Raw genomic sequence first — 72,089 nt, 5'->3', positions numbered from 1 at the left:
ACAGATGGGAACAAGCATGGGGTTGATGTCATTGACAAAACAACCATGTCTTGAGAGACAAAATAGGTAGAGAGCTAAAGTTGTAGGTGGAGTTGGGATTCATTTACAGGAATTAAATCATAGAAATATATTGTACTAAGGAGACCTTTAAAGAGACAAACTATATAGGCTCAAATTTCAGTTGAACAATTCTTACCTGATTTCATTTAATGTCCTAGGTTGACCTAGGTAAACCTGGGTTAACCTGCATAATTCTAGGTTGCCAGATAACTGACAACCTGACAAATTTCTGTCACATTTGGACAGACCAAACTATGCTTCTCCTTTTCTCAGCTACCCAGGGTACAGCAAATAGGTATGGTATGTTTAAGCTTTTTTTTAAAGCTAAGGTTTTGGGGGGTTGAGGGGTTTAGTGGGGTTGTCATTTTTTGGATGGGGGGGGGGGGTTGGGGAGGGTTCGCTTTTTGGGGGGTTTTTTTGTTTGGTTTTGTTTTGGGTTTGGGTTTGGGTTTTTTGCTTTGTAAATTGAGAACTTTTTGGTTTTGTTTGGGTAATACAGTTATTGCTTCACAGGTTTTGGACAAGAGAAAATGCACTTCTCTGGAGACCTTTTGACAGGATGTTTTTGTGACTTCTTCCATGATGTAAAAGGTAACATTTCCCTGCTAGAAACATCTACTGAAGACAGATCTTGGATCTCCAGCCTGTCTTTAAGATGTCTTTTGATGCAGTGTTTGAAGTGAATGCTCCATGAAAAATTTTTCCCCACCTACCTACCAGATATCAACAGAACATTTCCTCCAGGTGGGCAATCTGCAGGTCCTCACTGCAAGGGGGCAGTGGAAGGATGAATGGATGGAGACTGTACTTTACTGTAAGCCTCAGAACCAACAACAATTCATCACTCTAGACAGCAAAGGAAGAAAGGAAGAAAGGGAGAAAGGGAGACCCTATCCATACCTTAAATCAAAGAATATCAACCAACACCATTCACTCCAGAAAAATATACCTCAGTTATATGAGACACAAATACAGAGCATGAAGAGTGGAATGCCTAATTTCAGAGCTCAGAAAGGCAAAACAGTCTGGCAGAGAATGACTACTGTTTCTCAAGTTCACTTTATTCTGCTTCATACTAGTCCTCTAGGTCTGAAAGCTTGTGTCTTAGCCACATTTGAGGGGATTTTCACATGGCTAACCCAAAGGCCAGCTTCAAACCAAATAGCTATTGCCTAATCTAATACCACAGGGAATCTACAGCATCTAAGGAAAGGTCCCTGTTGTTTTCTCCTACTGTTGTTCTTGGAAGTAGCTTTGGTGTCTTGGCTAAAGCATCCGAAAGGGAAATTCAGTTGGATACAGATATTTTTCATAGAAAGTTTCAGCACCATATTGCAGAAGTTTGACAGACTACAAAATTTGAAACAAGATGCTAAAATTACAACTATCTACCAGCCCCCTCCAGAATAATGACTAGATAAGTACTACATTCTGCATGTTTTTTTAACAGGTTAAATAAAAACCCCAACCAATTAAACTAAAGTGGAAAATAATTTTTGTATTTTAATATTTTAGCCTTAAAAGAGAGAAAACATGGAAAACTTGACACTGTAACAAATCTTGCAAACTGCCAAGTATTAGCTAACCGTAGATACACACTGAAAAACTAGAAAATTTCTGGGTTGAGTTGGTATTATAAACAAGACAGCATCACCTCCTCAGATTTAGGAAAGAAACAAGCATTCAAATACCTTTGCTCAAAAAATATCCCCTCTAATCTAAAAATCAAGGCTTAAGAACAAGTTCCAGAAAGTTTTCCCAACCTTTATCAAATGCACTAATGGAATCACCTTCATTTTTATTCAGAATGGCAGTAATAGTAAAAAGCCTTTTTAATCTGCTCTTGAACTAAATTAAGTATTAGAGAACCCGGAGCATTTTCAAATGCAAGAAGAAGAACCTTGGGGTCAATAGGATTAACTCCCATTTCTTCTGCTTTACTGTGCAAATATCACAGAGAGCATGATAGGTTTCCCCAGCAATTCAGTGGTAGTTTTACAGGAGCTGGCACACTAACTAATAAATCCAGAGGCACTTCTGCTGCTGTTCATCATACTTGTGGTGGGTATGAGAGAACCACACATTACCCTCAGGAAAACAACTTACGTTCTTCAAAATGCTAAGAGGGTATTTTTTTCTTTGGGGATTTTTGGGGGTTGTTGAGGGTGGGGGGGTTGAGGGTTTTTTTATCTGCTACTCTTACTACTCCAAACTACTACTCAGTACTTGATCATTACTAGGGACAGGCAGGTGATAAAGTAGAAGAGGAAAAAACTGCTTGTGATCTAACACTCTAATCTCCTTTAACAAGCAGATTTTCATTTTTATTAACCTAATGTTAGGCAAAAACTTCACAGTAATGTGCTGTGTAACAAATAGAAGTAAAATAAATTCTGAACTACTGAAAGATGAAATTACATCTTTTGGATTCATATTAAATTTAAGCCAGTACTATGGAAATTTTCACCAACAAGCCAAAGCAAAGATTTCAGCAATAAAGTAACATCCACCACAAAAAACTGAAGCAAAATTAGTCCCCATTCACCAAAAGTCTACTTTTAGGTTTTTATTACTTAATTCCAAAGAATCACCTCAATATGCAAAACAAAAGTGCTGAAAAAATACAATTTTAGTGCTTTGAGGTTACTTGTGGGTATTGGACATAGAGCATCAGAGGGAGGAAAGGTTCTGGAACTACTTCTAAAATTCAAAAATCAGATGTAAATGCTTGGTACTGATCTGAAGCTAAGTCTTCTGCTAAATGCCTTATCTGTTCAGAATGGCTTATTGAACAGAACTAAGTGTTTCAAAGCCTGGAGATGCTTGATTTTTATGCTATCTATGGGCACAGGCTACAGCTATAAAATTAACCCTAATATTCACCAAAGCTTTGGAATTATTTTGGTGCAGAGTGCAGGTCTTGCCATAAGTTAACATTTTCCAATGCAAAGGCAAGGTTAAGTATGCCCTGACATTGCTACTGCAAAGAGAAGGAAAGGCAAGTTTCATTCTGGAATCATCTAATCTGCAACGGGGTGCACATATTTGCAATGGTTGCTAAGATAATTGATAAGTGTTGATACTGTCAATTCCATATGCAGGAGGTGGTGAAATGCCAGTATCAGAAAAAAACTAAGTTTTTTTTGTAAAGGGCAAATGCTGTCCCTGTTGGAAAAAGGGTCCATGGACTCCAGCGGGGGGAGGAATTGCAGTCCAAACCAATATGGTTGATAAAAGCAAGCTCCATTTATTAGCAATCCAGAGGCACTTATATAGTATACCAGCTTGTTAACTCTTAAGTGGCTTAAAACTTATCAAAGCACATTTCTACTTCTACATAATTGGACTTACATTGGCAAGCTTCTACAGTTACGTTATGATTAAAAGAATTCAGAGTTCACCCTCCCTTCTCTCCCGGTCAGCACATCTTATCAGCACAGCTGCATCGCTTCAAAACTCCCTTTTTGTTTCCCAGGCCTGTTTCTCACACAGGGATTTTTCTCATGCAGACAGTTTCTCACACTAACCTTTGCTTGCAGGCCTATTGCTTGTACAGTTCTTTTATTGATCCCATAGTTCTATCAATGATCCATGTCCCTGATCCTCTAACCATTTCCCAACATGTCCCCTCCTGCCATCTCCTAGGGTCCAGGAATAGGGAAAGAGCATATTGTCCCCAAAGTGTATGGTGGGTAACAGGCAGAAAGAATTGCTTTGTAGGCTTGATATGTCCACTAATGATTTACAGTTTCTTCTTTCTATCTCAGGGGCAGGCTTAAAGTTGTCTTTCCCTTATGTCCAAACCCAAAGATGACATTATGCAGGAACATCAGTTGCTTCATGGTTTATAGACTGAAAAAAGCACTAAATTGGGGGAAAGGTGTCCTTCCTCACATCTGTTGATACTCTGCACTCAAACTAGCAAACATTTCCATCCCCTGATTGGCCAAGACTTAAGAAGAAATCAAGTAATGATGTGAAACCATGGCTGCTGAATGCCCAAGCTATCACAAGACATCAAATCTCAGACCTGGCTACAGGCTGGTCTTTCTTAGTCATTCCAAGAAACTCCATTTTCCTGCATTGAGACACAGCAATCACTTTTACAAGGAGACTCCCAAAATCCTGTCTTAAGCAAAAATGTGATCCTGTGTTCCAAATACTTTTAAACTGATTCAAACCCTACCAGCATAAGAATGTCTTCAAATTTGTAGAGATTTTTGTATATTTTAGGATGAAAGAGGAAAACTTCTAACACCAGAGGCAGGATTAATCAGTAAGTGTTGATTGAATTGATTCACATAATGACATTTCCCCTTAGCTATTCTGAATAATTTCATTCACAAAAAAGAATGAGACAGTCATTTTCATTTACCAGCATGACAGGGATTTCTAAACAGGGTTTGAATATCTACATTCATTTAGCTGCATCCCTGTTTGAATGAGGCTTAGAATGATTCACAAAGGCATTTGAGCCGTCATTTCCCCCTGAATTCTGGAGGTTAGTTTCCACTCTGCAATCATAATGAAAATACATAAAATAAAAGGATGCACTAGATACAGACAAAGTCAGTAGTCAGTACAAATAAAACTGATAATTTTTTCATAAGCAATACTAATAAGGTTATAGCACTCCCTCTATTTTATCACTTTAGTTATCTTTTTAAATTGCAGATTACATCACTACTAAGGCTGCATGTTTTTGAGCAGTTCAGTGGAACCAAAAAAATACTTACGGGTTTTGCAGCTTTTGCAGCTTTCTTAAACAAATTTTTCATCTCAGAGTCTACAGCACACACTGTGGTATTCTTTTACTTCAAGTGTCACCTTTTCTGAGAGCGAATGTGGATATAGGGTTTTTCCACTGAAGGTGACCCAAATTTGTGTGGAAAAATCGGTGCTTAAAAACCAGAAGTTTTCACTTTACAGTAGAAAAAGAAATTATTCATTCTTCAAGGGATGAAATGATGTAGAGAGCATGGGTACACCCCTGAAGTGCACAAGAAGTGATACCAGTGGCCCCCAGAAGTTCCAACACTCCAAAGGAAGTTGAGCCACCAGTAGCCCCAACCTCTACATGCCCTGAAAGGCATCACAGGGAGTGATACACTGGCAAGAAGGGCATGTGCCTCAGTCACTTGTCTCTCAGCAGAGCTGGAGGCCCTCTCTCCAGCAGGCAGGACACATCTGCCCTAATCAGGACATGGACCTGTGAATAACCTCTCAGAAAGTGGCACCTAAGCCACCTTGGTCTCTTCTCATACAACAGACACCAGGAAGAGAAGGAAGTGCATAAAAGGAAGAGACCAGCAGAACTGTCAAGAGTCTGACAGAGTTCCCCAGGTACACTGACACCAGCTCAGCACCTTCTTTAATTTCTTCTTTCCCTGGGTTAAACAAGAAGGCTCTTTGTCCCAGCCCTTCTTCTGGGCTGGCATATTTGGGGACCTTCAGTGGCTGTTGGGAAGAAAGCAATAAAAGCAGAAGAATGGTGAAGAGGATGGTAAATTCATTCAAATAACCTTGCAGCTAGGAATGCCAAGGCCTGGAGAATAAGTGTGGAAAACCTCATATTCTGTGCCTTCTCCTGCTGATCCTCTGACTGTTTTGAGGAGTAGGATCTCTGTGTAGAGATAATATAGGTGTTTACAGAGACTTGGAGGCACTCTCACAGACCTGCTTGAGCTCCCAGTCTCGGGAGAGAGAATATCAAAGCTCAGAGATCATAAAAGAGCACAAGGGAGATGACAGCATGGGCTGCATGGGCCCTTGACAAATGGGTGCAAAAAGCAGCCTCACCAATCGCCAGAATGGAGTAAGCCTGACGGTGCCAGCATTCCCACTTGTGTGCTCCACCCAGGTGTTGTTGCAGTGGGGATCCTGCAACACGCATATATCAAACCAGGAGTCCAGTGGAAAGGAAATATATATATGGACAGACAGATTCTTGCTAGATGTTTCAGAGAGATGTTTATTTCTCCAGCCGCATGGCCGGAGCTCTGCCCAGGAACTGTTCCAGTCACGGGACCAAGGGTCCTTCTGCCCGCGCAGGGAACACAAACCAACCAATGGGAACGAGGCTGAGCAGGGACAGGGTAGCCCCGTGTCTGTGCCCTCAGGGCCCCTCTCCCAGGGCTACACGGCAGGGGAGGGACCCCAACACCTCACCCGTTTTATTTTAATAAAAGGAGAATGAAAACAACTGGATAAACATAACAAGAACAGTTTCAAAACAAAACAAGCCACCCTCCTGAGTCTTTAAATGTCCAAACAGATTCTGTGGAACATCTTAGGGCTGACAGAAGGGAGACAGAACTCTGAGCATGCTTTGTGGGGAGACTGAGGCAGGAGAGGGTTTAACATCTTCCCTCCCCCTTTTCATCCCCCACTCGGCATTGGAAAGGGATTTTTGGGGAAACAATTGGCAAAAGCATGGTTTTGTGAGGGAAACCATGGATGAAAAAACGGATTGGGAATACACTGGGGGTAATAGGACATAGGGTAAAAGGGAAAGGTGGGATTAGGAAAGGGAAACTGTAGGGGGGGCTTACAATGGAGATACTGTCTAACATGACTACGATTTTTTGCATATATACTGCCTTTTACAGGAACACCATCAGGCCCAGTGACCTGCGATGCTTGTAACCCTTTTCTCCCTAGTACAATATTAAATTCCACCACCTCTCCATCTCCCAAGCTTGGGATGCATTTTTCAGGGTTATTCTTTTTAATAGCAGTTCTATGCACGAATATGTCTTGCTGGTTGTCACACCTTGTTATAAAACCATAATTTTGCTTAACATTATACCATTTTACTATCCCTAAGGTCTTAGTTGCTATGATCTTTTCCTTTTTCCGAGTGGCTGCTGTTTTCTGTCTCGCTGCGTCTTTGCTCTCTCCTTCGGTCGCTCCCGTGTTGGAATTCTCGGAGCTGCTCGTGCCTGCGCGCTCTTCCCGGGGTCGCGTTCGGGGCTGTGCGGGCCGGGCCGGGCCACGCCGCTCAGTTCTCCGTGCGTCGCCTCCTCTGGTCGCAGCTTCGCTGCCGCTGTCGGGCGCTGCACCCACGTCTCGGCCGGGCCCCCGAGCGATGACCCCCCCGCGCTCCGCTCCAGCGCGCGTCTCGGCCGGGCGCGGCTCCGTTCCATCGCCACCGCCGCCAGCCGCCGCCCGCGCGCCGCCCCTCTCGGCCGGGCGTTCCCGGGGCTCGCTCCACCACGCGCTGCACAGGACCGGGCAGGCACCGCCGGGTCCCGCCGCTCCCGCCGCGCCTCGCTCCGCCACCGACACTGCGGCTCGCGTGGCTCCGCCCGCGCGCGGGAACTGCCTCGCTGCTGCTCGCAGAGCGCTCGGTGCACGTGGCCTGGGCCGCACGGTCCCTGCGCCACGCTTCCCTTCCCCAGGACACAGCTGACATTGCTCAACAGTCTCAGTAACTAAATAATATTCACGAAAATATTCTTCCATCGGCATATATTTTGACTCCAGTATTAACTGTGTCCAAACGGTTTTCCAAAAGCCCTTGGTAAGAATTAAATCCCAAGAAACATAGAAAAAGTTCTTAAACAACCATGCCAGGAAGTGTTTCAGTTCTTTTTGAGCTTGAATCAAGCTAAAATTTACAAATCGTTGTTCAAGAATCATTTTAAGTTTAAGATAAATGTCCATATGCGGCTCTGAGAGCCAAGAGTCTTCCCACGGTTCCTCCATAGTTTAGATATGGAATAGCAAAGCAAAACCAAGAAGAGGAATCCAAAGTTTCCAGGGTTTACTCACACAAATCAGTCGCTTAGGGATCGGGGATCGTTCTGCTCACAAATCTCCACCATTCGTTGCAGTGGGGATCCTGCAACACGCATATATCAAACCAGGAGTCCCGTGGAAAGGAAATATATACGGACAGACAGATTCTTGATAGCTGTTTCAGAGAGATGTTTATTTCTCCAGCCGCATGGCCGGAGCTCTGCCCAGGAACTGTCCCAGTCACGGGACCAAGGGTCCTTCTGCCCGCGCAGGGAACACAAACCAACCAATGGGAACGAGGCTGAGCAGGGGCAGGGAAGCCCCGTGTCTGTGCCCTCAGGGCCCCTCTCCCAGGGCTACACGGCAGGGGAGGGACCCCAACAAGGTGTTGCTTAAGGATCCTAGCAAGGTTAGCAAGGTAATGAAATAAATTTACTCTTTGCATTTCAGCCATGGTTTTGTGGCTGCCTGACTGTGTCAACTCACACAGCAGCAGAAGCAAAGGCTCTGTGAACAGGATATACAGTGTTAAAGTAGCCAGCAGTGGCTTGTTGGCTAAATCACACAAAAGGCAGCTGGGACTGGGTGAGCTATAAGGCCAGCCATTAGTAGTGTCCCAGCCCACTGGGGACCCTCAGGGTCTTTTCTGGCCAGACAGGCAGCAGTCCAGCAAGGTTGGGTCAGCCTGCGCAGTGCCAGGATTGGCTCCTCTGCAATGCAAAGCTGCCATTGTCCAGTTGCTCCATCAACACCAATGACTTGAACCAATTACGAAACGATCCTGGCTAGCCTCCTTTCCCCCTTTACCACTTCTTCTTTTTTGGGTTTTGTCTTTCTATATTGCTTTTTATGCTCCTGAATCTGTGAGCTACTTGATAATCTGGTCTCAACTCTCCTACTGCTGGCTATAATTTTATCCTCCTTACCTTTCCACACAATTTCTCACAAGTCTTCTTCAGCATGTGAACAAGGTTGTGCAGCTGAGACAAACCAGAGCTGGACCTTGGAGCCTTGGGACACAGGCAATTAAACATTTTATAAAAGACGGTGGTTCCAGCAATAGTTCTTCTCTTGCCTTTTCCTAACATGATCTGCATGGGATATGATCATGCAGGACATAATCAGTCGTTCATACCTGTTAAAATGTATCTTCAATAGTACAGATTTATGGTCTTACCAACTGCAATATAAATGCCTGCAGAGCACACAGGATTTTGAAGGCACTGTATTTAAAGTAAGAAACAGAGATCCAAACAGTCCCTTGTGATTCAACAGTGCCTTTTAGTGTCAAAGGCAACTTAAAAGGGGAAAAACAACACTTACTGCAAGGTATGTGCCAAAGGAGAAAGAGGCCTCAAAGCACATTCTGGTGTACCTCCTTGACTTTTTCCAGCAGACACAGAACTTATAAGCCCTTTGGCTTAGGAGAACAGAATTTGTCTGCCCATTTGCTATTTACCCTTTGCTCCATTTGGAAAGGAAATTCTAGAAATAGCTGCTAGCACTTCTACTTGCAGAAAACCAAAGTTAAGATATTCCAGTACAGAAGAAAATAGTGCAGGTCAGGAATAATGACAAATATTCTATTTTCCTTTATAGAAGTAGCCAATATCTGTAATAAATCTACTTATCCATGTCTCCAGAAAATAAATGGTTGTGTTTGCTCAAACCACATTTGAATCAGTTTCAAAAAACGTTTCATTTATGTCCATTAATTCAGCTTCAGTTTCAGAGGAAGGGTCCAGTGGGTTCCTGTTTCCTCTGAAGTACTGAGCTAGGTAATTACGATGTCCCTGAGCTGCAAGAGGCACCCGGGTGCTTCACATATTTCGATTTTTATCCAAGCTTTACACTTCAGGTAATTGACTCGTAAGAAAAATCATAATCACAATCCATCAAAGTTGTTTCAGCATGTGCCTAGCCATGTACACTCAAAGAGACTTCAAAAAGAATAAGTGTCACACTGAAAAGGAAATACAAGGCTTTTCCAAACAGTGGAAGTCGAGATGCTGCACACTTCTGGGGACATGGGCTTGATGTTTCACTCAAAAAATAGGACTAATTTGATCTTCACGAACTAATTCATAGTACTGTATATCACAGTTTATTATGTTGACTAGACCTCAATTTACCATTCAGATTACCTTTATTCTCCGGAAAAAAAAAAAAAAAAAAAAAAAAAAAAGACATTTTCTAAGACTCAGTTAAAAGTTTATATCTAAATTAGATCACAGAGTCAGTTGTGTGAGGTATATTTCCATAGTAACTTTCCTCAGATTAAAAGGCCTTTATTGCAGACTCTGTCATTGCATGCTTTTTGTTGCATGGATATAGCACGTCAGGGGGCCACATTCTGATTATTGTTACATTGAACAACATAAGAGATGTAAAGAACTGTACGAATCACTGTATTTCATTCACAGCCTGATCATAGCATCTAAATCTAAAAACAAAGTGTTCAGCTCAGGACAGCAATCTGTTATCCCCTGTCTACACATCTTTCCAGCATTTCAGCTCTTCCTTGAAAAGACAGCAGGAAAAATTATGCAAGCTGAAGAAGAAAGAGGAGTTGCTAGATACTGCATGATATCCATGAATGCTGTTACCTCACATTTTTAACTATGTGCTTCTAGTAGGTTTCCAGCTCTGTGAGCCACTGGTTTATCTTGAAGAACTAGGAAAAAGGCATCTAAGACAGGAACCATGAGGCAGCCACAACTTTCAACACAGATTTAATTCACTTAGCCAACTGCCCTGTTTAATATCTTCTAATGCAGCACAGCATACTAAAAATTCAGATGAAGTATCTCGCATGAGAAAATAGTAACATTACTGCTAATTATTGAGTATGTGCAGTCTAAAAAAACTAAAGAGCGCTTCTACTTCTCTGACATTTTGTGCTGGAACAGAAAGGGGAAAATCAGTTAAAAAACACTGATTAATGCCCATCTTGTGATACCTCACTAATTAAGGCAGATTTCAGATTTCACTACATATAGTTCCAGAAATTAGTCTACTACGTACTAAGCAATTGAGTCCAGGGTAAAAAAGTAAAAATGTAGTAGGATTTAATGATGCGCTCTATACTCCTAATGGTCTCTACTCCCATGAAATGTTACAATAGGCTCTTTCAATACCACCTAGCTGTCCCCCAACAGGCACAGTTCTGTGGTTTCAGAAGATTTTTTTAAGACTTTGTAGCTGAAACTTGGTTATAATGCCTCTGTTGCAACCCAGACATTTAAGCAATAAAAATGCTGACTCTCCCAAACTAAAAATGCCACATTTCAAAGGGTTGTAAACATTTAATTATTTTATGATTTAATGCATTTTTTATCAGAGTAACAGTTTTAAACATAGATATAAAAGCCCAGGCTGAACAGCTGATCCAATATATCTGGCTGGTAATACTGCTTTCGATAAACACATTTGATGAGCAAACATGTCCTCCTAGCCACCTACACTCATACCCATCTGTTCAGATGGCAACATGCCTCTGCACTAGGTAACATGCCAGTATTAGAAGGCCAGAGAAACAAGCCAAAAGTGGGGCTAAGGAGAAATCTAAATAACATTGCACTTACCACATCTTCTTCCTGAATTTCATCCTACCTGTAACAAGTAGCATTACACTATTGCACACTGACTTTTAAAATTTTGTTCTTTTTGCATACAATTACAGGACTAGCAGCACACAGGAAAGGAGAATTGGTTGGCTGGGGATACTCACAGCTGCCAAAAACCCTTGAAATGAATTGCAGCTAGTATTTGAGAAGCCCATTAAGGACATCCGTCAATTTACTTTGAAAAGGTAGAGGCAGCAGGTTCTGCAGGTGAAGATACTTCCCTGGAAGACAGCACCACCTGGGACAGTCACAGTCAGTGCTGAGTCTGCACTAAAAGTTCTGTCTCTATAATGACAGCTTGGAATGGCAAGTATAGAATTCACCCAGCGTGCATCACAAACCTGGTCATATGTTTGTTTTTCAAACCTGTGCATTGTACTTCTCAAAAAGCAAAAAATCTCAGAAAATTTTATTTACCCCTAAGCCTGCAGCTGATGCATTCAGTGCAGTTGTGTGTTTTTGCCACTGTGAAGTGGGTAGAAATTATTCTGTATTCTGGGGTGGAAAAAAAAACCAGAAGAAACTAATTTTACATGTCCAAGTACATAATGAGTAGGGGTTTCCTAATTTCTTACATTACCAAAAATAATTTCTCTTTTGGTAGAAGTGTTTTGGGTTTTTTGGTAACTATAATATTGCCCCTAGCAGTTTTTAGCATATGTAGGCACTTCTTTAGAAACTGTGTTAAAAAAAAAAAGGAAAAAAATTACAAAATATCTCTTAGCAAAACTGATGATTCACAAAGTATTCATTTATATATGACCTGTAAATTTTTGAGATGAGATTAGAGGAACATTTGCCACTTTGGCACCCAAGGCCCATTTTCTAAGCTTTGGAAAATACTGATTTTAATTAGTAGGCCATATGCTGCTGTGTATACCTCTTTCTAAGCAGAATGCCTTTGCTTTGGGATCTCTCCGAGACTTGGCCACCCTGACTTATCCAAATCACTCACTGACTGTACAAACTATTTAGGAACTATTCCAAAGCCCAGTGGAAAAGATTGTTATCATAGTTTCCCTTTCCCCCTTGCCATGAGAGCTGCGCACAGTGGGGAGGTACAGTCCCTCCCTTTGATATGATTAGAGTTAACTCTGAGATTCTTCACCCTCTCTGTAATAGGGCAGAGACCGGTGAAGTTACTCATTTTTAAATGTTTTGAATTGTGAGAAATCTATGCCAAGAAGATGAGTCTTCCAGTTCTCTCTGGGAGGGACAATGCCAAAAGTTACAGCCAGCCCATGATTGGAGAAAGTAACCAAGAGAGGACGACTGCACAGAAAGGAGGACAGGAAGTGCATAAGCACATTTTCAGTTAGTCAACCTCCCTCAAGCTTTTTTTGCCAAAGTCCAAGCAATTCAGGGCTATTTTTTTTTTCAAGAACACTGTAGAATCTATAAGAATCTAGCTTCTTGATGAAATTTTATTAAAGAAGAAAGCAGGAAGAAGAAACCAGACAGAGATCAGAGCTCCTTCACTAAATGAGAAAAGAGGAACCTCAAATACTGGTCTGTTTTTCTACTATCATCTCTATGGGAAGTCTATATGCTGTGTTGAATAGCTGTTAGCATCATGCCCTCTACAGTATTTCATTTGCTCTTCATACAATTAAAATTCTCTAATCTCAATTTTACATCATGAAAAGGACTTCAGTCAGAAAAAACCCCAGCCCTTCTGTAGGTCTTCTGTAGCCCGAGAAGGCATCCAGCCTCTGTCCACTCAAGTATAATACTATAAAATAATATGATCAATAATGCTAACTATGTTCTGTTGTTTCAACATCTAAAAACAGACACTGAGAAAATCAACATCTTACAGTCATAAGAACCACTTCTCTAGCAAATGTACTTGAGGAAAATCAGTCATATATAATCTAGAAAAATCTCATACTTAATAGAGAAATAGTAGGGTCATTTCCCTCTGTTGAGGTGGATTTCTCCTGTAGTGTTTGTTTTCTAAATGAACATTGCTTTGTACCTGTAGGTTCTATTTCTCACTGCCTGAAAACTCTACTTTTTCTTCTTATTTCTTGTAAGCTTCTACTTAGAACTTTTGAAAAATAACTACTCTGGAGTTAGATGGGATAATGTAATTTAAAATCAAAAATGTTAGACTAGTTTGGACAATAGGGTTATATGACAGAATATGTTAATTAAATTATTATTGATTTGAGAGAGTGGAGAAAAGTTCATTCTTGTTAAATCTAGTAAAATAACCCCAAAGGACAAAGTGCTCACAAAGTAAAGAAAAGAGAAAGCTCTACTCTAAATATATTTTTCTGTCTCAGTTCCAGATCTGTCCTCTAATCATGTGCTGAATAAGTATCCTATTAGCAGCATTCTTAAATTTCAGATATATAACCAGCCTGATACCTTGCTGTTAATCTACCTAATGTGCTAGACCTATCTCTAAAGCCCAGTACTGTTGTTCAGCTGTGCAGCAAACCACACAAGAAATAAATACAATTACAGAGACAATGCAATTTACTTGTATACAGTATCTTTCATACCTGAGGTAAAAAGTGCTTTGTAGACCTGATCAGTTATGGACTAACTAGAAAAGGAATATTTTAAGATGTGATTTAAGTAGAAGTAATTCATATATAGGATGGCAAAAAAAGTTCCCTATTGCATTTTTTTTAAGTTATAAGATAGCTGGGAGAGAGCAGAAAAATCAAATGAAGACTCAAATGAAGATGTTAATTGAAGAGAAGGTTGGGAAGAGCAGACTGTAAAAGCAAAGCAGAGCAAAGCCATGAAGAAGTTTAACAGAGAGAAGCCCAGCATATAACACACCATTCTTCCATAAAGCATGGTGTTGTACTGCCTGTAACTTCAGTTGAATTAAATATCAAGGCACTTCTGTAAAGTTCACTTAGTTCCCATTTACATATTTAACTAATTGAACACCCTTGCAGAGCTGGTCCTTGGCACAATAGCAGAAGCACACAACTGATGAAATGTTGGAAGTCAATATGAATATTGTGCTATGAACAATCTCTGTTACAATTTCATGGCAAAGGAGAAAGCATACAGTTGGTAAGTGGACATCATGTGTGGTTTTCCTTGCTTGCAATTTGCAAGGTGTTTCAGCAGCTTTGGAAAAATCGTACCTACCTAGGAAGTCTCTTAAGGAACATGGTGAATAGACAGCCCAAGAAGATTGTGAACTTAGAGAATCACCAAGAAAAGGGAAAGAACTGAAATCGTCACATTAGTTTTGTTCAATCTTATTCCAAATAATAACTGGATTATATTATTAAGAATACCTCCCTTATAAAAGATCCAGGAAAACTGAGAGTGCAGGATTTCATCACCAAACAACATGAGAAAATGTTAGTCTATTGGCTATGCTTCCAATCTTGTGTTCTTGTTTATCCAAGCAAAACTTGGAGAAGTTGTTCCCTATAAACATCAGGAAACAGTATCAAAAGCATTTAAAAGCAACCACAGAGAGGGCAGTTTTCTCAAAGAGGCATTATCCAGTTCTTGTCCTAGCATAGGGTAGACAATAGACAGATGGTTTTCAGGTTTCTGGGAAATCCTATACTGTCACACTCTGCTTTTCAGTTGCTTTCCTAAAATGCAGTTTCAAAAAACAACAAAACCAACATTTTCTATCTAGAATTTCAGTCAGTAGCAAAATCTTTGAGCAGGAGACTCTTGAAATATCTCTCGACTTATTCCTACAGTGTCTGAAACAGTTAAGTTACCTACAAGTCAATATCACTGTAAGAAAAACCACAAAATTTACTAATTCTGATGAAATCAAAACTTGAATAAACACATCATACAGCCCTACAGTCAGAGAAGCAGCAGAGCCTGCCAAAACAGCCTATGTTATGCTGGAACTTCTAGTTATACTTCTTGCCTTTTTTTTCTCCAGAGAAACAAAAGTACACATTTAAAAATGAATGAAGTTAGGACAAAGGAAAGACTTTTTCAGCAATTGCTTCCATCATTCAACAATTTTTCTTAACCACAGCAGTCTCTCATGAATAATCTCAACAGTGTCCAGGGGCCTGGTGATTATTTCATGATTGAATAAATGTGACTGATGGGAAATCAGAACACTAAAACACTTGAGCAGCATTCAATCCTACCAGGCAGAATTGCTGTGAAATTTTTTAGCATGTTTCATTGTTCTTAAAATTGAAACTACAAATGCATTTTGAGACCCGCTAGAAACCCAATTCTATCTTTCTTTTCTACGTATACAAAAATAAAAAAAGATGAAATTGCATTCTTGCAGTTTTTAAGAACCACTCTATATCTATATTTTGACTTACATTGATGACTTCAATAATATTAACTGACTAACATTTGATTTCATTAATATTCCAGAGGACAGTTTCCACTCAATATCAACACTTTTCTATCTGAGCAGTACAAATATGCACTAAAGAAATGGATATCTGTCTTGGTTTGAAAGACAGGCGTCTGCTAAGGAAGGCAGGAGCCCCCCTTGGAATGGCAGATGCAACCCCCCTTCCCTCCGAATTATTATAATTTTGAAATCAAGGGGCTTTTAGGCAAAGATGTGGAAAATAGGAATAACAGTTCTTTACTATTATGTATCTATATGTGTATAACCAGTCAAACAAACAGCAATAACTATGGCAGTGACAGCAAACACAAACCCAGTCCCAGCCTTCTCGGCTGTCGGGCCCTTTCCCCTCGGGTGCAGTTCCGCTCGCAGCCGGCAGGGGCGCTGGCGGCTCCCGGTGAGCAGGGCAGGTGCGATGGTTCCCCCGCGGCTGCAGGGGGCGCTCCGGAGCGAGCTCGGGGAGCACGCGGCACTGGCGGCCTGGGATCCCGGGAAGGGATGGGACAAAGGCTTCACAAACCCCTGGGCAGCTGATCCCAGTGTCCGGCCGGACCCTCAGGAGCGGCAGACTGGAACGGCAGGGACGAGCACAAATCCTGGGTGGCAGACGAGATGTATCCAAACAGGGAACCCCCCGGAGGTCTGGGCAGGCAGGGCGAGCAGGGCTACAACGCAGCGAAGGCTCAAAGCAACAGTGGGGGCAGGGCGGCCACGGCCCGGCTCCCAGTGGGGCAGGGAAGGCGGGCTTTGGGATCCCGGGGCTTCTCCAGCAGAAGGAAAAGCAGCCAAAGAAAGCAGCCTCCCTCTCTGTCCAAACACTGGAGACCGAACTGCCCACACACCCAGGTGAAACAAAAGAGTAGCCAGATGCACCCCACTCTATAGCCAGCCCTTTTGTTTTTCTTAAATACCCAGCCATTTGTCCCCCTGGCAACACGTATGGGGAAAATTCCTTTAACAGAAAAAAAAACCAGGAGAGCTCCTAAAACCCCAACAATATGATTCATCCATTTTAAGGATATTCTTCTCATATCTTTTACTGTATCACCTGAAATAAATCTCCATACTTTTTGCAAAGTTGCGTATGAATCTCTATTGCTGGTTTCAGATGTGTAAATAACATCACAGGAGAGCCAAGAAAAGACTGCTGAGCGCCTGATAGAAACATTAAATGATGCAAAGTGGAAAGGAGGCTCAGATTTCCAGATTTGTGCTTAGACTGCATTTTTTTCATATACGCGCAATTGTAAAAAAGATTTTTCTCAACACACATCCTGCTCTAGAAACTCCATTTGGTGCATTGCAGACAAGATCATACCTAGAAACAGGACAGTGGACTTGAGAAGGAATCTTAAATTCCATTTGTCCTGTGGTATATTACAACTACTTTAACCCTTCATTTTGAAAGTCTTTTTAGAGCGCTCACATACTCAGATTTGTCAGGTTTAGTGTCAACCTTAAGGGACAAGTTAAAAGTTTAAATTTTACTTAAAATATAATTGTTAAATTAATTTTAAAACATCATTTAAGACATTAAAATGAATGTAGTCTGTGTATTATCATTATGCCTTGTTGTACTTATTAGAGTACAGTCTAAGAGCCAAATATGACAAGATTGCAGAATACTGGTATTGAAGTTGAGAAATGATCGTTGTTCAAATAGCTACCAATCTCAATCAGCAAATAAGAATGGGTGGAAGGAGAGGAATATACTTTTCATGCCAATACAACAGAGAATGGCTGCGAGCTACACGATTCCATGACTGATTCACTTTTATTTCACTATTTCAGTTTTTGGGTGAGAATCATGGAAATCAGCTGCATCGTTCAGTCTCTGTGTGAACAGCTTTGTGTAGCTTTCCTTCCAGCTCCCTTCTCAGGCAGAAAATGTGTTTCTGCTTACAAATCCAATTGTTTCCATATTTTATGCAAGAAATAATAGAAATTTGCATCCCTTCGAACTTCCTAGTCATTATCAAAGTCTACAACTACAATTAGATCAAAGTCTACAACTGCAATTAGGTGATAGAGTCAGTAGGGAATTAAGAAAATGTATCCTTTAGAAGAAATTGAGAAGTCTGGTAATGATGGGAACTTCATAAATTACATGTTTTAGTTATATTTAATGCTTGAAAAGCAGAAGAATGAAAGTCTGTACTATGCTGTCTTCTTTCATGCTGTGCATCATACTGGAAGGGACAGAGGGAAAGGGGGAACAGCTGCCTTGGACACCAGCAGGAATTCAGAATCAACAGAAGATCCCACTGAGTTCCTGCTGTTTGGGCTACTGACCAGTTCCAATCCAGATGCACACTTCTGCCACTACCCTTTCCTGCCTGCAGTATGCGCTGAATTAAAAGTTGTCTCCTTCCACTCCTGTCCTGCTCTCCACAGTCACCCCAGCCCATTTACTTCTCTTTGATCTGTCTTTCATGCAGCCACTTTGTGATGGTGACTGGGTTTTCTCACTGCTTATGGTAAACAGAATCCAGAATTATAAGCAAACAGCTGAGAACAGCCTGAAATTGCTTACAGCTGCTTAATTTTCCATGTCATTCAGCTGGACACAGGATATTAGAGTTTTGAAATAGCTTTAGGAATCCTCAAGGAGGAATACATCCCTGATACATCTAACACCAGCTCTTGGAACATAGATCTCGCTCACCTCCTGTACCCAATTAGCATTTAAGTCATTCCAGATATGTTAACAGGTAGTTTTGGATAGGATCTGTTGATTCCCAAACACATATGCTCATCTGGATTATGTCATTAATAATTTTTCAGGTTTCCCTCTCTGATTCTTTTCAAGCTGAAAGGTAAGTAAGGAACTTCCTTCACAGAAGCAAGCCAAAATTATCCAAAAAAAGGTCATTACTAACTTCAGTATCTCACAATCCCCTAATTTAAGGGATAGTAGGTCAGAGGTTTTAAGGGTCCTTTCAGTCTAGGAAGACAACAAGCTCATTTTGAGCCAAAAGGAGATAAAGGAGTAATACACAGAAGCCAAAACTGGAAACTAAAATCTGAGAATTATTTTTTACTGAAAACCTATTTGGATACCTTTGGAAACCTTGTCTTTCTCTTCAGAATAAATCTGGCAACTTTCAAGCTAAGGCAGTTATGGAATGGATTAAAGCAAGGTTTATATTGAAAGGCTTTTTTTAACAGTAGCTTTAGAGAGCAGAATGGATGGTGAAGCTTTAGATGGACTTCAACTCCTCTGGAATATACCACTTCAGAAAACTAGATAAGCTCAACAAAGAGACTACAACGTAAAAATTTTCATAACTCATTTTGAAATAGCCTCATTCTGATTTTTTCCCCTATGTTGCAATATAACAAAATATTTTAAAATTTAAAGATAAAGATAAAAATTTCTACTTCATTGAAACTAAACATTTAGTATTAATTAAAAAATATTGAGTTTGGATTTTTTTTGCTTTTTTTTCTTTTATGAAAAACTTTGACATTTGGGAGTATATTTCACCTTAGAAACTTTGACAAATTTTGACATATTTTGAAAACAGAATGTCTATCATACAAATATTTGAAGCCATTGGATTTTCACCTGGCACAAAAATTTAACCTGTACTGTGCATGCTATGCTTTCTAAGCTGTACAAACATTAGCTAATGCTTTTGAGCATCTTGAAATCCGTCTGAAGACAACTGAATGTACAACAAAATATGTGCACTCAGAATATGTACAGGGAAGGCAGGGAAAGCTCAGGGAGGACGTTATAGTCACCTGAGATGAAAGTAATTTAAAATCTTTGAAAAAAAACAAGAGATAAATTCAGGTTACTGAGCTTTTCTACTGTCACAGAGGTGGTTGTTACTGATAAAGTTATTTTTATCACTTCAGCATTTTGGAAAACTTTCTCCTTTACTTTGAAATGGTTCCTCCTCATTAACTCTCATATGTGACTGCTGCAGTTATCCATCATTACAGAACTGTATACACCTATTTCATGGAACAATAAATCATCCGTTGTATTAGTTTTAATAAATTGTTAATCCATTGTGCTAGGTTGCAGAAGTCAATGAGTTGGTTAAAATTAAATATCCTCACTGTAAAAACACCTTTTTCCAGTACATTAAGAGGATTTTAGCACTTATGTCTCCTCTATGCAAGATGCTTAGGACACCTAATTAAGGAATTTGAGATAGAAACAGGCTATGGACCAGTTAGCAAAGGAAAGTAAGCTACTTTTAACATCCTAACTGAAACAACAGAAGAGCAAGGAAATATAATCATGTTGCATCTACTTAGATACTAGAACTTTAGCAGATTTGTGAACTCTCATAATTTTATCATGAGGCACCTTTGTTCTTTATTTTTACTTCAAAACACAATCAAGGCCTCTGAATTGAAGACAAATAAATGAGACAATTTTTGTTTTCAGTTTCATATGGAGAAAAAAAGCTGTACATGTTTTCCCAAACTTTTTGTTTCTGAAGAGACTGGGTTCCTGACTAGGGTCCTAAATGTGTCAAGGCATCCCCTGTGTTCCTGCTCTTCAAATCCACCAAACTGGAGGACCTAGGGATTGCACTGCCACTGCTACCAGTTGCAAGAAGTAAGGTTTCCTTGACATGAGAAGCAGCATGCCCAAGTCTCATATCTTCCAATAGATAATGGTCAGATGAACACTCCAACACAGACCTAGGAAGGTCTCCAAGGCCAAATAACCTAGGTGTAGTCAAAGAAGCACAGACATCTGGCTTGGAATGCAATAATAAGAGAACTATTAAGGAAAAAAAAGTATAACTTTATAAAATCAAATCTTTTGTGAGTCCTGCCAGTATTGCTATTTGCTTCTGCCCAGCAGTGGTTTTAGCAGGGGCTAAGAAGAGGAGGCCACGTTTCCCTACGCCAGCACTACTGTGATGTAGCACAAGTAAGCTGGGTAGATGAAAGAACACGAACAACTCTGTTCAGAGAATTGCATTCAGCTTTCTGTTTTGTGACAGCAAAATGTTTGTGCTTCTTACTATCCTACCAGCCAGTCTGAGTTTTCTGCAAAAGTCCACTGTAAAATCCACAGAATTTCTCCAGCATTTATTTTTGCCCTTTCTTTGTAACAACTGAAAGACTCACTGCTACTTTGAGAAGGAATTTAATAATTGACTTTATTTCTTTCAGTCACAGAAAATAGAACTTTTCTTTAAAAAATAGATTAAAACCTCCTGATTCTGTCTGATAAAAAGTGAGTTAATTATACCACAGTAAATTGCAGAAGGTCATACTGACATCTGGCGGCCTTTCAGAGATACTAAAATTGCTCCCAGCAAATTCTCAGTGCAAGAACAGTAACAATATAAAAATGACATTGTGGTTCTCTTTTTATCTGCCCACATTTCGCAAGTATTATTCAAAACCTGAGTTAAGAGGTAATGAGTCCACGATGAAATATGGCATTTAATTAGCTGCCATGTTAAGTCACATTTGATGCTGCCCTAGCTGCAGTCATCAGAAAGCCAGAAGATTTCATAAACAGCAATTAAGGGTGCCAAAGCTGTCACAACCACTCTGGAATTGCTCTGGGAATTATCAGGATATTTCACAGTGCCACACTGCATTAAACAGAACTGCAGCCAGTGGGAGTAAAAGCATCTTATTACTAATCATGCTATTGTGGGATGTAGTAGATCTAATCATGGACCAGAACCCCATCACAGAAGGCACTATAAAAACCATGAAAATGATGGACCTGTCCACAGGAGACTACAGTCTAATTATAAGACAAGGAACAGTCAACAGATTGAAGCAGATTGAAGGTGCTACAGGCCAACGTATTAGAGTCCAGTCTCTGAGAAAATGTCACTAAATAGGAGCCTTTTTTTTAACGGATGCTGAACTCTCCTGTGGTAGTGTAAGAGAACCAAACTCTGAGAAGGAAGAGTCTCTTTCCTGTTAAAACAGCATATATTTTGAGGGAGAAATAGCTTCATCTGTGGAAGGGATTATTTATGTAACAGGAGAAGTTCCCCTAAATCAGGTACAGCAAAGGTCTTGGAAGACGCACTGCACCACTATTGCTGTTAAAAGAGGAAATAAAATATTGCCTTCACTCCTCTAAAACAAAGAGTGCCGTGTGCTTGTGCACTCACTGTTGTGAAGTCTGCAATGATGTTTCTAAATGTCACCTGTTGGAGAGGGGGAAAGAAGTGATCTGGTTCGCTCTTCCATGCACCAAACACACAAAGAAAACCAGATGAGCCTTTGCTATTAGCTGTCATCAAGAATTTCATTTTAGATCAAGAGAACAAAATCCTACCAGCAGAGGTTTTCCTGTCAATTCCCAGGCTGTTGATTCCATCACAAGAGATTATCAAGAACTAGGGTCTCCATCACAGAGAAACAAAGTCCACCAGAAACTGTATTAATAAATGATATAAACTTCATTCTCAATCTGTCCAAGGAATGTGTAGATATTTCCCACACAGAGGAAATTCTGAAGGACATTTCATAATATTAAAACTCTTTGGGTTTTTTGTGACATTTTGGTACATTTAATTTTCTCTGCTCCAATGTTTTAACATTAAGGGTGAGGTACCCTACCCATGGGTTATGGGCTACATCTACAATACTGCCTGAACAATTCATTCCGTTTGCAACCTACCAGCTTACCAGATCCTTTCCCTGTGTCCTTCAGATGCAGGCAGATAACATAACAAAATCCAAATAAATTACTGTCATAGATCAGCACTTGCTTCCTGAAGCCTGGCATCTTGTGCTCCTTATCCATACAACCAAAAGGATATAAATTTCTGACTTCAATACCCAACACCCACGAATACTTGGCTGCTACAGGTCCATTGCATGAAGAGGCACAAACACTTTTTGGTGGTCCATCCAAAAGTCCTGCTTATTGCTCTGCTTCTACCATGCAGGATCCCAAGTTCCACCATCTCGTGATAGAAAGGTACCAGAAGATGTGGCCAACTTCTGGGATGGAAGATGTGAGGGCAGTTTTGTGAGGACAAGTTTGGGCAGCATGATACAGGCAAGGAAAGGAAACAAAGGAGCTGAGATGAGGAATAGACTCAGGAGTGGTTTTTTAGGGACCCTAGTCCATAAATGGTCTGCAAATGATCCCAGGAGTAAGCAAGGAAGAGATGCTTTTGAAGGAAAAAAATTCTTCGTGCACACAAGTCCAGCAAAAAAGGAGGCATGGCATAGAAAGAAAAATATAATCCAGATGTACAGAACAAGCTTCTTAATATGTATGGAAGAGAAACCTTCTAAGTAGATGCTGAGGAGCTTGCAGAATATGACTGCATATTATGATTGCCCTGCAGTCACAGTTCTTCAGTTGAAATAAAAGATATCAATGGAACATTTCATTGTGACCTCCTGCTGAAACAAACACATTAGGCTAATGACCTAAAACCAATAAAATATCCCAGTTAGTCCATCAAAATCAAACCAATGTTTACAAATCATCTGACAGCACATTTCGTTTTACCACAAAGCACCTTCACCTGCAGTAACTTTTAAAATTTAGTTCATCTTTGCTTCTTACTGATCCATAGACTTTTAAAATCTTGCATTTAGCACTATCTTACCCAGTTGATACTTATAATAAAGATATTTGATGGTCTTATAGAACTATTTCTAAGGGAAAATTTTAAAACAAGCATGAAATTACATTTTTAAGGACTTATAAGAAACTCGTTGCGGCACATTCATCTGAAATATCTACTTGTTAACCAGTACAGTTCACTGGCTGTATATTTAGAAGCCAGAGAATCAAATTATTATCATCAGTGTTAAATTCAAAGGTGTAGTGAATTTGAAAAATGAGTATGTTTTATGCATGTCCTAGCCTGCTAAACCAGCAAAGCTACCAGTGTGGGTGAAAGCCTAAATCACAAGAGGAAAACTGTGAAGATTTGTAATCACTGAGGAGCACATTCATCATTTTCTATATTAATGTACCTTCAACAAACTGTAATACACCTGAAACTGAAGAACTCAAACCTGGAGAACTTCACAGGCACCACCACATTCAAAAAATGAATGTATACTGAAAACTAAAAGAATTTGATACTGATAAACCAGAGAAGTCCATTTCTTAGATGTAGTAATATGCCACTGCCTCAATACTATTTCAAAAACCCAAATCTTTGTACATAATGAACAGCTTTTCAAATAAGAGCTCAAAGACACTGCACAGGACCTGTAGCACCAGCCTCTAGCAAAAGAAAATGCAAAGTTGAAACAGCTGTGGACAGTAGCTGTTTCAACATCTGTTTCACAACCACAGCCTCAAGAGACTGCTGGAGAGAACTTTTGGCAAAATATGTACTGACTTGGTCAGGAAATTCATACTGCTCTTCATCTCAGCTCCTCACCACCAAAACTTCTTTCTCACTTCTGGGCACTGAGGCCAGCCTACCACTCTGGACCTCTTAAGATCATGAGGATGTTTGTAACTGTGTTATACATATATTTTCTAAATAAATTAATTAATAGAAACTACGTCTGACAGAAAACTTCAGGCAAAAGTTAGTCAAGCATTACTGAACTATTCAACATACAGTAGCAGAGCACAAGGAATAGCTGTCTGTATCTAACTGATATGTTACTAGGAAAGGATACTCAAAAGAACTTGCACACATGACTTTGAACTGCATTATTTTATAATGCTTCTTTCCCCTCAAAACGTAACTCCAGAATAATTCTTGAACTATTCAGGAGCATGTCAGAATGGGCCCACAAAGTAGTGAACTCCTGCTTATCATTGTAGCGAAATTCTGTTTTACAGCCTATCTGGAATGGTGCCAATGGCAAGCAGACATATTGCCTCTGTCAGTCACCGACAGAGCAAGTCCCACTGGGTCACTCCAAACATCCAGCAGCACACCTGGCAGGAAGAGCTGACTGCAGGAGTAAAAGGCCTTTGAGCATCAGCTGAGTCCTTGGAATTCTTTTTTTCGGCTTTTAAAAAATCGATTGTATTGAGGACATTCACACAGATTATGTGAAAAAACTGTGCCTACAATATGGTTGGCTTGCCACACTCATGTATCTGCATGCAAACCTTAAAACAAGACTAAGTAAACTCTATGAAAGAGAAAAATTTTACATTTTTACTGTCTCCCAATTAAAGCAAATATATGTGTTTCCAGGTGTATATATCACACATGAAGCAATTGCACAGTCTGGTTTTAATAGAAATTATTTTAGATAAAGGAATACTGTAGGTGAAAATTGTGTGGATGAGGGGAGATGGGCCTAGAAAAATTAAGAAATTAATACATGTATCTACATTTATTGATTACTCCATAAGGCAAAAATATTAGCTACTAGGAATTATTATCTCCCAAACTGCACTTTAATATTCACTGTGTTCACTTTCACAGCAGCAGAAGTGAGAGTGCACATATGCCCCAGCTCTATCTCAGGGCATTAGTTCATTAATTCAAATAATGAGTGTTAGAGCAGCATTAACCTTGGGATACTTTTTGTTAGAAAATAATCCCCACGCTATCTTAGCTATTAGCATTTGCATTTACACAATATGGTAGAATTGTTATCACTCCCATTTTTTTATCCTTGGAAAATTTAAATTGCTGCTGTATAGCTTTATTTATTGAGATAAAGAGCCCAGGTAGTGCAACAGTTTTAAAATTTACTTCAGTCAATGTTCATACTTTAGTCCAAACTAAATTAAGCAGTGACAATGCTGAGCAGTAGAGCACTAAATCCTTTTCACAGTGACACCTTAATTACTTACACTACTGTGTGTCAACAGTTGTTTGATAACAGGATCACAGAATGGGCTAATCTGAAAGTTACCTTTGCACATCACCTAGTCCAAACCCCCTGCTCGAAGCAGGGCCACCAAGAACAGGTAGCCTACAACCCATGTCCAGCTGGACTTTTAATACCTTCAAGGATAGATTCAAACCTGCCCTGTTTTCAGGGCAGCCTGTTCAGTGCTTGGTCACTCTCACAGTATTTCCTGGTGTTCAGACAGAATCTCCTGTGTTTCACTTGATACCTATTGCCTCTTTTCTGGCTCTGACTTCCTCACTGCCCTCTATCTAGTATCTCTACACATGAATAAGATGCCCCTGAGCCCTCTCTTCTCCGAGGTAAACAGTGTCATCTCTCTCAGCCTCACCACATAATTAACATGCTTCAAACACTTCAGCATCTTCACGGGCCTTTGCTCAACTCTCTCCAGTATGTCCATGCCCCTCTGTACTGAAAAGTCCAGGATGGGAGCGAGCACTCCAAATGTGGCCTCCACAGTGGTGAGGAGTGGGGAAGGAGCACACCTTTGACATGCAGGTGGTGCAATGCTGTTCCTAGAATCATGGAATCATAGAATCATCAAGGTTGGAAGAGACCTTTAAGATCATCCAGTCCAAATGCCAACACAGCACTACCGCTGTAACCACTAAACCACATCACCCAGCACCAGATCCAGACATCTCTTAAACACCTATGGTGACGGTGAGTCCTCCACCTGGACAACCTATTCCAATGCCTGACATTTCACTAACAGTGAAAAATTTTTTTCTAGTGTTCAATCTGAATCTTCCCTGTCTCATTGTAAGGCCATTTCCTCAAGTCCTCTCACTGCAGGCATGGCAGGAGAAATCGACCTCCACCTCATGACAGCCTCCTTTCAGGTAGTTGTAGAGGGTGATGAGCTCCTCCCTGAGCCTTGTCTTCTCAAGCATAAACAAACACAGCTCTCTCAGCCGCTCCTCATAAAACACGTGTTCTAGAACTTACACAAGCCTTGTTGCACTTCAATGTCCTTTTTAAAGTAAGAGGCCCAGAACTGAATACAGTGCTTGAGGTGTGGCCTCACCAATGCTGACTGCAGGGGGATGATTACTGCCCTGGTACTTCTGGCCACACTATCCTTGCTACAGGCCAAGGTACCACTGGCCTTTTTGGCCACCTGGGCATACACTGGCTCACGTTCAGCTGGCTGTAAACCAGTACCCCCAAATCCCTTTCTGCCAAATAACTTTCAAGTCACTCCTCCCCCAGCCTGTAGCGCTGCATCCAGTTGCTGCAACATGAGTGGGAAGACCTGGCACCCTGTTGAACCTCTTGCATTTGTCCTCAGCCCATTGATGGAGTCTGTCCAGATCCCTCTGCAGAGCCTTCCTACCTTTGAGCAGATCAACACTCCTACCCAGCTTAGTGTCGCCTGCAGATTTACTGAGGGTGTACTCAATCCCCACATCCAGATCATCAATAAAGGCGTTAGACAGGACCAGCCCTAAAACTAAACCCCGGAGAACACCACTAGCGACTGGCTGCCAACTTGATTTAACTCCATTTGCCACAATTCTCTGAGCCTGGCCATCCAGCCAGTTTGTTACCCATCAAAGAGTCCACCCGTCCAAGCTGTGAGCAGACAGTTTTTCTAGGAGGATGGTGTGGGAGACTGCTAAACATTTTACTGAAGTCTAGATAGACTACATCTACAGCCTTTCCCTCATCTATTAATCAGGTCACTTCACCACAGAAGAAGATCAGGTTGATCAAGTTTTTGTAATTCCGTGTCGTCTGGGCTTGATCCCCTAGTTGTCCAGCCTGTGCCATGTAATGGCACTTAGGATGATCTCTTCCATAATTTTGCCTGGAACTGAGGTCAGGCTGGTAGGCCTGTAGTTCCCTGGATCACCCTTCTGGCCCTTCTCGTAAGCGGGCATTACATTTGCTAATTTCCAGTCAGCTGGAACTTCTCCAGTAAATCAGGACTGTGGGTAGGTGATTGAGAGTGCTTGAGAGAGTGATTGAGAGTGGTTGGAGTATCTTGATGTAGCCGTGAAGAGGCTGCTGTCTTTCCCTGCCTCAAAGGTGCATTGCCAGCTCAAGCTCAATTTTTTTGTGCACCAGGACCCATAGATCTTCTTCTGCAAAGTTCCTTCCCAGCTGATCAGCCTAGTAGAGTATACCAATCTGGAACACTGCATTTGTCCTTAGGTACAGGACTTGCCGTAACCCTATTTTGTACTTTATGAAATTCTCATTTGTCCATTTGTCCAGGCTGTCAACATTTTTCTGAATGGCAGCACAGACATTTGGGGTATCAACCAGTCCCTCTGAAAACCCCTAGAGGGTGTACTCTGTCCTATCATTCAGGTCAGTAATGAAGGTTTTAAACTCTATCAGCCCTGATATCAGTCTCTAGAACTAGTAACTGGCCTCTACCTGTACTTCAGGCCACTGATCACAGCACTTGGAGCACAGCAGTTCAAGCAGTCAGGCCATTTTCAAGCCACATCACCATACACTTATCTAGCCTGTACTCTGTCACTTATGAGAGACAGTGCTGCAGTACTGCTAAAGACAGGATTAAAAATATCGACTACTCTTCCTTCATCTACCAAGCAATTCTTCTTGTCATAGAAGGCTGTCATGTTGGGTAAGCATGACTTTTGCTACATAAACCCACACTGACTTCTCCAGATCATCTTCTTGTCCCTTGCATTAGGAAAAGGCTTCCAGAAGGATATGTTCCATCCAGGTCCCAGGGAGTGAGGTGAAGTTGACTGGACTATAGTTCCACAGATTCTCCTTCTTACTCTTCTTGATAACTGTCTTCCAGTTCAAACACCTGAGTTCATGGTGCCAGGTGGGTGTATTTGTGTGGTCAAATCCAACTCACCATGTCCTGCTGAGGGGTGGAAGAGAGCAATGCCAGCACAGCCATGCATGAACACATAATTATCAAGAATCCAGAAAGATTCTTGCTAATGTCTCACCAGGCTAGAACCAGCTAGAAAACTATCTGTATCCTTCTGTAAAGATTTGCCCTAAACCACTTTGGTAAACCACATACTTGTGTATGAAAGAAAGCAACATGCTAGGAACCTCAGAATCTGAATTGCTGGTCCTCTCACCTCATTTGGGCATATAAAAGTTAACCACCTAAATATAACCTAATCAGCTGGGGGTCTCTTCAGAGCCCGAGGAAAGAGGCAGATCAGAGAACAGTCCACTGTAAAGGCTCTGGGGCAGATCAAGTGAATCCTGTTGTGCAGCTGTTTCTTTCTCCATAATATCTGGAAGCCAAAGATAACTGATTTAACCTTCGATACCTAACCTGTATACTCCAACATATAGCAAGATGATCTACCTCATCACCTTATCTTCTTGAATTTTTAGCTACTTATAGAAATACAGAGGTAAAACTTTATCAATAGCAGCTTAAATTCCATAGGCATAAAATCTTAGATTATCATTTCTAATCCTTCACTCCAAGAGGAGAAAAAATATATTTAGACCATTCTTAAGAGATGTCAGTCTGATTTGTTCTCAGAAATTTTCATTAATGGGAATCCTGGAATCCTATCCCATGTCTTGGTAGCCTGTTTCTGAGGAATCCTCACAACTAGAAATCGCCCCTAATCTCAACTCTCCCTTAGTGAAAAGTAAGGAAGTTAAATTCTTGCACACAACAGACATGTGGAGGTCACTCTCTAGGTTCCTTTTGCGACCGCTTTTAATCTCTACTATTTCTCTTCTACAAGAAAACAACTCAAATGTTCAGCCTTTCATCCTAAATTTTATACTTTAAACTTATTATTATTTTTATTACTCTCTTAACCTGCTCTCTGCAATTTTTCAGCATCTGCTTTACATGAAATACCTAGTACAGTGATCAAACTCCAGCTGAAACCTTACTACTGCCTGCCAACTTAGCAGAATGATTAGTTGCCATGCCCTCAATACAAAACTTCCATTAGCATATCCCAGAACAACACCTCTTGTGAACGGCTTAGCATTGTGCTGTTTAGTCAAAAACAGTTTGTACTCACTCAAATCCTTCTTTTCTATGTGAAGTGTAGTGCTTTGCTTTAGTCTAATTCTTAGCAATGAGTCCTTGTTCTGCCATTTTGTGCAATGTCGTCTTAATATCCATCGTTAAATCATCCTGACACGGAACAGTTGTTTTCTCCTTATCTTCACCATGCACTCAGATGTATCATACACAAGGGAAGAGTGTTTGCTACAGAATCATTTCACTTTCAATGCAACTTCAGCAAAATAATGAGTAAAATGATAGAAATTATACAGTCAAATATATTCTATACCAGGGAGATTGATGACAACCTATGAAGCAAAATTCTTCCCAAAAGAAGTAAGCATTCCAAATTCATGAACTACCTAACTGGGACAAGTAGAACCTGTGAATTAATGCAAAATGCTATAAGAGACAACTTATTTGTCTTACATGCTTAATTGCTCATGTGTAAAATATAAAACAATTTTAAATTAAAACAACTAAGAAAAATGAGATGGAGACTAAATGTTAAAATACAGACGTATCTCTAAGAGATATTCAGGCTAAGGAATGTAATACCAGAATATTTATAAAATTAAAAGGGAAAGTGAACTGTAACAAAATGGAAGCATCTTAGCCAGGGCAAGAGGTAATTAACCCCAGTGACAAGGTACCAGTCTGCAGCAAGAATTTAAAATAAAAGATAGGTGACTGTGCATTTAAAGATAGACACCATGTCAACTCAACCAAAATTACAAAAGTCATATGAGACAGACTTAGAATCTAATACAGGATTATTTATTGATGCCACTAGTGCATGAGCTAACAACAGTAACAAAACAAAACAAAACAAAATCCTCACCAGAACCAGGTACTCTGCAATGCACAGTATAGAACAATGATGACCTCATAAAGAGCCTGATAGACACACTGAATAATCCAGCCTCAAGGTGAAAACTACATCATGATTTTCTAAATCATTTAGTCCAAATATTCAGTAAATGTCACTGCAGTCATTACACAGTAAATTGCCAGGGAGTATTCTATGTCTTATGAAGAGGAGGTCTAGAAATGCCATCACGACATGAAGATTGTATTTATGGAGGTTTTCTTTTTCTTAACTATGTTTTTATTCTTTCTAATATTCTTTTGTTTGCAAATTATATTCACTCATGCATTTCAGTAATCTTCTCAGAAAAGAAAACATGCTTTATTTGGTAGGGGGAAACAAAGAAAGCAAGGGAAAATGTTTTCCTTCTTGTAACTTGCATTTGACACAAAGAATGAAAGCAATGGCTGCAGTTCAGTTGTCTACAGGCTTCATACTCCAAGGAATAAAACAAGTTACTGCAGTCTTAAAAGGAATCACTTTTTCTGGGATCTCCTCAAAAATGTAATTACACAAATCTTGTCTCTTTATTGCAGACGTGTGGGTAAGGAACAGATGTGCTTTTTGGCAATACAAATACGAGGACTTGGCATAATTAATTTGTCCAAGGACCTGTATACAGAAATATTTCACAGGGTTTCATTTCATCACCTCCCATTTTAGTGTCAAAGAAAAGGCACAAAGAGGAAACTGAGAGATTCAAGTCTATACAGTTATCAAAATTCAAGAATACTTTGCTACACACACCTTTCTTCAAGTCATATTTTTCAGTTTAATTGATCATCCAAAAGCCTAGCTGTACAAAAGTGGAATTAACTCTAATGAGTTAAACCAGAATGCTTACACTTGTGCAACTAAAGTAATTTCCTGGCTCAGGTTTCAGTCAAATTCACAGCTAAAGCAGATTCACAAACAGCAGTGGCGATCAGTGTCAGTTTTCATAACCTCCAAGTTCCCATGAAGCTTCATTATTTTCTCCAATGCATGGTTTTCAGAACTAGCTTCATTGTTTTTTCCATTGTAGGGTTTTCAAAACTCAGCTGTTCTTTTACATTAGCTCCAAACTGAAGTGTAGAAGGCTTCAACTTCAGCTCACTTTAAAATTACAGCTCCTTTAGAGTGCATTTCTCCAAATTCAGACTAGTACAAATTCCTACAGGCACAGATCATCTGCTCTGAGGTCTGCATACCACCTCCCTGATCTGAGGTCACAGCTCAAAACACTGGTCACTGTATTCAAAGACCTTGGAACCTGAACTCTGAAAAAGAAGTATCATCTTTTGTTGCCCAGAATACCTTGAAAACCACCCTGGAAAACACCATTCTGCTGTCATGACTGTTGTGCTCCCTTTTCTGCCTGTACCAAAGAACATGAAACTCAGTGCCTCTGTTGCTTTGGAGTTTGTCTGCAGCCACCATGCACTGTTCATCTCTATGTGCCTTCTTTTTCCTTCCATCTCTTTTCGCCTGAATCTTTTTCCTACTATGAAGTTTTAGTCTAATTTACTCTATTAAATGTGTGTATCCACAAGACTGGTGATAAAACAGTGGAGAAAAAAGAGGTGTATAAATTCATGTTTTGGGATTCAGCCCAAGTAGTGAAAAGCATTAACCTCTGCATTGTCTTAGTTGCTTTTGTCTGCTTAAACATACTGACTTTAAGATTGTCATGGGTTAGCAAGCGACCAAACCACTACAAAGATATTTAACAGTTTTCCCCTGCTTGTAGAAACACAATATTGGGAACCAGTGTTCCACATGCATTCAGGACCAAAACCAGCAATAAATATAAATGACTCTGATATAACATTTTTCTACCTAGTTCTCCAATTTTGCATATGTGAGTTGCTCCCACAGCTTGTCACACTAGAAGAATGCAACAATTACAGGGGTTTGCTCCTTTTGGAATTAGTTTGAAGTCTGTATTTAAAGACTTAATAAGTCTTTAAATAATAAGTAGTATGTACACAAGTAACTAGCAAAAAACAAATTTTTCTCTCACCAATAAATAATTCAAGAAGGAACAAACAATATTATTGCCTTTTATTATGTTTTTTTAATCAGGATATTATAAATTTTTAAGACAAATTTGCAAAACTGGACATGGATTCACTTTTTTTAAAAGGAGGAACAAAAAGATGTATCATGAATTTTCTCAGGTTCATCTATTCTTTTCCAAATCATGAGTTTAAAGAAGTGCCATTACAGAAACACAGAATCAGAGAAGGACTGAGGTTGGAAGCAGCCTCTTAGGATGAAGTTGCTTTCCTACTGGTCAGTCCCTACCTACTGATGCCTGGGGCTGTGTCTCCCCCAGTGCAGGATGTTGCACTTCCCTTTGTTGTACTTTAGGAGGTTCCCATTGGCGCAACCCTCCAGCCTGATAAGATCGCTCTGGACCACAGCACAACCCTCTGGTATAGAAGTCACTCTTCCTTGTGCCATCAGTATACATGGTGAGGGTATGCTCTGTCCCATCATCCAGATCATCAGTGAAGATGTTGACCAGGAGCTGATAATCACTGGCCTCCAGCTGGATGTTGTACCTCTGGTCACCACCCTCTGGGCACAGCAGTTTTCAACACACCTCCTGTCTGCTCATCCAGCCCATACTTCATCAGCTTCTCTATGAGGAAGCCCTGTCTGTGTCCACTAATATACACATTTATTTTGATTTTTAAAAAATCAACAGAAGTGAGTATTTTAACACCAGGATTTTTTTCAAAGGGAAATGAAAGTCAGATTTCTTAATTTTAATTATCACCTTTTACATTATACTAACTTACACCTAATAAAAATAACACTGCACTGAGTTTTAAGGGTTTAAAATACCTTAAAACTTGGGTACCTTTAGAGATTAACCTACATGCTTTATTTATGCATCTGAATTATAGATTTGGCTTTGATGGAATTAGTGCCTTCAAGCTCTATTGTCAGGCATTGTTTGAAAACAGTGTTTTGAGGATTTTTTCATCAGAAATTAAACATATGATGTTTCCATTCTAGCCTTGCTTGCTTCTGCTACACCTGAAGGCCTTCCTACAATTGTGTTCCCTCCAGAAGAGCAACAAATAACTTCATAAGATTGCATTTCAGTTGACTGTCTCTCACTGGTCCTGATAAGATCTAATTTACTGAAGTGAGAATGCAGGAGGATGGAGAAAACTGAAAACAATTTGTTCTTCACTAGAAAGCTTAGTGTAAATTATTGGCCCAGTCAAACCAGAGATTTAATACTAATACTGTTGAAGACATGTCATTATTACTCATTAAGTTCCCTGAAATCCAGAAAACTCTATCTTATCCATGTCTGTTTACTGACCAATTCACCAGGAGCTTTCTACAAAGTACTGTGGCTTTTGCTTTGCCAAATGCTTTGTCAGCTGCAAACTTTTTTAAAGTATTCTTTTAATTACAATTAGAACTGATGAATAAGGTAAGTTTCTGCACTTGCAAATACTTGAAATGTTTCAAAATTTTATAAAAATTCATTTTGCTTTATTCAATTTATAAGATATACAAGCTGAACTGAAATAATTTATAACATGTATGGACAACAATTGTTTCTTTAATTAATTCCTGAAACACACAAATGTATTTATGCTTTGAGATTAAGTTTAGCTGAATTTCATCTTACGTATGTCAAAGAAAAAGTCAAAACCTTCAGTTTAATTGATGCCAAACGGAAGCCACATATATTTTTACGGTTCTTGGACATCTTTTTCCATTGAACTATTTCACCTAATTTGGGAAGGATTTGGACTTATTTTGATCTATCCAACCATGCAATAGGAGTGAAGTGCCTGCCTTGAAGTAAATGTCACCTATCTGTACTCATGCACAAGAGAAAGGGACTCAGGGCTCCCCATATCACTAGAGTTATTTACTGCACAGCACCCTTTCACATGTTCACTGAACCTGAAATTCCTGACATTATCATCTTGCCATGGTCAACAATAAAGTGTGAGGAAGGTAAAGTGTGGGTATAGATGCCTTCAATAAGAAAATAAGGTTTTTGTTCGATATTATTAATCCATAACAATGACTCCTCTCTGACGATGACAGATTACAAAGAAATCAAGCACAAGGATCCTGGGAAGCTTGTAACATCTGTTGATTATTTTGATGACATCAGTCACTCCTTGCTCTCTGGTGGCTGCAAGTGGCATGTAAGTAAATATATCCTTCAGCAACCTCAGTCCAAATATCAGAATCTGTTCCAAGATAGCAGCTATCCACTTGCTACAGATAAAGCAGAATATAAACCAGTTAAAATCAATCCAAGGCTCTGCTACAAGGCTAAAAATTAACATTGCATTTCAAAAACTATTAAGCTTGTAGAAGTCTAAGAATTATTTAGCGCCTAATATGACATCAGGGTTTACATGCAACAATCATATCTACACAACTTGCATCTATTCAAGACAAGATTTAGATATTTCAAACAAGCTCAGTAGTACTCCTCAGTACACAGAGATGAATCCTTTTATCACTAGAGACTTGCTGATCCTTTAATGACTCTAAGTTGCTTGTTAGAAATACCTTCCTAGTAAGAAGTGATATCATTCCGATTGCTAGAAACTTAAAACTAGGCTGAACAGAACATAACAAAGTGCAGTGCATTAATCAATCCTGAATTGGCAGAAATCCTGTGGTGGCCAGTGAGCCTACAATACAAGGAACAAAGAGAAACCACTGGTGAGACAGTCCCTGGTATCAGGGATCCTCCCCAGGTTAGGCAGAACAGAAAAGGCTTCCCCCAACATACATTGTTCTGGTATGTTAATCTACCCCAGTTCTGCTTCCCTGGTTGGCCGTTGGCCTCCCCGCCCCCTTTGTTACCTTATTTGTCCCATGCCCTAGAAGGTTCTCCACTCCAAGTTCCCCCCATTGGCCCTTGCCCATCACCACTCCCCCAGATCCCCCCTATTGCTTCCCTTACCCTAGTCCCACCTGTGTACCGCCTGTGTACCGCCCCTGCACCCTCAGACCATTGGTCACTGGCGCTTGCCCAGCTCCCATATAAAACCTTGGACCCTGCATTGTTCTCTCTCTTCGTCATTGGATCCCTTCATGGTGCAGCAGCAATAAACCTCCGTCCATGGAACTCTACACGGAGCCTCTTCCTGCCTCTTTGCCATTGACCGATATTACTGGAGCTATCCGTGCGTGTGTGCGTGCACGCATGTGTGAGTGTGTGCTGGTCCTGCCAGAGTGGCTTCGCTAAGGAGACACTTTTGGGAAGATCGCAGCACCTCATGTTACGGCGCAGAAGCCGCGGCACTCGGAAAGCAATAAAATCTCAACTCTAGAAAGCCTAATATACCATTTCATCTCTAACTTACACAGTTCTTTGCTGTGGCCTTCATTGTTTCTGTAGTAAGACCATGACTGATCATTAATACCATGTTTTCATGAGTTTGATCTGTGATGCTAGCTTTAATAATTCTCTGAATCTACTCTCACCTTCAAATACATGCTATCTCTGTTCTGCAAGCTGTCTCCCCTTAGGAATTTCTGGTGATTTTTTTGTTCCTTTAAAAAAGAAAAAGGTAAGAGCATTCAGACAACCACATCCCCCAAAACTAATCTCTTCTTAATTTGTAAAATTTACAAAGCCATTGTACAAAACTGCTATAAGCCACTGGGTCCTCCTCAGGCTGAGAGAACTGAGGGAAAACACTGAGACTGAAAGCAGTCTCCGATTGAATTTCATTTCAATTAATAAAATCTTCTACAATATATATAAATAAAAATATTAAACCAATATTATTTTAAATAAGATCTTATTTTACCTGCCATACCACTTGATCTGATCCCATATATTGATCTCAGAGTGCAACCAATCAGTCACCAAATAATGTTGCAGGGTAAGGGCATGTTCATGGAAAAATCATTCTCAGTCATTATCCAGAATTGCTCAGTGGATTAGTTGTAATTTGTTTTTAACTGTAAAGATTTCTTACAGTAAGTTTATTAATACTTATCCAATGCTCAGCAATCAGAATTTAAAATCAGAAATAGAAACAGCAAAATTAGCACATATGTTCAAAGTAGAAAGGGTTATTACTGTGGATTAGTAGAGTTGAAGAAACATTTTTTACAGCTCAGAATTCATGCTAGTAGGAAAAAGCAGTGCTTAGACACAATTTTCTCTCATTAAAGTGGACAGGAGTCTTGACACTGAGTTCAAGGACAGCAGAATCATGCCCCAGAAAGATAGATGTCAATAGTCAAATTCAGAAGTCATGAATGAATATGAATTTAGCAGTAAAAGTCTATACCTTCACCCATAAGAAATGAACCATACAATGGTTTTTATTCTTCTTAAAACTACTTCCAGGAAAATGATGTGTCTTAAACTTGATATACTTTGTGTTAGATATTATGCATTGAATACTCAAAGTGCTCTTCAATAGTCTAAACCAAAAATCAGCCAGTGCTTTTGCTTCAACTTAGGTTTTAACCTAATTATGGCAGGGCAGATGTTTCTAGTGCTTGTAGGTGCCAACATAAAGTCAATTAATAAATGCAGTGATAACTAGGATTAAGAAATACATCATGCAAGCGAGGTCAAAACTGAGTATTTCAGGGGGTGTTTCTTAGTACTTTAAGTATCCTGCTACTTTTTAATCCTCCAGCAATTATATTACCATGAAATGATAAATGATAATTTAATATTTGTACTGCTGTATGTAACCGGTAAGTGCTTCCATCCTCCAGTATATGAATAAGGAGCTGAACACTAGGTCAGTCAAACCCTGTCAAATAACCCATCAAAAAAGTATTACTTTGTGTGCTTGTGTGCGTAGGCAGAGGCATGAAAGTAGCCCTACTCTAAATGTCAGAGTGACAATGCACCACACGGGAATATGACACCACACCTATGGCATAGAGCCAGCAGCCTTTGATAGGGAAGCCAAAAGTTCTGTGCTTTGCTCTACAAATCCATGGAAACCCCGCCCTTGTGTTTACATATGTGCATATGTGCACATGCAGTCCTACCTAACCAGACATCCCACGTTGCATGTGTAATTTGTATGAAAAAATGTAAGATCTTGTCCTGGCTTCTCCTTCATTTCCAGAGGTAGTGACACAGGAATGTATTTGCGCAGACTGTAGCATCCTTTTTTCCTCATTTAAACCTGGAAAATTCTGATTAGCACATCCTAGGGTATACAAGAGATTGATGTAATGCCCCCATTCTAGCAATGAATCAACTCTTCAGTGTGATACGTGTACCTATTAATTATGTAGTGCTCAGATTTTATAAAATCTGTTTGCAGACTCTGTCCGGAATACTAATTAATTATACAGTACATATTATATATTTCTCTCCAGCCTACATTCAGCTAGCCACTGTTATTCATTAAGGCTATATTTGTATGCCATTTATACTGTTTAACCCTTAGCTCTTCCTGCATTGTACTGAACCTCTAAGACTCAGTTACAGAATCCCTAACCAGGGTTCCTGAAAGAGCTGAGGGTCACTGCCTGACTAATACCTGAGCTTTAAACTTGGGCAAGGGAGGAGGACTTTGCAGTCAGGAATACATGAAAGAGAGATGGTAAGACCCATGCCTTACACAGACAGGCAAAAGTGTCATCATGCTCTCCAGGCCAAACCCAGGGGTCAAGACTAGATTAAACATATTCTGTGCAGACATTTATGCCACCTTCCAGGTGTATTCAGTGTAATCATCGCCTGATTGATACCATATGTTTCCAGCTTGAAATCCCAAGGCTTATATACTTACATTTCACAGTGATTTATCCTATAGCCATTGACGACTTAACAAGACACTTGCTATTTGAATTTCAATCTGTTCTTTTCAAATATATCATTCTCTATGCAAAATGGAGTGGAAAATTCAGCTTTTAGTGGTCAGCAAGACATTTCCCAATTGTCATTATGGGATTTGATCACTGCCTAGATGAGCAGCCTGTCCTTGGCCCATTAACAGAAAAAAAGTCCAATTAAGTGATTCAAACCCACAGTAGGTGAATGAAAGAAACAAAGATTGTAATTCTTTCTCTTGTCCCAGTACCTATTTTGTCCAAACCATACATACAAAAATATCTTTTGATTCAGCTAAAATAGAAAATGAGATGTCTCAGTTCCCCTATGGAATTTCATAAGGGAAAGCAGAATAAAAAATGGAAATAAAAATATTCTAGCTGCTGAGACCTTGCTGCCCTAGTTCTTCAAGAAAATTGATATTTGAGATGGATAAGAAAATCAGATGTTCAAAAGCAACAGGGTCTGAGTATTCAGTTAACGAGGAGCAGGAATACCACTTCAGGTGCTTTTAAGTAACACATGTAAGAGATCAGAGTAATTTATCTGCACTATGTAATGTGACCATAGAGAGAGTCGTCGTGGTGGGTTTTTTTGTCATTCTCCCATTAGTTAATATACGTCATGTAACATAGAGAATACTGCATAGCCTTAAGGTCACATGGGACACACAGATTTCCCCATAATTTATGTACAACGATGGATAAAATTAATTGAATTACATCTCATCTTATGAAAGAAAAAGTAGAATTTTGTAGTAAGACATTGATTAAATGATTACTGTGATTTACATGGAAAATATCTTAGAGGTGTCATCCTATAACGTTTCCTCTTTGTTACAAGACACATTATGGAGAAACTTCTGACATACTGTGACTTGTTCCCAACATTTTTTCAGACAGTTTTCATGGAAGCTATATAGCTCTTTTTTCTCACCTCAGTTTCCATTTTCTTAGCTATTCTTTGCTTTCCAACCTAACTTTTGCAGAGATTACATCTAACTACTTCTGGGATCATAATGTTTTTCTATTCCATCTATACATCTAGAATATTTACAAGTGCTTTCTCCAAAATCTGCAGACAGGTTCTCCAAGCATTTGTCTCTTGACTAGTTGTTAAGACTATCTAAACTGCAGTAGGTTCTTAATTTAGGTTTCCAGCTAAGTCTATGTCATTACGTTATAAAGAATCACTGAATGAACTAAAATTGAGTGTCCCAGTTCTTTACTTCATAGGATCTCCATGCAGTTAACTTTTTAAGATTTGTTTCATTGTGTTCCAAGAAGGCATTTAAATTCCATAAGGAGACAATCAAATTGTTTTTGACAACAGAGATGTATTAGCTCTTTCCCCCTCTTTCAGTGAGTTATAAGGTCCAAATGAAGCACTTCTGGCAAAGGCCAACATTCCCTTCCCCCCTTCATTTCTGACATTTTTATTTTCTAAGGCCATATTCAGCAGCCTTTCCACAACCTGTGGGCATGAATGTGAAACATTAATTGATCAATTTTCAGTCCAGATAGGACAGGTTATCAGAAGCTTGTGCTCTTCCACACTATGCCTTGAACATTAAAAGCCTTTCAGGGACTTATCTTTCAAACACTTATTCATGCAATCAAGCTTTATGGAGCTGCTTACATGCTTGAAATTAAGCACCTACTTCAGTATCATGCTGAACTAGACTCTAACTCTTCTTTATTACCAACAATTACTGAAGCCCCATTTTTCTTCTAATTTTACCTAGCCTGTCAGACAAACACACCCATAAAACCCGATCTGTTATTGTCATTCATATATACAATAATCCCCAGCTGGCATCATTTGTGCCTGAAGTAGATAATAAATAAAGAAACTTATACCTGCCAGGGATAAAACAAGATGGTTACAGCAATGAATTTAAACTTGAAACATTTTAAATATTTTTAGATTGTAGCAAGTATAGTCTTAAGAAAAGGAAAACAAATTAATGTTGCCTTAGTACTAGCTCTCGAACTACCAAAGAAATCTCTGATATCATGAAACATAAAAGAAGCCTGCAAAACAGTTCTGTGATGAAGATACAATGCCTGATGACAACATTCTCCATATTTGTGCAAATCTGATATGAAACTTTAATTTGTATGAAGACACGACCCTGAAAATCTGTGCAAGTAATCAACTTCTATCAAATTTCTGGGAGTTTATGACATCACGTGCACCTGAATTTTGAAGGATGTAGCCAATGTCCTTCAGACCATTTTATAATTGCCCATCATAGAAAAGCACTGATCAGAAAAATAAGTGGAGCTTTAAATTCATCTTTGCATTTTGCAAAAATTTGGGTATGACATTTAAGCATATCTTGCCTGATGCAAGCCGAGGACCTTTATACCTTCCCACTCTGTACTTAATCTCTCCAAGGCTTTTATCAAAGTTAGTAGGCTGATACCTTTCAAAACATATAAATTCATACCTGTCAATATACATGGAGTCACACCGCTGCTTCTTTCCACACTCCATCTGCTGCTTTTGTTATTTCTGACCATACTTCCTGCTCTGCCACCTCCCACTTGGGCCTATTTCCCTGTAAACTGAGTTCAGTGTGAAATTAGGAATGATTCTGAACTTTCTTGTTCTGCCTCTGCCTGTTTCTGACATTAGATGAAAGGTATGTTGCCACTAGGACACTTTCTTCTATGGTAGAACACAAAATCTTAATCCTGTTATTACTCTAGACCTTCTGCAGTGTTGTGTGACGGTTTGTTAATAAACACAAGGAAAGTCAAAAACGAAAGACCAGCTAGATCCCCAGGCAGCCAAGGACAGCACCCACATCTAGCCCATTGCTCTCCTCAGTGGAAGCGTGTGCAGATCAGCAAGCAAAGAATCTGTTTCCAGATTCCATCATGAATCATTCAAAGTGATTCAAGTTTTGCAATGAGGGTCGTCTTTTCACTATTTTTTTTATCACTGCATTGAAGTGATACCAGTAAAACTGAACACGCAGTGTAGTCTCTTCAAATAGTTACCATGACAATACTCATTAGATGTTCTATGCCAAAACAAAATGCTTCAGGTTACTTTGAAAATGTGAAAAAAGCTTGAAATTGTTCAGTTTTGTCCTAATTCTGTCACTGCAGGTATGACACAAAACAAGCAGTACTTTGATTTTTTTTTCAATCAACTTTTTACAGCCGCATAAGATGCTTTGCGTATGCGTCACATTAAAAAGAGAGGGAGCAGAATAGGATATTTCATTAGGGACACAGAAACAGAAGTCTAAATAACATTAAAAAGGAGGAAAAGAGAAGAAGAGCACAACAGTAGTTGAGAGAAAAGAAGCATTTCATTTCACAGTGATGTAAGGAAAACAGAAAATCCTCTATAAAGGCAAGATATCCTTTCACTGATGTTTAAGAAAGAGGAATTCAAATGGGAACAGACTCAAAGAAGCACTATCACAATGATTATGAGAATGGAGAATTTTTGAGAACCCTTAAGATGTCTCATGATACAAGTTAAACTACTTTTATCTGCTTATCGTAGAAAAGGAATATGATAAGCTTTTATAAACACATTAAGAGCAGTACTTGAGAGAGTGGAAAATTATCCAAATTAAAGGATAATAAACAGTACAGACACAAAATCAACTGTCTATTAATTGTCCAGAAATATATTTGCATGGAAAAATAGAAGTGTTCTTGTCATGTGCAGGGCTGATTACCCTATGATCTTTTCCAAAGGAAAATTAAGATATTTAAAGTTGTGTGCAGTCTCTAAGGTAGGAGCTCTAATAGAGCATCTTTAGGAAAGTTGCATGTAAGAAAATTTATAGAAGCTCTGCTAAGCTACATGGGTATTAAGAAGGTTCCCCTGCATTTTTCTAGTAATGGGTTTGTATGAGGCATGAAGCTGTTTGGTTAACAATCGCTACTGGCATTGTTCTGCAAGAGAGCAAAAGTCACAGGTGATCCTAAATCTGATCTCACCAAATAAAACTCCTACATGACCCTGACTCTGATCTTTCAGCGCAGCAGCAGCCAGGGCAAACAGTGGCTTATTACAGGGACATTTCTGATTTGGGGAGAGGTCAGGTAACTTATCCCCATGTCTGGGAAAAACCCAAGACTTCATAGCTGCACCCAACCAAGCAGAGTCAGCAGCTTTTCCTTTGCTGATCGACAAAACAGCTCAGGACACATACTCCGCTGTAAACAGAAGGCATCCTCCCCTACAGGCATAGCTACAGCTGTGCCCATGCATTGTTTGGAGAGGCAGAGCTGGCAGGGGCCAAAGCCAGGACACGGAAAGTGTGAAAAGTTAAGAGTACAGCACGTCCTTGATGCACATGGCTGCCACATACAGGTTTAGCTGAAGGGATGTTGCGCTGTGCCTTGTGATCCATTACAGCACTGCAGCAACCCTGTCCTGTTTGTCCCTGTGAAGGAATGCAGTGCACAATTCTAACGGTAATGCTCTCAAGTGAATAAAATTCAGCTGACACCACTTAGTTATATTGTTTCTGAAGTGCTAGCAAGACTGAAAAACTAGTAAAAATTATTTGTAACACTTGCAGGCATGCTTATGAACAGAGAGAGGGGAACAGATTTGCTGAGTATGGAGATGTCATTGTATTTGAGAGCACAGCTTCTTGTAAGCATCCATATTGCCTAAATTTAGCACATATAATATTGTCCACCATCAGATCAGCAAGTACTGTATGAGATCAGCACAGGCCATTTTTCTACATGAGACAATCTTTAATGCAGTGTTGGGTGAATAACACTTTTTTTAATCTATTCTCAGAACAGGACAATGTTTCTTATTTACAAATAACACTGCCAGTCACTACTTTAATCAACACCTTTCATTCATTATGGATAGGCTTCAGCATATGGTGATAGATCTCACAGTCTGGGGATCCATTAATCTGTGGTGAGTTGAGAGGTGATTTATCTATGGGATAGAGGAGTCTCCCAGGCTCCCAGAGAGTGACTATGCTACCACTGACTTACTGTTATTTCCCCACAGTTCTTTCCCCACAGTTGTTCACAACCAAGCCTGCACCTCTCCAGCCAGCAATGCAATCTCCATCCCCAAGGATGTAACACTCAGTTACAGTCTGGATGAAAACTGGTGGTGTGTTTGACGCACAGAAAAAATCCCAGGCTCCATATCAAAACTCAGCAGCAGCAGCCTGCCTGTATAGGACACACATGCAGAAGGTCACACCACAGGGATTTTGCACTATAAGATAGAAGACTACTGTTCCCTGGACTGTTGTTATTGCTGGAGTGCAGGACAAATGTCCCCTGGTGTTGCATGCCCTCAAGTGTCCTCAGGCTGACACAGCCTCACTGCAGCAGCACAGCTCCAGAGCAGTCAGTTCTGCCACCACAGCCCCCACAGAATACCGAAAATTAGCAGGTTTCAAAACACTTCTCTCCTTTTTTTCGTTCAATGCATAAATGCCAAGCAGACACCTTCTCAGCTCCACCCACATCCACCATCAATACCTACCTATTATCTTTCTTGACGGAGAAGAAAATTCTGTGCATGAGGTGCTCTAGATAGACAGAACTAAGAAAGATGAACAGGAATTTCTTGCCCAAAAGTATAGCGATGCTTAATTTTTTTTTGCTATATCAATTAACTTTCCTGTCATCTGCAACTGGACCTGAAAGTACTGTCTTCTCAGTTTCAGAACATTGGGCTATAACCATTCATGCCAGAATTTTCTTTTATTTGAAATGGGGAGTAAGACTTGCTACACATTGCAGCAGTCAGTTGTTTGACTGAATGTCAGACACAGCTGACTAGATATAGAAACAGTTGTTTATAGAACTGCTTAATTTGCAGACACCTCCTGACTTGACTTTAATTGTCCTAGAGGGCCTGAACTGTAATGATAATAATAGTGGGTAGTTGCCATGGAAAGGTTTGTAGCACACAAGAAGAGATTTATTCAACAGAGGGAAGAGTATATTTTTCATTTTCCATTAAGACAAATATGCCTTCAGCTCTGATTGTATGCAACAGTTTACTTCAGCTAATAAAAACTACCTCCAGCCTGAGAATTAAAGAATGCCCTGCACCATTATGCATCTGACTGTTCCTGAGGTTTAAGGCTAGCATTCATGTTGACTGTCCCAGCAGCTCTGTCTCTTCAGCACTGCCTGAAAAGAAATCCATCAGTCACAATACAATTTAAGTGAATGCCAGTTAGGGAATCAGGTAGCTGTGCACTGCTGCTCTCCTGTGGTCTGGAGTGGCGTTTACTAGGAGAGGTCTGGGAAGCAAACAGTCGGGTTCACATGGAGAAGGGTCTTCACAACAAGGGATGGACAGGTGGTAAAGGATGCTATATATGTGGGGCAGCATTGGGCTGCCAAACAAACATCAAAAGTCCGTTCTCCTGGGGACAGGAGGCAGAAGGAGAACAGAGCTGGGGCCAGGAGGGGAGGGCTCTCTCCTGCACTCCCTCCCAAAACTGCAGGCAGAGACCAGCCCTGCGGTCAGGAGGAGCTGAGGTAGGGAGGGGCTGGGCAATCTATCAACCCAAAGTAGCACCATCATCTGATAATGGACCTTCTTCAGAGGTTTTCCAACAATCAACTCAGCAAAACTGCTCCCAGCACTGCTCTGCCCTGGGCGGGGCAGGCACTGAAGCATAGCCTGATCCATAACCTGCCTTGTGCATATATTTGTGTAACTGCTGCAGTGATATCCAGTGTTTTGCAGGAAACAAATATGATTGTTATGTATAAATTAATAAATGCAATTGACCACTGAATTTCTTTGAGACATTAAGGGTACAGCTAGAGGTACAGCCTGGAAGGAGGTAGACAGCAGGCAAGTGAATTATCATTTTGTACCTTATGTTCTCAGAAAGATAAGTGAGATAAGGGAGGAGAAATGGGACATGTGAAGCTCCTGAGTGGAGTTATAATAGAAACTAAACTGCTTAGATAAATCTGTAGCAAAGAGGTAAGGCTGTAATGGACTGCTATATTTTATGTTGTGTTCTGCCTTTAAATGGAACCATTCATTTAAGGAAGGACTACAAGATATTAGGACTAAATATAAATGAGAGGGAAACCAAGGAATTTGTTAATAAGAAGAATAAGGTGCTTCCAAGTGGGCTGGCTTACTTCTGCACATTCAGCCAGCTACAGACTCCAGATAACCACAGCAAGGTTGCAGAACAACAAGCATTTACAAAATTTAAAAAGTCACCACAATCCCAGAGAAGGAAAACTATATTTGTGACATGGACTTCAGCATCAAACTTACATTTAAGGAGTCTGTAAGTTTCTGAGACTAAAGGGCAATGCAAAACACCAGCATTTGGAGGCAAGGAGAGTTAAAATTACTCAAAGGGCAAAACAAGACTGAGAAACTCCTCACTCTTTGGACTGCAGTTTTTCTTTCTAAAGAGGTATCTTTTCAAGTTATCCTGAAAAGTTTTACTACTCACCTTCCGGTTTGCCTGTATTTCCTAACTTACAGATAGCTCAGGAGAGAAAACAAAATACACTACCTGGACACATAGCAATTTGCACCCACTACGTCTTAGGAACAAGACACCAGAGCAAATGAGAATGTGTCCCATCTTCCTTGGGACCACTTATGGAAGAGCCAGCATTAGTCTGTGAAGCTTGTTGCTACATGAGCCTAAAACCACCAACTCCAAAAGCAGAGGGAATGGTGTCTTCATGTGTCTCTAACTTACAGTACCACCCATAGATTCTCTACAGGTGGTGGCTATCAGTCTTGCCTTGTAGATAAGCACGAGATATATATTAAAATACCCAGATCTTGTTAAGTATTGTGAGTTAGAATCAGAATCTTAAATAAAAAGATAGAAAACTAGCAAAGATGAAGTATCCAGTGCATTGAAAACTACATAAACTCAGACCTTGATTCATCCTAGCTAAATGTCAAAATCAGCTGAGGATCCTCCACAATCCATATGCTGGGGAGTGTTACTAATTTTCTCTGTTCCGTACTTTCTTTGCCTCAGTCTCTTGGTTCTTTTACTCAGAGTTCAGATTGAAACGCAGGAGATGGGGAGTTGTTCTTCGGACTCAGATGCTTATTATTTCTTATCTGTAGTACGGCTGCACAGAATGTGCCTCTAAGTTAATAAGGTGAAAATGGCCCCTGAGTGTTACCTTCCAAGGTCTTTTAAAGTCCAATCTATCCAATTATGGAATGCCAACTAATTTATTTTTACTTATAATCCAGTAACTAATCATTCATGTTCTGCACTGCGGATTTTTTGAACCAATACCAGACCACCCAGATTTGTGAAGAAGAAGGAGGAAAAAGAAGAAAAACTAACCTACACCCAAAATCCTCCATCTTGTTACATTATCCCAGAAACCTAAATTTTCTACATCTCTACATATTCCACCCAGTGATATAACAAACTTCTCACAGCAACAATCTCAGTGCTATTACATAATCTGGGAAGCCTTTCCCAAGGCCTCAGGTCAAATGCAGTGTGCTTTTGAAGATAATTCCCTGTCAGCATTGAAAGCCTGAAATTCTCTGAACCCAGGGTTCCAAGAGAGTATGAGGAATCTCCAAGAACAATCAAACACCTGAGCGCTGACACTCTGGGGTCTCCCTGGGCCTTCTCAGGTCAGAACTGGTTTCTGCAGACACCTATATTCAATAAATGCGGAGCACTGCTAGATGTGAAGACTTGGCCTCAAGATGACAGACATTTTCTTATCTTCTTTCTTCACTGAAAAAAAAAAAAGTTTAAAAGCAGAAATCCAAAACATTTTGTATTAATGACAAAGAGCTGAGGACTGTTTTAACATACAATAGCAGAACTATCTTAGTAAGGTCTCAGTTGCTGGCTGTGTTCTTCAGACCACATTCCTGATGATGATTTTGGGATTGTAGGAGCAAAAGCAGAAATTCTCAAAAAAGGACAGTATTTGTCATGGAAAGTAATGAAATCATTTTGATGAGTGGAGTAGCAAGCTAACTGTGTAAAAGTCATGTATCCATCATGTTATCACACACATCATAAGATAGACTGCTCAAAAGATGCTACTGTTTAAAAAACAAAACAAACCAATAAAAACCACAACAAAAAATGCAGAATCATGAAATATGTAAGTAAAGTGGGTTTATTCCATTTTAAACATAAAAATGTAAAAATGTTTCAAGGGTAAGCCTGTAAGAAGACGAAACTCCTGGGTTTTAACAACAGCCTCATCCTTGAATAAATGCATTAAAAGAGTAAAAAGCCTTCACTGTACCAAGAGTAACAAAAAGTTCTTGATTATTGTATAGTAACATACAATATTATTATACTGTTGGACTCCCTTCTCTCTCCAAAAAGCAACTGTCAGCAAAAAACACGAAGAGAAACCTAAAAACTTTTTCCCAAAACTAGATTACTCACAGGTCATGGATTTGCCAAAAGGAGCCTGGCCCTTTTCAAATAGCAAGGATGGTAAGTTTAATTGCAGAGAAGAAAGAACGCATGCAATTGTTGAATCAGTTACACAGATGAGCATGGTTTACAGAGGATGCTAATGTGAGTAATACCTTCTTGCATATCAATATCTCTGCTATATGGTGAGGGTTGAGGATGAATAGTTGTTCCTGTTTTTTAAACAAAAAAGTGGCATGGTTGAACTATGATATCAAATTATGATGAGACTTAAGTAGCACAGTGAAAATAGTATGCACTGGAAAGTCATCTGTCTGTGTTGTCTGCAACAACAATTTTCTTAACCTCAAAAGAACATAGCTGGTACCACACTTAGAGCAGAAGGGACGATTATGCCGAGTTACAAACATGCTGAAATGCTTTAACCAAATATTCTTAAGGATTATTCTGAAATTGCAAGAAATTTTATTTGAAAAGCATTTTTGCCATGATGATACCCACACATATATCTCAATCTAAGGTAAAATAATTTGATGCTTCAAAACTGCCTCTGTACACAAAAATCAAGCTTATTTTTACTTAATTCCTGACTTGCTGAAGTTTATACCCACATGTTTAAGTAAAAGAGACTGACAAAAACCAAGAAGTGTTAAAAAATTTTTAATGAAATTACACAGATATAATGACAGTACTCAGAGATATTAACTTGAGATTCAGGAGACCACTTCGTTCCATCAGTTCCAGGAAGAATCCTGTGAGACTAAACGAATAATAAATGTTGGAGAGGCTGCCCACTTTCCAATAATTCTCCATTATAAACATAGAAATATAGAAATTTCAGACTTAGAAGACACAATTTTTAAAGTATAGAGGAAAGAAGACCTTTGAAGAGACTGGGACGAGGGAGGTAAAATCAGGCATGGAAAAGCTAAAGAATACTAGAACTAAAATTATTTTGGCAACAATACCTTCTTCCCCTTATGTCTCCATACTACGACATTTTTCAATTACATAGTAACCTACTGAGTTGCTTGAACATCTCTGTCTCTCCCACTGCACTGGTAGTACAATTTCCAAGCACAGGTTCATAGGAAAGAGAATGTCATTCTTCTGTATTGAAGATGTACTCATCCACTGTCTATGAATGACATGGAAAAACAAACAGACCATCTTTACCTCTCTTCTCATCTCTCATTAACTGGAAAATAGCTGGTAATTTAATTGAGCACTTTTAATGAAGGACAGATGTGATAGATTCAAGCTACGAAATTCCATTTGATTTTACTTATATAATGTACAGGGTGGAATCAAGACATCACAAGGTTACACTGTTGCATGAGGTCACCAACAAAGATCAGAGAGCCTGACAGGTCTTTTGACATGAGTAGCCATTCACAACATCACTTAGCTCACTTATTTTGGGAGGGAAGAAGTCTTAGAAAATGTACTCACTCTGCTCAAAGGCAGAGTCATTGCTGCTGGTGTAAGTGCTGAGAAACAACAGATGCATAGGAAAACTTACGAGATGGATTTGTGTCACCACCAATGCCTATTTTACAGACATTTGTACACAGAGATTTGCAGGCTACATTTTAATTTATAAAAATAGAAAATACTTCCATTTTTTCACCAAACATAATGAAAAAAATATGTGCAATGTGTAATCTAATCTGTCCTATAACAAAGAACAGTTTGTCTGACAGGCCATTTACTGATACACATGATGTTATATTTTTATATGGTGGCCTTCTTGGCATATAGTATCACCAAACACTTCAAGGGAAACTTTTCTCCTCAGAGATATGTCCTTTTTCAGTAACATTTGAATGACAGAGAAAGGAAAAAAAAAAAAGGACTGTCCAGTCCACATCTTTGTTATTTAAACTGTTTTTAATAACTCTTTTTAACTGTTAAAATTATGGTGAATGAGCGGTGGACAAAACAGCAGGTCAGACTAGCTTTGCCTTATATTTCATTGAACGGGTATTTTGCTGGAAATTACTCATTAAATGACTCATTAAATCATCAATCACTTTCACTGGCCAAACTGTGTCCAAACCCTATTTCTCAAAAAGCAATTCTTAATTGCTGTGTTAGACCAATTGCATGCAACTATCTCAAGTGAAAATGTTATAGGTAAAACTCATTACAAGCTTTAGAATATGCTTGGATGTATCCCAAAAATTATTTCCTTTTTACAGCTAGGATATAGACTGAATTTGTATTGAGCACCATATACCTTCCAAGCAGGCAGCTTTGTTCAATATCTAAGTTTATTTTAATTATTCACGACTTTTAAATGAGCAGAGGTTCCACCAAGAAGTATTACATGAAAACCACACTGGCTGAATAATAACTTCTGCACAAGTTAAACACTTGGTTGAGCAAACAAGACCTATTACAGCTGCCTCCTGAGGAGAAGAACAGCCCAACAGCTTATGTTTTCAATGAGCTGTCCTGTCTTCTTCTTAACCATGATGGAACACATTGCTCTAAAACCGGTCAATTAAAGACAGCCTCAGAAGTAAAGACAGCACTACGTCTGCCCTCTATCTAACTTTCCACAGAACAGAAAGCTTTTCAGTGAGACTCTTACAGATGTTGATGTGACAGAAATATAGAAGAAGAAAAACTATGGTAATTAGTTCTTTTCGTCTCTAGAATAATCTCTTCCTATAGTGATTTCCAGTAACATGAATGAGTTTGAGATAAGAGTGAACAGGCTAGAAACAGATTTGCATCAGTGCTTTACACTAGTTAAGCTTTAATATTCATTTCGGCTGAGGCATTTCTGTGTATGTACTCAAGTTAGAAAGACTATACAATCCCTGCCTTGTAGGTGGAATCAGAGCAAAATAAAGTCATATTTTTGAAAGGGGAGTAAAACCTGTGCCAGACACTGACTCAGCTGGTTCCCAATATTTTCAGGTTAATGATGTACATTTCATGTCTATTTGACAGAGGTGAATTGCTAAAAGACAAGTAGATATAATCAAAAATTAAGAGTTAAACCCAGAACCAATTCAACCCTGACAGCCTTCAAAGGCTCTCAACACAATGTCAAAGGCTCTCAACACAAAGTCTATAGGAAAAGTTTAGTTTGCTATCATCTCTCCTATACCCTTAACCAGTGTAATCTTCCCTGTGTATCAACTGTTCTATTAATTATTTACTCCTGGACATATAAATCCTTTTTAGCACTGCAGTAATAGTACTTCTTATATGATTTAGAATTGAGCTGTATCATTTTTAAAACTATAGTTTATGTTTTAAAACATCTGTTGCACATCTGGGAAAATATCATACTTCAACACACACAGTTTAATAGAATGGATGCATGCAGAAACAAATCTGTCAGTGAAGGTGATAGGTGTACACAATTCTCTCAATGGGTACATGCAAACCCTCTCTGCTTTATGAACACCCTCCAAGTAAAGAATTGCTGACATCATTATAACTTTCTCATAACATTACATGGATCTATTGCTTCACCAAAGGTGGCATTTCACTGCAGAAATGATGATCTAGCTGATTGTAAGGTTGCTATGTGAAAATCTTTAATTTTAAAGCTTCTCTTTGATTAATAAATGTCTGGGATAATTAATTTTAAGTCACATATGATATTCTTTTAGAAGTTAAATCCGTTCTTTATCACCACTACTGTCATAAACTCAGTCACAAGCTCAGAATTCACCAAAGAAATCTAAGCATTTCCACATAAACCGCAATTCTAAAGCAGTAAAGATCAGAAATAAATATAACATAATTTTTTCATATCATGTTGTCATGGGTTAGCAAGCATAGTCCCGGAAGTGATGTTCTTGCAAAGGGGTGCTTACAGCTTCCTCTGTGACCTGACCTGACAGAACCTATCAGCTGGCCAGTTTGAATTTGGACAATTCTTAAGACACTTGAAATTGTGACCGCCTCTGTGATCCACACTTAAGAATAGGCAACCCCCCCCCCCCCCCCCCAGCTCTGTCTCGTTTCCAGTGCTGGCACAGGTGGCTGCGGGCCCCGTGTGGGGGCCAGCGGGCCCGGCCAGGCCCTGCTCAGGCCAGGCCACGGCCACCCTGGAGCTGATGGGCCCTGTTCCATCCATGGCACATCCCCCCCCCCCCCCCCAGTCCTGCTGTGGGCAGCCGGAGCAGCCCGGCTCCCCTTCTCCAGTGCAGCCAAGATTCAGCTGAAGCTGCCCTGCTGTCCAGCAGAGATCATATGAGCAACAGCGATAAGCGACATTCCAGCTGCAAGGCCTGGGTGAGATTAACCCTTTTAGTGCTGTGAAGAGCTGAAAACCTGAGGGAGAAGAAAGAGGAGATGCTTAAAGCTGAAATTCTGTTGTAAAGCTATGATATATCAGAGTACCTGTTGCAATTTCATGAAGGCATGGGGGGTGGAGCGTTCAACTTGTACTTGTGAGCAAAAGCACCTGCGCTGAGATAGGCAGATGCCGAAGCAGCTGTAATTTCATGAGAAGTTTGAACAGGGAGAGATGGAAGCGATGAGGACTTTTGCTCCAAATGGAAAAGGAGAAAACCTCAGTTCCTAGAGATGCTCCCAGAGATAGTCCTAGAGATGAAGATGAGGAGGACCCTTTGCTCCCAGGGAAGGAGAAGGGCCTCTATTCTTAGACATGAAATGCTCCCAGAGATGGGTAAAGAGAACTTTTGCTTCTGAACGGCTCAACCTTAAAACTGTACCCCAGTAATTCAAGAGTGGACCCTCGAAAGCAGTTGTGGGAAAAGCTGCAAGTCGGGGGAAGGGACTCACAGGCGAGCAGAGAACCAACCCAGGCGGCTGTCTCGTTGCGATAATGTTTTCATAGCATGGGCAAGAGAGACTCCTCTTCCTAAATGGACTGAACAAGGCTATTACAGAAGGGGTAAACAGACTGAACATCTCAAGGGTTGTCTTTTTACATTGTCAGTGGGAAAAGGGAGAAAGGTGGGGGGCAGGAGAAGTGTTCTGAAGGTGTTGTATGATTTTTTTTTTCTTCTTTTAGATCTGTTAATAAACTTCTTTATATTCTTTCAAGTTTGGTGCCTGCTTTGCATTTCTCTTAATTCTTATCTCACTGAAGGTAAACAGTAATGAGTATTTCGGACCAAACCACTACACTAAATTGGTGTTTCTGCCCGGTTACAAACCCAACCCGCTACACATGTTTATGGATTCCTCTCATAGGAATTTTTCATAGTTAAAAAAAAATCAGACTACAAACTTCTGGAACCCTTGACAGCAATCATATCAGTTGCTGTACAGATGCCCTGATAGCATTCATAAGGACCACTACTATCCATTCTGCAAGGAATAGAAGAGATTGAGAATGATACAATCAGAAAGTTATCAGCAAACTTCTATGTAAACTCCAGAGGCTGCATTCTTAGTTTCAAGCAAACATTAGCCTGCATGAGCTCAGACTGTGAAAATGTGGTCAGAAATAATGTGATGGATTTTTCCCTAGCAAATGCTCACAAAAACTAATAAAACAAACTTGCACACAACAAAGAATACTCACTCTGCTTTATACAGTATTTGCTTTTAGTAATCAGGCAACTCATCATCCATTTGCTCCCTAAAAATTTCAGATGTTCAAATGAGAAGCAGTATCAATACTGCTTGACTCCAGTGCCAAGTCCCAAGATGAATAGTAACAGAGTGCCTACCAACGGGAACATTTTGGAAGTGATCCATCTGAGGAATGGCTTGAGGTACCCAGACTATCAGCAAAAGTCACAGCTCCTAAGCGTTAGCACTCCCATTCAGGCCACCTTTAGCCACATGCAGAGAGACCCTGCAAGCATATACCTTGTTTAAACTAAAAACGAATTTTAAAAAAAGCCTAAAACTCCCCTGTATTTTCCTTCTCTGAGATTTTATATCTTTTCCAAATGGCTTTTATTTTCTTCTCAATCTCTGCCTCAGTAACCCTACTGCTGATTGCAATTTCACATTTCTTATCTTTCTGTAGACCTCTCATAGCTGGTTGTCCCCATAAGGCAATTTCCTCAGCAATGTGAGCCAGGGTTATGCATCTGGCCCCTGCAAAGTAGAGCCAAGGATCCTTGGACATCACCAGTGCCAGCCTGGGCCAGGGGGAAGGCTACAGAGGGGGTTACAGCATGAACAGGTTATGTAAGTGACAACTTAAATTAAACACTAAGTTATTCTTTCAAGTACAAATACAGTTCCTGTTCTTGTACTACTGAGAGGGAAGGTTGTCATTCCTGCTAGCAGTCAAGCACCCCATTCCTACTTCAGAGGCAGTACTCAGGATGACCGGTTTCAGAGAACAACTTCTGTTGCGCCCTTCCAAAAACAGTGCAGTCAAAGTGAACTTTGCACTACAAGGATCTACCAGATACAATATGAAAATGAAATACTCAGGGCTTCCAGACATGCAGCTTCAAATTACCGCAATGATAGATACAGTATAATGTCCCAAAGATAGATACAACTTCGGTCTTACTTGGGGGCCAGATGGGTATATAGGGTGTACATCCACAGAACCAGGGTCACACAGAGTGATGCAGGAGAAAGGGTTATGCTACCTAATGCTACGCCCACTCAGCTTCTCCCATCTAATACTGCTTTCTGATACCAGATTTGTCCGTAAGATTGTAGAAATCTTTCAAAAACATAAAGGGGTCTTGATGTGGTTAACTTCCATTTGATGCCCACAAAAATTTGAGGTCTTACAGTTTTTTGTACCTCTCAAGATGCCACTAAAATTACTTTTGATTGAATTATTATACGCAAGGATAATAAAATTAATTCTGATTTTTGCTGTTAACAATCTGTGTCCTGAATTACATCGCCCACATGTTACATTACTAATCCTTTTGCCATTTAATTTCTCTTGACTAGCTCTTCAGAATTGATTAATTTACTCCCTAAAGCATTATAATAACTTTGGGCACACAACAGAATACATTTAGGATTAGACTTTACATTTCGTGTAGTACTTTCAGGCTCCTGGACGTACAAAACTAGTAAGAGCATTTCTACAGCCAATTCAGCTTCTTATTTACATAATTCCTCCATGCTTTTAGCTTACAAGTGAAGAGGTGTAGGTTACAAAGATTTGCAAAATATAACTTAATTATGCAAAATTTAATCAAGAAATTATGTTTTTCTTATAGCTTGAAGTAATTCCTAAAAATCTAATTAAAATCTCTTTAATTAATGCTGGCAAAATTGCTCAAGTGTCAAAGGAGATTGTATTCCCCACCTCTAGCAAAAATGATAAAATCATTTTACAATTTATATGCATTATCACTTCTGGGGAAAATATGGCCATTTGACACTTTCTAAAGACTCTGTTCAAAAATGTTCAAAGAAAACTGTGCAATGAGTCATACTGGCATTGTACTGTACATGGCAAGAATAAAAAATCGTGATTATTCTGGCAAAAACAGTGTTCTGAGATGTCAAACACTTTGGCAGTCCACAATGTTATCTGGAGTGTACACTGATTTATTACAAATTGGGTGAGGTAAGGTGCTCCATTCTATCTAATGTGTATTCTTGTTTATTCATTACACAATAACTTTTGAAAGTTATGTCTGATCAGTGTCATAAATGTAGGGAATGACCAGCTAAATCTCATTCATTGTGGTGACAGACAAAAAAACATGAGAGGAGAAACTGGGTACTCACAAAAGCTATTTGTCTCTCTGTACCAGAAAAATCTGCACAGGTATACCTGTCCTTGGAAACATTGGCATGCTCTAGTGATATGCACACAGAAAAGGGCTTGAGCCTTTGCAGTGCAAGAGTCGTGTCCACTCAGCCTTTCATCACATGTGCCACAGAGTAAAAAGGTTACTCATGTTGTGCATCTCACCCCACAACCCTCTGCCAGCTATGTGTTCCACAACCACAGCATGCTCCATACAAAGGACTGCAGCTGTCACAACCTCCAGCCATTTCTCTGACTGTCTTTCCAAATCATGGTACAGCCTTCTGCATTCATGGTAGACAATGAGTAAGATGAGTATCAACACTAGGGTCAGCATCTAAGGAACATCCTCTCCTTCTGACAGGAGAAATAGTGTAATTGTGCAGTGGCATGTGCAGGGCTGACAGGGGATGCACAGTGGAAAGACAAGAGGGACTGGGCACAGACCCTCTTAAGGGAGGAGAAGAAGGAATGGAGATGGGGAATAACACAGTCAAAACAGAAATGGGGCCACAGAGATCAAACATCATGTCCCTGGGGTTTGCAGCTGGCAGTGAGGGGCCACAGAGATTCCCCAGAATTGAAGAAGATGATGGTATGAAGACAGGGAATCTCTAAAGGGGAAAGGCAAGAGGAAGCAGCAGCTGGCATACAAGAAACATATTGAAGTTGCCTTCAGTAACATCAGTGAGCTCAGCCAACAGAAGCTAGGAACTGTGCAACACACTGGTATTTAATACAAATAGCTCTTGGGCCAAAATCCCTAACAGGGATCCAAAGTTTTCAAGTTAATCCTAGTGCACCATTCCTGGTGTCAGCTGTTCTGCTCCTTTCCGTGCAGCATGGCAGAAAAATGCCAGGCATCACTCAACAGGTCTCTGTCTCAGTGCACTGGTATTAATGCAAGACCCCTCCTGCTGTTTATTCTTCTGCGTAATGGAAACTCATCTGGAAAGTGAGTACAGACACTGTGTACCAAAAGAACTCTGGCTCCCAGACAAGAAGAGCTATCTTCCTCATCACTGCCATGGATGTGCTCTTGCTACATAACAAAAAATCAGGAATACAGCAAAGATAAATAGATCATAGAATCATAAAATCCTTTAGGTAGGAAAAGACCTCTAAGATCATTGAATCCAACCATTAATGTAACAGTGCCAAGTCTACCACTAAACTATGTCCCTGAGTTCCACATGCAGAGAGATAAACATGCAAACACACATCCACACTTGTAATAAATCTCCAGCAAAGATTTCTCCTAATCCCATGACAAATGATGAGACCCACACTACCTTCTGCCTTTCCTCGGCCAGGAAGTAAAGGTATAGATAAAAGTCTGGGGGCACAGAGCTAGTAAGAGCATAAGAGATCCAGGACTGGTTGATTAAAGGTTTCCCCTAGAGTTCCTTCTGCAATCCAAAACTGAGAGCTCCCTCTTCCTTTTGAATATACTTTCCCTGTCATGATGGAGAGAAAACCTATCACTCCCCAAATAACGAAATGTTTTCTAGCAACATTGTTTTCTTTATTTTCAATGTGTTGTTAAGAACCTGAGTATCAGTTCTGCCTCCTTTAGGTAAGCAGGCTCAGTCTTTATTTTGTAAGTACCTCAATTAGCTAGTAGTAGTAGTTTTTTGACATTGCTCACGTCAACTTCCTTTTTCTGATTATTCTTAGAAAGATCTCAGATGCATAGAAGAAGTTGCAGGGGGGTGGAATTGAGGTTTGAGGGTCATCTCTATAATTGAAATCTGATGCTTTCAGAGTTAGAAGACATGCAAACCGCAAGACATTTGCAATAAATTATGTTGTTTCTTATTAGGCATCAGCACAGGTGTTCTGAAGAGGGATCCAACAATGACTCCCTGCTTAGTCACATACTGCCATTCTTCCTGACTGGCTGCTGTTATGGTTTTTACTACTATAATTAATGCTAATAATGGTAATAATAATATTATCTAAAGCTTGGTAGAGCTCTCAATTAGTATATAGTAATACTTCCCAGGAACCATTAACTTCTCCATTTGTCAGTGGAATAAATGAGATGAACTAAAGCACCATTTACTGTCAAATGTGCATCACTGTCTGACACTAATAGGACTGGCAATTGCCCTTATCCATGTATGTGAGCATAATTACTTATGTTTGTTGTCTGAAGTACTGCCATAAACTAAGAATTTGAAAGTCTCAAATGCTTTTAAATAAGTTGCCTGCCAGAAGAATCAGGAGGGACATCAGCATACAAAATCTTTAGAGGCGTAATTTAGACAGCTAAATGTTTCAGTCAGATTTGCATATTTTCTTTCTACCAAATTGCAAATGGAAACTTCTCATTATTATCAGAAAATTTTCATATTGTACATTTCTGTTTAAAAATTTCTGCATATAATTAGTCCACGACTGGTGCAAAGCCAATGGCAGCTCTGTGTTTGGGCATCCATGCACCAATGCAAACCACTGTGATAGTACAGAGCATCAACACCACAGCCATTTCCACAGAAGCCAGCCCAGCTCAGAATATATATACCCTTATTCTCCCTAGTAAGCTCTGCTGAGAAAAGTAATTAGCTGAAGTATAAGGCCATCTGAATGAAGGCACATGATGTTGAAGTTAGTAGGAACTTTTTGTGAGTTTTGATGAGCGTTAGGATGTTAAGTTACTGAAACAGTTTTTAAAGTCTTACTTCTTGTTCCTTTTATTATGGGTATGAGCAGAGGATAAAAGGTCATGAGAATGAGTCAGAAGACCATTATTTATGTATATGCAATGTAAAAGTATGCTGAAAGCATGTTGCCAAGCAGAATAATAAGTGTTGTATTAAAATTTGCAGGATTATACCTAGTATCTTCATTTCTCTTTTATAGTCAAGTAAGAATTCCTCTTTATTATATAATGATGATCTATTCCAAGAAATAATTACATTTTAAAATAATGATGGCAAAGCTATACATTGCAGGATTCAGAACAGACTGGTAGAGATGAAGAACTATGCTACTCGTTGACTCATGTATTTCATACTATAAAAACACATAACAAACATAGGGGTTATAAAATTTACCCTGGGAATAAAGTTTTAAAATTAATGCACAGGCTGCTATGTTGGCCACTGCAAATAAAAAGAACATTCAGTTATGCAGACAATTGGACTCAGATGAGGTTCAACACTGAGGCCAAGCAATCAAGGTGCCTTTTGCTTCCAAAAATGAGTAATTTTTACACCATACTCATTACAGCTACTCACAGCATTAGCTTTGGTTGCAATAATGCATTGGAATATCTGCTCTGAGCTATGAGTTTATGACACAGTACAACTGAGACTTGTGCAGACTCATGACAAGGCCCAGCCATGACCTTACAACTCTCATCCTCATGTCGCAGGCAAAGGTTATTAAAAATTGCTAACAAAAGTTGCTGGAAAACTGCATAAGATCAGACATAACATGAGGGTACATAAGTGTTCCTTTTGCATAGTTTTTATGGGCACACTAAGACAACCAAGGTATAGCTTCCTGGTTTATATTTTTTTAATTGCAAGACTGGGTGTGGCCAGTCCTGCAATTAAAATTGTGAGAGATTAAGTGTTTCCCCCAAATGCCTGTGCTAAAATTTCTCCCTCAACAGCTCCCTTGATTATGCAGAAGTGTCGCACTGACCTGAATGGAAAATTGCAAAAACATCATCGTAGGAAAGAAATGTTGGAAAAGGTAGTAAATGCATAATTTTTCCTCATGAACATGATCTGGTTCCCGTTAACAGCAGAGCTGCATGCTGCAAAATATGTTTTGGGGTTTTTTAGACTGAAACATCCCATTACTAGCAGTTCATTCATTCATTTAGCACTGTGAAAACCATAACTCTGCTTGTATGAATTACCCCCTTATGTATGCTAAATATGGACAACAGCTGCATTTAGCAGATTTCATTGATTGCTCAGTGCTCCTGAAGTGTAGAAAAGTGCTATGTACATTTAAGCCTACAAATGTTTACAGGCTTCTTTTTTGTTATCAGTCAAGGGCAGTTAATCCCTGGAGGAGAGGAGGAGCAATGTGTTTTTAGTTTGCTGTTCTCAGTACCAAACATGAGTGTCTTTAATTCTCCTCCATTCCTTCCTAAAGCAAACAACTGGTTGTCTGCTTCCTATTCCCCAGGGGGTCTGCTGTTTCAGGCTGCTTGTCTGAATTTCCTTGAAGAGCCCTCTTTCTTCCAGTCAGACTTCAAAAGAGAATTATCAAGTGGGCATGGCTGTGTAACTAAAGATTACTTTTTCACTTAGCATCCTCCTCATGTTTTTCCATACACTATTTTTTTTTCAAAATCTCAGCTTCCTCTGTACTTTGAACAAAATCTTAATTTTCTCTCTCTGTCCTATATTTGCCTCCAGTTGCATGGAGACAGAACTTTGATGGGAGCACACAGCTGTGATGATTACTGAGGGACTGTCTGAGAAAGGAAGAGGTTGGAGATGATGGTTCTTAGCACAAAGAGACTGTCGTTGGCAGAAGTCTGAGGTGAGGTCCTGAGGGATGCACTTCTGCTAGGAGGACTGCTTTGAGGAAGAGGATGAGACAATTTAAGGTGGAACTGCGGGAAATCAAAAAAATTGGGAAAGATTAGGAGAGGAGGAGGATACAGTGGTGAAATCACAGCAGGCTGAGAAAGAAATGGCAAGTACAATCCAGTTCCTGAAATAGAGGCATTCAGTGCTATTTGAGATACTCTATAGTACTTTAGACATCTCCATGGAACTGGCAGCTAAAATACCGAACACAAGTGAGCTTTCCTGGACTTGCAGGGGAAGATTTCCAAGGACATTTCAAAGGAAAATGGATCCCTATGTGTATTTGATTGAACTATTCCTGGTACATGTAGCAACACATGGAAATTAGGGAGAAACAAGGACCACTCTGTAAGGAAAGCACAAAAAATTACAGGAAATGGTAAAAGCAAAGTAGAAAAAGGAAAACTTGACAGGTCATATAAAAGAGATAAAACATGCTGAAGAGTAGGAAACTCATAAACAAGGGATCTCTGGGGTAATAGTAAACAAGCAGAAAACTGCAGTGCTGCTTAAAAGCTCCACTAGTGAGGTACTGGCAGACACTCACTACACAGGTCAGGTTAAACTTTGAAAATATCCATGTCCTACAAGCCCTCAAGTTCAGCACAGTTCTTATTCTGCAATGTCAGAACCTCAACCATGGGTATATTGAATTAACCTGTGGAGGTTCAAATTATAAATTTTCATTAAAGGTAATACATTTATTCCTTTCTAAATTAAAAGCTAAAACTAAGGATATTCCATGAATGAAAAACAATGACCCTTTCTGAGTTCCTGTAGCATGACTGCATGTTACAAGTACCCAAATATCTGGCCTCCTATCCTATATACTCAAAAACATATGTGCACTGTCAAAAAAGTAAGATAGTGTTAAGTATTTATTACTCTAAAAAAGATTGATCTAAATTAGTAATGTTATAGGCCCAAACTCTGGCTCATATTTCTTTTTTTATTCACCTCTCAAACTTGGGGAAAAAAAGATGATAAAATTAATTTTTAAAAAAAAGAGAGAAAGAAAAATTACAAAAGGAAGGAAGGAAAGGAAGGAAAGGAGGGGAGGGGAGGGGAGGGGAGGGGAGGGGGAAGGGGGAAGGGGGAAGGGGGAAGGGGGAAGGGGGAAGGGGGAAGGGGGAAGGGGGAAGGGGGAAGGGGGAAGGGGGAAGGGAAGGGAAGGGAAGGGAAGGGAAGGGAAGGGAAGGGAAGGGAAGGGAAGGGAAGGGAAGGGAAGGGAAGGGAAGGGAAGGGAAGGGAAGGGAAGGGAAGGGAAGGGAAGGGAAGGGAAGGGAAGGGAAGGGAAGGGAAGGGAAGGGAAGGGAAGGGAAGGGAAGGGAAGGGAAGGGAAGGGAAGGGAAGGGAAGGGAAGGGAAGGGAAGGGAAGGGAAGGGAAGGGAAGGGAAGGGAAGGGAAGGGAAGGGAAGGGAAGGGAAGGGAAGGGAAGGGAAGGGAAGGGAAGGGAAGGGAAGGGAAGGGAAGGGAAGGAAAGGAAGGAAAGGAAAGGAAAGGAAAGGAAAGGAAAGGAAAGGAAAGGAAAGGAAAGGAAAGGAAAGGAAAGGAAAGGAAAGGAAAGGAAAGGAAAGGAAAGGAAAGGAAAGGAAAGGAAAGGAAAGGAAAGGAAAGGAAAGGAAAGGAAAGGAAAGGAAAGGAAAGGAAAGGAAAGGAAAGGAAAGGAAAGGAAAGGAAAGGAAAGGAAAGGAAAGGAAAGGAAAGGAAAGGAGGAAGGAAAGGAAGGAAGGAAGGAAGGAAGATCCTTTCCTTCTATAGCATTATTCCTCCACTCTCATTCCTGAAACAGTTTTGCATATCTTTCACTTTCCTTTTCTGAGCAACCTCACAGAAGATTCTGGGATTCTTTTTATGTGCACCTCTTCAAAATCTCATCCTGATTTCATCCATTCTGATCATGGACTAGTACAGAAAATTGGCATCTTCCTCCTGCAACTGAACTTCAGAAAGAGCGTAAGTAGACATCAAGAGCTGGAAGACAGTAGGTCAGCCATTGAAGCACATATTTTGCTTATATCTGAATCCATCTTTCTTGCCAGTTGGTAAGAGCAAGAAAATGAAGGATCATAAAGTCCTTTACCCAGTAGAAGGAAAGGGGAAGTAAGAGAGTGGAAAGGAAGCATCTTCATCCTCTTTCCTTAGATCAACTGGGCATGACTTCAGGCAGTGGGCTGTTTTTCAAGCTGGAAGCAAGAACTGAAGTGATATGTTCAGATCCAGGCTCAAACTGAACATTTTTCCCCATGACTTGCATTTGCATGTTCAATTCAGATCCTGATTGAGTTCAACTGATAAAGAACATGAAAAACATGCTATTTAATAACAACTCTGCCTGGATAGACTAGGAAAATAAAGAAAGATGGCAAATAATTCAGCCTAATGGGTTTTTTATTGCCAAGCATATTTACAGATTTAATTGATTCTTCCATGGAAACAAGGAATGTATTCAAGATGGGAGACAGATTCTAAGGGCTGGCTTTCAGTGGCCCCAAATTGCCCATCTTAGTGTTTAAGTCTATACAAAATGCTGATGTACTGGAAGGAAAAAACAGAATTTATTGCAACCCCTAATGTCTCACCAGGTAACCAAAATTCTGTAAACATAAATTGTTCTGAATAAGGCACTTTAGCAGGCAAGATACTGCATTAAGCATCAAACTAGCTCTGGCGATTACTTGACATGCAAACTTGACTTCATGTGTTCTTGGGTACCTTTGTCCATTTTTCTTTCACTGCTAATGAGCTGCAGCATCTAAAAAGTGTTATGTAGTACCCTGACAAAAGGAGAGTGCCAGTTCCTATGAGATTTGTGACTGCAGGAATAAAAATATTAAGAAAGGGTATCCATAGCATCCAAATGTATGACCCTAATTTAGCCTAGGAGCCTACTCCATTAGTCAGTAAACCACAGTTCCTGGGAAGTGCCTATGGCTCTGTATTGCTAGGCAAATGTTACACATGTTTAGTGAAGTCTGGTGCCTATTGCCCAGCAAGGTAATGTCCTCTCAAGGGAAATGTACATGTTTGGAGAGGCCTCACAGGCCTGAAATGAAGCAAAACAAAAGTAAAATAAGAAAAATTCAGTTCAGCTGTTGACTTCCTATTGTACTTCTCAATGAAGAGGGTGAGTAAGAAGAAAGACACAGCAGTGTAGTTTCTATTTCAGAACAACTGAGAACCACCCACAGATCGCTGTAGCATACAGTCATTTGATCCTTGTGAATAGAACCATCAGTGCCCAGCCTGGGAATAGAGTTTATGTTTTCCCTAAGAAATTAAAGTAACATTATTCTTGATGAATTAAAGTGTCTTGTAAATAATACCAACCCTTGTAATTTATTTTAAAAGCTTTTTTTAATCACCAGACTATAAACACGGCAATATGTCTGTAAGCATGTCACTCTGTAGAGAACAGTAGCTAAACATCTATGACAAAGAAGAACTGTCTAACTAGTCTACATTTTTAAAAAAAAATTTGCCTGACAACCATTTAAACCATTGTAGCAGGTTGGGTTTGTAACCGGGCAGAAACACCAATTTAGTGTAGTGGTTTGGTCCAAAATACTCATTACTGTTTACCTTCTGTGAGATGAGAATTAGGAGAAATGCAGAGCAGGCACCAAACTTGAAAGAATATAAAGAAATTTATTAACAGATCTAAAAGACCTAAAGAAGGAAAAAAAAAAAAAACATACGACACCTTCAGAACACTTCTCCTCCCCCCCACCTTTCTCCCTTCTCCCACTGACAATGTAAAAAGACAACCCTTGAGATGTTCAGTCTGTTTACCCCTTCTGTAATAGCCTTGTTCAGTCCATTTAGGAAGAGGAGTCTCTCTTGCCCATGCTATGGAGGAGTTACCACAATGAGACAGCCGCCCGGGTTGGTTCTCTGCTCGCATCATGTGAGAGTCCCTTCCCACGACTTGCAGCTTCTCCCACAACTGCTTTCGAGGGTCCACTCTTGAATTACTGGGGTACAATTTTAAGGTTGAGCCATTCAGAAACAAAAGTTCTCTTTACCCATCTCTGGGAGCATTTAATCTCTAAGAGCAGAGGCCCTTCTCCTTCCCTGGGAGCAAAGAGTCCTCCTCATCTTCATCTCTAGGACTATCTCTGGGAGCATCTCTAGGAACTGAGGTTTTCTCCTTTTCCATTTGGAGCAAAAGTCCTCATCGCTTCCATCTCTCCCTGTTCAAACTTCTCATGAAATTACAGCTGTTTCAGCATCTGCCTATCTCAGCGCAGGTGCTTTTGCTCACAAGTACAAGTTGAACGCTCCACCCCCCATGCCTTCATGAAATTGCAACAGGTACTCTGATATATCATAGCTTTACAACAGAATATCAGCTTTAAGCATCTCCTCTTTCTTCTCCCTCAGGTTTTCAGCTCTTCACAGCACTAAAAGGGTTAATCTCACCCAGGCCTTGCAGCTGGAATGTCGCTTATTGCTGTTGGTCACATGATCTTTGCCGGACAGTGGTGCAGCTTTTGGCTGAATCTTGGCCACACTGGAGAAGGGGAGCCGGGCTGCTCCGGCTGCCCACAGCAGGGCTGGGGGGGGGGCGGGGTCCGCAGGTGGAACAGGGCCCATCGGCTCCAGGATGGCCGTGGCCTGGCCTGGCCTGGCCCGAGCAGGGCCTGGGCCGGGCCCACTGGCCCCGCATGGGGCCCGCAGCCACCTGTGCCAGCACCAGAAACGAGAGAGGGCTCTCTCTATTCTTAAGTGTGGATCACAGAGGCGGTCACAATTTTAAGTGGCTTAAAGAATTGTCCATATTCAAACTAGCCAGCTGATAGGTTCTGTCAGGTCACAGAGGAAGCTGTAAGCACCCCTTTGCAAGAACATCACTTCTGGGACTATGCTTGCTAACCCATGACAACCATCTTTCTGGAAACACATTTCCCAGGGAAGCAATTGAAATGACAGGATGTGTATCCCTGAAAATATAAACCTTCCTCAAAATCAGTCCTATTTCTGTTGAATTATAGAAAAGTATATTTTCAGTGCTATTTTATATTTGAAGTACTAGACATAAAATTAAGGAGAAATATATTTAAAGGTTTTTCAGGGCTCCAGCAACAATACTGTTCAACTAAAGTACAATAGCTCATTTCAAATAACAAGGCAAATGATTTCTTCTATGGTATATGGTAAGTGTCCCTAAACTTAAACAGTTTAAAGCATTGCTTTTAGTTTTACAGAAGACATAAAGTCCATATATTAACAGTGGCATGAACAGAAGAGTGTGAAGTTGAAGAAAAAGGGGTTGAATATTAAAGCTGTCACTCCAAGTAAAGATGGAGGCTATTTTTGGATCTTTTTTTAAATTGTGCTTAGAGCAGTAATGCATTCATTATCAGACTCCATAGGTACTTCTGCAAGGTAAAACTTATTCAGGAGGCAGTGGTACAGAGGCTAGGTACTTTCTAAGATATTTGTACATAACTTAGAAAACATAAAGCATATTTCAGTAAATATTAGTATCTTTAGCAAAGCTCAGAGGAGATATTTTCCAATACCTCATTATGTATCATGTCTTCTTATTCTAACAGCAATTAGGCACCAGGGAGGGAACAGATCTAATACCAGGAAAAACAACTAAATTAGAGGTGCCATCTACTTGCTTTTTTCTAGTTATATCCCTGAGAATGAATCTGATATGACGTAATCAAGACGCTGCTAAGAACATAGGTGAAAACTCAGTTATTTATTGGACATTGGTGTTTATACAATTTGCATACAAATGCAGTGCAATTTGTATGCTGCGATTTAAAATCACTTATAGTTAATTTATGCTTTTATTAAGGCCAGAGTTCTGCAAATTTCAAGTTTAAAAATTGGGAAATTTAGAAACTGGGGAAGTATACATGTTCACACTTAACATGACTTTCAGCAGTGCATCTCTCTGCAAAATGCTTATTCTCATCCTTAACACCCAAAGCACTATGATATTTAAACAGGAGCTACTAATGTTTGCTTGGGAAAAGTCTTTATTTCATTTTTTACCTTAGAGAAAGATTAATTGTGATATTTGGCTTTCCAGTATATATAAGCAGAAATAAAAATCTCTGCTAATTTTAATAGGCCTTTGAAGCACAGAACTAATCACTACTCTGAAGCTTATATGCTAGAAGCAAAAAACCCCAAACCTCTCTTTTGCCATCTGAATTGGCAGACACCACATGTAGGGGGATTTGTATTTACTTGCTATTCATCACTGGAAATCTCTTAACATCAGCCTTCAGGAGAATTTTTGTCACTCTATCTGTGAAGCAAGAATCCTGATTTTTTTTCCATATTCAATATACAATAGATAGCACAGATGGTACTACAAATAGGAAAAAAAAATTCCCTGAGTTTCATTAAATTAGTGATTATTTGACTACAAGACCTAACATGAACATTTTCAAGAAGACTATGTTCATTCTTTTTGCTAAAAATAGCCCCCAAAAAATCAGTACCTTTAGATATATTGCTTCTAGGTGCTTATATACCTATATCTAAGTTTTATCTTAGCTAGCTTTAAAAATTTCAAAAGATACCCCTTCACTTATACTGCAAGGATACAGGATAGCCTTAGAATTCTTTTTATTTGAAAACTATTTCTAGGGAATTATTTTTAGTTGTGTATGGATAGATAGATAGATATATAATGTGCCAGATCATTCAAAATAATAATTTAATAATATCGAATTGACTCTGGGAAGAAAATGTGATATTTAGTTAGCAACAGTAAAAAATAACCTATTTCCACTACCTTTAAAGTATTAACTACCGAGTAATAAAACAATTATGCTCATAATTTGAATTCTCTTTTCCATAATTTGAATTCTCTTTTTTTTCATAAGGTATTACAATATTATTCAACAAATATCTGTCTATTCCTAACTTTGCTTGGAAATATTTTCATTTTCAGAAGGCATGTTGCTATCAAGAAGAAAAATGACACAGATAATCTGTGTCAGAGCTATTTCCTTCCTGGAGCTAAAACACCAGGCAGTCCCTACATCGCCAAATAAAATAGGTCACATTACCCCGTAAGTACAGAAACATAAAAGAGGAAGAAACTTCCAAGGAATGCCTCACAAAGTCTGCATCAGAAAATCCATTACTCCTTTACAGTGATAAAATCTTGTACCCTTTTTGGTGCTCTGTGTGGAGCACAGAAGTAATTTACAGATGAATCTGATTATGAGAATACATGGAATAGCAAAAGTGGTGGCCCGAGTTTTCTCTCACTATTGAATGTATCACCACTATATATAAGAAGCTGCTGCAGAGTTCCCCTCCAGACTTGGAAAGTACTAAAAACTAGAACTAAGATTGTGCCCTTAGTTCTAATCTGTTACCAGAGTTTGCCTCTCTTACTGTTTTCTGTACACATTCCCTCAAACAAATGAAGTTTGTCCTGACATTTACTATAGCTCTTGATTTAGAGCCATTACCACAGATATTTTCAAGGCTTTGTCAGCACTGTCATTGCAAACTCCAAGCTACATGTTGAGCCAAAATCCAGCACTTAGATTCTTTCATTATTTGTCATTGCATCCTGAGTTGCAGCTCTGGGTAGATGGGTACCCACCCATCAAGTTGTCATCTCAGAGTGATTGATGTTAACTGAGTGGGGATTTATCTGTGAGGCATATCTTCAAACCAGGGCATAAAAGAGCGTAGGTTTTGTTTTAAAAGGTGTACTGCTCAATTAGGCACTTCTCAATTAGATTAATTAATTTTCCTAAGTCAGGTATGAAAGTATGACAAAACTAGGTAATTTTTCTCCTCGTTATATCTTTGCTTTTCCTATTTCCAAATTTTAACAGTTCTGAAGAGAGCTGTTCTCAACTCCTTTTCTCTTTTCTTTCCTCAGGTTATTTCTTTTATGAAAATGATACATCTAAACATGAACATTTCCCAGACTGAACTCTTCATTGGATTACTCAGTTTTTCACCGGCTGAATTTTCAGGAGAATGCATGTCCCTACTGTATCAGTCTCATCAAACTAACTAGGTGGACCATGCTTACAGGGCACAAGCTACAGCCAACTTGTCAGTGCTGGGACTGAGGACCGATCGGTACAGCTTGTCTTTTCCTATGAATTCTCTTCACACCAGAGAGACCAGAATTAAAGATTAACTTCACAGTGAGTTGGGATCTCTATGCCATATCCTCAGACAAGAAACAGCTGGATCAGCTACCCGACCGTTGCTGCCACTCTTATTTCCAGCCATGGCAGGCAGTGGCTGCCCTCATCCTGTGTGCTCCATCACAACTCAGGAGGTCACCTGATGTTCCAGCTGGGCTCCAGAGTGCCATCACTGAGGACTCATAGGTTATACATTTGTTCAGAAGGCAATTCAGCTGGCAACAACCACCACAGTTTGTAGTCCTTAGATGTCATTGAACCAGAAATATGGCCAAATTTTAAGAGGCTACTGGAAAGAAATGTCTATAAAAAAACTCGGCCTAAGCAGTGAGTACATCACCTCATAGTCTCTCATGGTTCTGTTTTTCCCCACCTTTCCCATGCCTCCTTCCACAGACTTCATGACATTCTCCACATGCCCACTGGCTCATGTGGATTGACACCAGCCTTAAGCTACCCATGGGCTGCCAGACAAAAGTTGTCAGCCTTTCTCTCAGTAATGGAGATCTCTTTCCTCTATTTAGGGACCACTCATAACCAGATTTTTTAAGAACTTTACCATGCTCAGGATCTCAGTTCTGCTCTGAAATGTGAGCCTTGATCAAAAATTTGAAAAAATACTAGGAAGGCAGAGAAGAACATACAGAAAAGACAGCTGTATATGCTTTTTTTTTCTTTAGGAAATAAGGCTAAAATGTTTCCGTTACTCTATATCTATTACCCATGTATGTTCTGAAAAATAGCAAAATGAGTGGATTTTGAACTATAACTATAGTTTTCCGTGTTACATGGACCATCAAGTTTCCATCACAAACACAGCAGTGACATCACTGAGATTTTACTTTTGTATGGTGGGAGCAGAATCCAGACAAGACTGGACAAATACATCAAACAACAATAAGCCATATTTCTTAGGTGTGTGCTTGACTTTGATTACACTTTGTGTGTAATATATGCCTCACTTTCAGGTTTCTATGCTATAAATAACTAGAGTGGTAGACTCTGTGAAGAAACAAATGGACTCTGTGAGACAATATTCTTGGCTATACCAACATCAAAATTGAGAACCTAACTGTGAAAAAACTTGGCATACCACATCAAATGTGACAAGCAACGTATTAATTAAACAGACTTGTCACAAATTTACTGTGGTGAACTATGGAAACAGGTCACACTCTACTTTTGTGTAATTTTTAGAAGGAATTCTGAGCATGTCTTCCACTCTCCTTCATTTGTTCTGTCAGCAACACTTGTCTCTTTGATGTCTAATTGCAAATTGTCTGTATAATGCAATTCTGCTGGTACCCACTACACCCGAGCTCTACTTTATCAAACCAAATTGCTTATTACTGGTCTGAAGTTAAAATTCTTGATTCAGTTCTCAACAGAGATGTTATAAATCCTCAGATAACACTGAATCTTGTAGGTCACACATGGCCCTTCTGAAAAAACAATTCATAAACTTGCAGGCCCTGTCAGAGTCTAGTTCCTAAAAGCAATTCAGATGAGGAGGCAACAATAAAAAGTGGTAACCCATCCAAAAGATGGTAAGTGACACAGAAGTGTTAGTATGGGGAAAAGCACGAGAAACATTGCAATCATCTGTGTCAATTTGAAGAGGACATAGTTTACTATTAAACATTATATATAATAATAACAAGAAGGTAAAAACAATGACAAAGAAAAATAGAACAGAAGAAAAGGGTTTTTCAGTGAATATGAGGATAAAGGTCACAATTAATTTAAGAATTGGCAAAGTCATCACTGCAAAGCAGTTACAGAAGAGGAAATCAAATAGGTGAAGAAATTGCCTTTTAGAAATGTTTCTATGCTTTTATTACAGAATCAACACCAACTCAGATTTAAATTTTGGGGGTTTTTCACATTTATTGCTATGTAAATTGCTAGTGTTTCAACTGGAAAAAAACCCCAGCCCTCAGTGTAGGTGAAGGGAGAGAAAGGCACAGCATTTTTTAAAATAGGAACTTCTGTATTGCACCGAGTTCTGGAACAAAATCTTACCACTGGGGCCCATATTAAACTCTTACAGCTACCAACATAATTGAAAAGGTTTATCTTCCTACAGAGAAAACTTACACTGAACTATTGTAAAGCACACTTCTCACCATTTCCTCCAAGTTCCTCTTGGCTGCTGTCCAGTAGATCATATATAGCTGCTGTGCTGCAATATGCAGTGGACTTTAAAGCCTTTTCTGCAGGGACTAGTAGCATGTACACTTTTACTGTTGCATCATGTCATTAAAAGCAGAATAAATTTTGGTGCACATTGCACTGGCATGTATCTTAGATGGGAAAAACGTGTTATTGCAGAATAATTTATATGATCCATTCAGTTCCTCAGTGATACACTTGGTATTGGCCTCACATAGTTACTTCAGTCTCTATTTTTGCTTCTAAAATACAGGTTGTATTCATAGTTGTAATGCTGAACATTACATGGTAGAGATCTGCAGTAGGGAAAACACATTTGTTCATAAGATGCTCTCGAGATTTAAGCAATCGGTGTGGATACAGAAAAATCCTGTTAGCTTCACAAATTTTTGTGGTTCCCTTTTGGTTTACTGACTCACACTAGACAATAATGAGAAACTGTCTTCACTTGCAGTCAAAGGAAATATGCTTTACAGTCACGGAGAGTGATAATATTTGGATTTGAATTTGAAGCTAGTTTAAGCTCAATAATCAAATTTAAAAGAAGACTCTGAGAAAATTCAAACATATCTCTAATGATATTGGAATAACAGTGTGAAATGTAACTCCAAAATAGCTGAGGCCTCCTGAGTTTATCTATATGCATACATCAGACGAAATGTAAGAAAGAAATTTCTTACTATGAGGGTGGTAAAACACTGGCACAGATTGCCCAGAGAGATGGTGGATGTCCCATCCCTGGAAACAATCAAGGTCAGGTTGGACAGGGCTCTGAGCAACTAATCTAGTGGAAGATGTCCCTGCTCATTGCAGGGGAGGTGTGACTAGATGACCTTTAAAGGTCCCTTCCACCCAAACTATTCTATGATTCTACATGATCACTCCTTCCAAGTTAATTCAAATCCCAAAGCATTTCAAGAGCCTCATATTCCAGGCAGTGGTGGTGGTTTGAGCATTTCTTCTTCCGACTAGAAGTGGACAGGCAGATAGAAGATGTGCACCCTGGACTCACAGATGAGCCTCCTCCTGATGCATGTGGCTAAAAGACTTTCAGGAGAATGGTAGCTACTTTTTTTACAACAGCAATAGAAAATGGTTTTTAAAGTAACTACAGAAGGTATTTCTGTTCTGCTATAGGTAAACAGCAACACTGTCATTAAAATAGCTTTAAAGCCCAAAAAACAGAAATGGCAGGTGTGTATAATGAAATAGATGAGGCTATAAATCATTTTACCAGTTCTGCTACAGAAAAGCTAAGCAGTCCAAACAAACCAATGGAGTGTAGTGGGCAGTGAACATACATTACAAGGGACAGAGAGTTTTCAGTAAGACAACTCCCTAGTACCACAAGAACCACTTTATGTTAGGGTGACCAAAAACGCTTCTCCCAGGATGCGTGTTCTGTTCTGTTAATCTATCCCAGTTTGGATTCCCCGGTTGGCTGTCAGCTTCTATCCCTTGTCACTCCCCCAGAGCTTCCCCATTGGTCCCCGTTCCCTGGTCCCGCCTTTTCCCCACCCCCAGATAAAACTGTGAGTTGTGGGATCATGTTGGTATTTGCCTCTGTACCCTTCGGCAGTGTAGCAGCAATAAATGCTCCTGGCAGAACGCACACAAATGCCCTTCTCGGCTCTGTGCTACCGACTGTAACACTGAGCCCACCCGTGCGGCTGTGGGGGCACGCGGGACCCCACGGAGCCGGGACAGAGACAGTAATAATGGAGTATTTCTAGTAGATTATGCAGCACAGCAGCAACTCACCGTTATCAGATAAGAGGAAAAACTCTACTTAGACTCCTTCCCTAGATCAGCTTCCTGTCCGAGGATGCATCTACTTAAGCATCACTCGTAATAAACTCATCAGATGTGCTGGTTTCAGCTAGGATAGAGTTAACTTTCTTCTCAGTAGCTGGTACAGTGCT

Source organism: Corvus hawaiiensis, chromosome 4 (assembly GCF_020740725.1).
Source record: "Corvus hawaiiensis isolate bCorHaw1 chromosome 4, bCorHaw1.pri.cur, whole genome shotgun sequence".
In the NCBI taxonomy this organism is placed as follows: Eukaryota; Metazoa; Chordata; class Aves; order Passeriformes; family Corvidae; genus Corvus; species Corvus hawaiiensis.
Note: the sequence above shows the minus strand (reverse complement) of the source record.